This window comes from Procambarus clarkii, chromosome 75, assembly GCF_040958095.1.
Source record: "Procambarus clarkii isolate CNS0578487 chromosome 75, FALCON_Pclarkii_2.0, whole genome shotgun sequence".
Taxonomy (NCBI): Eukaryota; Metazoa; Arthropoda; class Malacostraca; order Decapoda; family Cambaridae; genus Procambarus; species Procambarus clarkii.
This window is the reverse complement of record NC_091224.1, coordinates 20,287,638-20,359,726: the sequence shown is the minus strand read 5'-3', so window position 1 is coordinate 20,359,726 and position 72,089 is coordinate 20,287,638. Positions and strand designations below refer to the sequence as shown.

Here is a 72,089-nt window from a genome sequence, read left to right as displayed (position 1 = left end):
CAACGGGTCGTAAGTGCCATCAAGGAGCATTACGTCGTTCTCTGTAACTTCTGTACCTCCCATTTATCATCCTATTTTGTCCCTTTCTGTATTTTGAAATGTTATAAGGGAGGGTTAATGGATTAATTATGAGTGGCCATATGTTAATTATAGGTTTAAAGGAGGTCTCTGTCTGTCTGTCTGTCTGTCCACTTGAATACGGGTGATGGGACGGGGGGGCACCATTCCTTTCCCCCGTCCCATCCCAAATCCTCATCCTGACCCCCTTCCAAGTGCTCTGAAGTCGTAATGGCTCGGCACTTTTCCTTGATAATTAAAAAAAATTAAAAGTGTCAATAAAATTGGTTTCTTTAGGGGTGATGAGAGATAACGAGAGATAACGAGAGATAACAAGCTGAAGTGAGACAATGGTTAAAGTTTTCTTTCCCCCTAATAACCCTTTAATTTACCTTCGAGTGTGTGTGTGTGTGTGTGTGTGTGTGTGTGTGTGTGTGTGTGTGTGTGTGTGTGTGTGTGTGTGTGTGTTGGTGTCTAATTCTCTGCCTCAATATATGTATTTATTTTTACCCTTTATCTCTATTTATTTATCTATTTTTCCCCCCCTGTCTCGTTCCCCTCTTTCTGCCTCTCCATTTATTGTATATGCTTCTCTCCTCTTCTTTCGTTTAATCTCTGTTATTTATCTCTTTCTTCTGAGAGACAGAGAGAGCTGTCTACCTCCTTATCTTTACCTATCTGTCCAGATAGGATCAGTAGCACTGACAATGTCCGCAGTTAATATTCCTAACTCTGAATAGGCCGAGTGTATATCTCTGTCTCTGTCACTGTCTGTCTGCTTCTGTCTCTCTGTTTCTGTCACTGTCTGTCTGCTTCTGTCTTTGACTGTCTGTCTGTCTCTCTCTGTCTCTGTCTCTGTCTCTCTCTGTCTCTCTCTCTCTCTCTCTCTCTCTCTCTCTCTCTCTCTCTCTCTCTCTCTCTCTCTCTCTCTCTCTCTCTCTCTCCACATTACTTTCATGGCCGCTGGGACCTTCCAGTCCCATATCCCACCTCACAGCCCCAATATCCCACCTCCCAGTACCTATATCCCACCTCCCAGTACCAATATCCCACCTCCCAGTACCAATATCCCACCTCCCAGTACCTATATCCCACCTCCCAGTACCAATATCCCACCTCCCAGTACCAATATCCCACCTCCCAGTACCAATATCCCATCTCCCAGTACCAATATCCCACCTCCCAGTACCAATATCCCACCTCCCAGTACCAATATCCCACCTCCCAGTACCAATATCCCACCTCCCAGTACCAATATCCCACCTCCCAGTACCAATATCCCACCTCCCAGTACCAATATCCCACCTCCCAGTACCAATATCCCACCTCCCAGTACCAATATCCCACCTCACAGTACCAATATCCCATCTCCCAGTACCAATATCCCACCTCCCAGTACCAATATCCCACCTCCCAGTACCAATATCCCACCTCCCAGTACCAATATCCCACCTCCCAGTACCAATATCCCACCTCCCAGTACCAATATCCCACCTCCCAGTACCAATATCCCACCTCCCAGTACCAATATCCCACCTCCCAGTACCAATATCCCACCTCCCAGTACCAATATCCCACCTCACAGTACCAATATCCCATCTCCCAGTACCAATATCCCACCTCCCAGTACCAATATCCCACCTCCCAGTACCAATATCCCATCTCCCAGTCCCAATATCCCACCACCTATCACCAAGGGAATATGTTTGAGGAATATGCATATATATATTTCTTTCCAATATTATGGCAGAATAAGTTCAATAAGACAGGTGTGTGGCGTGGTTGAAGCAGAGTTGACGCTGAGACGTGGATCTTACCTGGATTTTACCTGGACAAAGGGGGGGGGGGGGAAGGTAATCTTCCTCACCTCATAAACTCTTCAGTCATCATCATGATCACTAGTATTCTTCGCCAACTGGTGTCGATGATTACAAAATCGTCAGTATGTAAGTCCTTGACCGCCCTTCAAGAATTCTTCGGCTTGGAAATCAGAATTCTAAAATGAGTCGGTGAGATGGGGGCCGCGTATGTCTTAGGGGTGTTGGAAGTCCTTTGAGAATACGTCCACTTCACCGAGTCTATATGTTTACAAACACGAAGCCTACAAAAAAATAATAATTGCAACTTCTGCTGTTCCATATGCTCGTGGCAAGACGTTTGCAAATTCCTGCAATGCTTATTTGTTTCTAAATTCAGCTTTTAAATTTCAAAGCCCAGGTAGCAAATGATAACAGAATATTCAAAAGCCTCATGCTCGTTAGTGTGTGAAAGAAATCTTAAGCGTTTGAAGGAGCAAAGCCATGCGAAGGAGGCGGGACGCGGGGGAATTATTTTCTGGTGTTATACCCCCCTTTATTTATTTTTTCTGTCCTTTCCCTTAACGACGAGCAGGGGAGAGATGAAATAAGAAATAGTCTGGAGACACCGGCCATCCCATGCAGTCAGTAAGGGATAGAGACTCGGCATCTTAACCATCCAAGTCGGGATGAATGCCACAGCCGTGACGTATTTTCCACTCCGGTGACATATTTTCCAGGTGTGTTTACATACGGAGTCTTCCTTGCCCGGAGGAGGCGACGCCTGGCCGGCCGCGCCGACATGGGGGAAGAAATTTCCTTGGATTTATTTTTTTAGTCTAACTTTTTTTTTCCTTCTGTCCGACCATCAGGTCTGCCTCGTTAAATATATTAATGGTGGAGCCAGAAGGGCGTTAACTATTTTTTGGGGGGAGAGAGGGATTCTTCGATAATAAATGTTATATATTTTTACACTGGCATCGATTTGATGATTTTATTGCCTGGGCTTATTCCAGAAAGTTTGTCCTATGGCTCCGTAATTTCTTTTTTATCGGATTGAGTGGAATCTTTAATTATATATATATATATATATATATATATATATATATATATATATATATATATATATATATATATATATATATTAAGAGCATATTTTAATATTTCGGAATGCAGTAATGAACAATGATTTGTGTGAGTAATGTAGCGAAGTATAGTGAGATATAACGAAGGCCAGTGATATATTGTCTTTCAAAATATTATCGTAATAAATGGTTGTTTGTTTAATAATGTACCTGTCACACACACAGGTCCACACGCCTGAAAATATAGGTAATGGCGACGTTTCGGTCCGTCCTGGAGTTCATAATGGTCTGGGACGGTCCGAAAGTCACCATTTCCTTTATTATTTCAGGTTTATTATTATTATTTATTACTTTATTAATTCTCAACCACGATAGTATCATTTACTGTTTGCAATTAATCTGTCACTAGAACATAAGAAACTCATCTCTCCTTAAGGAAAGTTACAAATATCTTGGAATAACTCTACAAGACGAAGAGTCAAACTATAAGGGACATTATGAAAGTACTAATTGTAATTAAGAACCAATAAATGGTATTTACATGCCTGTCCTCCTACACTCCGAAGGTTAGGCTAGGTTAGGTTAGGTTAGGTTAGGTTAGGTTAGGTTAGGTTAGGTTAGGTTAGGTTAGGTCGTGGTTTTCAATACAGCTTTTCAGGTAAACTCTAATATTCGCAATATTTTTGGTGCGATGCTGGCGATTAATAGATAACTCAATATTTTTAGTCTGTCTCTTATCTTTTGGTGAGTATATACTCGCAATGCTTCTCATTCTAGAGCACATGTACTCTTTTTTTCTATGTGTTCCAAGGTGGCTTTATTGGCAACAGCGAACGTGAAACCTAATCGTACGAGCGTAAAACCGTAAAACCATGGAACGTACATCATACTAGTGACTAAAGAAATTATGTAACATATATACGCGCTAGATCAACCATATAACATATATACGCGCTAGATCAACCATATAACATATATACGCGCTAGATCAACCATATAACATATATACGCGCTAGATCAACCATATAACATATATACGCGCTAGATCAACCATATAACATATATACGCGCTAGATCAACCATATAACATATATACGCGCTAGATCAACCATATAACATATATACGCGCTAGATCAACCATATAACATATATACACTAGAGCAACCTTGAAACACATTCTCACTAGAGAGCGAGAGAGAGAGAGAGAGAGAGAGAGAGAGAGAGAGAGAGAGAGAGAGAGAGAGAGAGAGAGAGAGAGAGAGAGAGAGAGAGAGAGAGAGAGAGAGAGTACCAGGTGGACGCGTACCAGAACTTCACAACCCCTCGGATTAACAGACTTTTTCCTACCCACAAAGTGTTTAACAAAGAGAGAGACAGGTGGTGGGACAGTGGTGGGACGGGGAGGCTTATGAAACAGCTTTTCGCTGTTGTCTGAGACAGAGCTTACGCGGTTTAAAAAAAATATTCCTTTTAACTATAGACTATTAGATGAAACGGAAGAGAGTTGCTACATCACCCGACTGGCAGGTAAGAGGCGGGGCCCAGGAGCTTAATCATCGCCAAAACGGCTTGGTAACCAGAGCTAGATAAGGACAAAGTCTCCATCCCCATTCAAATTTTATTATATATAAACGACAATCACTGAACAAAAAAAATAAAGACCGAGATATTTTCCAAATTAACTCACCCAAATTTACCTGAGGGCCACCAGTCTCTAGTGGCCTCGACGAGGACAGGAAGCAACAGGCTTGTCAAAAGACATTCACCCCATTTGTCTGAATATATATTATATATATATATATATATATATATATATATATATATATATATATATATATATATATATATATATATATATATATATATATATATATATATATATATATAGTTGGTTATATTTTGTCTGTCTTACAGAATAATTAAAAAAGTATTGAAACTAATATTTTTTGGCCTTAAAAGTAATGATGCAAATGTTAACTGTTTGTGATCACAGGATCTTACGAATGTTAACTGTAGTGATCACAGGATGTTATATGAGCCTTGGCTGTTGTGATCATAGGATTTCTGAACCATGGGAGACCTGGATAATACGTCCCTCGTGGGATCTCTTGGTCCTATTAAATTGGATATGCCCTCACCCACGTTCACAGACCTGCCATCCAGCCCTCACCCACGTTCACAGACCTGTCATCTAGCCCTCACCCACGTTCACAGACCTGTCATCCAGCCCTCACCCACGTTCACAGACCTGCCATCCAGCCCTCACCCACGTTCACAGACCTGCCATCCAGCCCTCACCCACGTTCACAGACCTGTCATCCACCTGTCATCCACCCCTCACCCACGTTCACAGACCTGCCATCCAGCCCTCACCCACGTTCACAGACCTGTCATCCACCCCTCACCCACGTTCACAGACCTGCCATCCAGCCCTCACCCACGTTCACAGACCTGCCATCCAGCCCTCACCCACGTTCACAGACCTGTCATCCACCCCTCACCCACGTTCACAGACCTGCCATCCAGCCCTCACCCACGTTCACAGACCTGTCATCCACCCACCCCCACCACACACACACACACACACACACACACACACACACACACACACACACACACACACACACACACACACACACACACACACACACACACACACACACACTCCAGCCCTCTCTACAATCAAACAAAAAGCCAAAGCATTTCGACAACACAGAGAGGCAGTAATAAATATTAAAACAGGTGAGGTATTGAGCTTCAACGACTGTGACCTGAACGTGTTGACCTCTGCAACTGCGGTCACCGCCTGTTGCAAGACAGTCCATTGGGGGGGAGGGAGGGGGTGTAGTTGACCATCCGACGATCCCAGGTGGCGGATTAATCAGTTCCCTGCATCAGGTATTAACGATCAATGCCATAAAAGCAGTTGAAGGTTGCCACTGAGGTTGCCAGTGAGGGTTGCCACTGAGGTTGCCAGTGAGGGTTGCCAGGTATACGCCGTCGGCCAATGCCATAAAAAACATTACCGGTGCCAAATTGCATCCGGGAACGTTCGCTCGATGGTCATTCGACTGGGGAAAGGGGAGTGAGGCGCTGCAAGGAACGAGAGGAGCTGGTAGTAGGTTGAGTCTGGTGAAGGGACGACGGCATATGCTTCACACAGGGTTATCTTATCTTGAGGTTATCTTGAGATGATTTCGGGGCTTTTTAGTGTCCCCGCGGCCCGGTCCTCGACCAGGCCTCCACCCCCAGGAAGCAGCCCATGACAGCTGACTAACACCCAGGTACCTATTTACTGCTAGGTAACAGGGGCATAGGGTGAAAGAAACTTTGCCCATTTGTTTCTGCCTCGTGCGGGAATCGAACCCGCGCCACAGAATTACGAGTCCTGCGCGCTATCCACCAGGCTACGAGACCCCCTACGAGGGTAGTAAAGGTGATGCCATTAATGATAATGGGGTAGCTGTAAGGCTGGCGAAGGTACGCCTTAGTGAACGCCAGCCTTTTCTATTTTTTTTTAGACTTTATGGTAACCATGAACACCAGGGGTGCAATGGTTCTGCTGCCATGAATAGCCTTGCAATGGTTCTTTTCCATAGTACCTGTTAATGGTTCTGCTAGGAAATGTATATGTTTACCTCTCAGAATGTTTGGTAATATGTTTATTGCTTGTGATGTGTGTCTATGTATGTATTAACACGATGTACTGAACGGGGTGAGAATAGCTTGAGCTACCTCATCCCTTTGTGTGTATTTTACCTCAATAAACTTATTTCAATTTCAATTTCAATGGTTCTGTTCCATTGTACCTGAAGAAATTTTGTTTTAGGAAGGACGAGGGAGTGTACAAGATTGGTACCGTGGTTGCGAATGAGTGGAATGGACAGTTGATTGTTTAACAGGCTTCAAGAATAGACTGGATAGATGCAGGCGATGAGTCACAATAACGTGGCTGAAGTATGTTGACCAGACCACACACACTAGAAGGTGAAGGCACGACGACGTTTCGGTCCGTCCTGGACCATTCTCAAGTCGATTGTGAACTTGATCGACTTGAGAATGGTCTAGAACGGACCGAAACGTCGTCGTCCTTTCACCTTCTAGTGACTGGATAGATCTGTGATTGAGAGGGTGGGGGTATAGGGGGATCGAGACGGGACCCGCCTAGTGTCAACAGGCTTGTTACTGTAATTCATGGTCGTTGTTGAACCGTGATTGGTGTTGATTCAGCTCAAAGCAACTTATCAAATCCAATTAATACGAATATTATCAATATGTAAATATTATTTGCCAAGAGCATTATTTACAGCTGATTACTAATCATTACAACCATAAATAATCTCTTCAGTGATTAGGAAAGATAATCCCAGCTAAATCGTTTTCGAATGTTAATCTCAATATCCACCAAAAATATATAATTTTATATAATTAAAACACTAATTATTTTAAATTGATGCTATATTATTTACATTATCTCCAGTCAATTAATTTACCCCTTTTTGAAAATTTTATTTTCAGTAGGGGGTAATTTTCAAAATGTGGAATAAAGAAATGTATTCCCCCGCAAGCAGTAGTCCCTTTTGTATGCGGAGGAAGTGTATTCCAGCTGAGTAAGCTGAGTAAGCTGAGTAAGCTGAGTGAGCTGAGTAAGCTGAGTAAGCTGAGTAAGCTAAGCATTCACACACGTCTGTAAGATGACAAGGCTGTTTTATACATTCATGTTGGCTACAGGAGAGAGAAAGGGAAAGTTGAGCCATCTGTTAGCAAAGATGGCTAACCTGAAGCCATCTGTGGGCTCAGATTAATGCTGAGCCCATCTGAGGGTATATTTTGAAGCTGTGATCGTCTGCAAGTGCTGTTTGAAGGTGGAGTTGTCTGTGGGTACAGAGCGAAGGTGACGTCGTCTGTGGGTACAGAGCGAAGGTGACGTCGTCTGTGGGTACAGAGCGAAGGTGACGTCGTCTGTGGGTACAGAGCGAAGGTGACGTAGTCTGTGGGTACAGAGCGAAGGTGACGTCGTCTGTGGGTACAGAGCGAAGGTGACGTCGTCTGTGGGTACAGAGCGAAGGTGACGTCGTCTGTGGGTACAGAGCGAAGGTGACGTCGTCTGTGGGTACAGAGCGAAGTAATCTGCGATTACTCCCTGAAATTCGAGCTATCTGTGAACCAGAGAATTCGATATCTCAATATATATGATATCTTGTGCTTCACTGTATTGTATTATAGTGTATTGAGAGACGAGATTCAGTTATGAGTCAAGTGAGGCATGAGGGATAGCTGATAGTGTGACGTTCTTGAAAAAGTCAAAGAAGGAATGAGCTAGCTGTTGGCTGACCGCCTTGAGTTATAAGAGCCAACCTTCTGGTGGCCCACCTAGAGAGGGGGCACCAAAAGCTATACATAAATGGGCATTTACCGACATTGATATGGGTCCGCTGCTGAGAACTCCATTGGAAAGGCGAGTTTAGGAAGAACGTTCTCAATTTTGTTCAAAATTCCTTTGATAGAAATGAAGTAGATCACATACAGGATATCGGTGCATTGATAAGGTGCATGCGAGCTTAGTTTTCATCCAAGTTTTGCAACCACTGCTGACGAGGAGAGAGCGAGACGCATCTTTCCGCTGTAATGGCTTCGTTTGCTTTGCTGGATTCATAACTTCGCACAGTGATGTTGAACACTTATGTTCTTCTCTTCAATCATCATACTTGTTCCACTCTCTTTTTTTCTTTCCTTATTTATTCTCTTCTATCTTTCATGCCTACTTAACTAATTCTCTTCCCCCCTTCTCTCTATTCAGGGATAGTTTGTTGTGAAAAGGCTGGTATGTGCTACACAGTCACATATATTTTTTTTCTACTGCTTCAGCGGCAGTTTTCTACTGCTTCAGCGGTAGTTTTCTGCTGCCTCAGCGGTAGTTTTCTGCTGCCTCAGCGGTAGTTTTCTACTGCTTCAGCGGTAGTTTTCTACTGCTTCAGCGGTAGTTTTCTAGTGCCTCAGCGGTAGTTTTCTGCTGCCTCAGCGGTAGTTTTCTACAGCCTCAGCGGTAGTTTTCTAGTGCCTCAGCGGTAGTTTTCTACTGCTTCAGCGGTAGTTTTCTGCTGCCTCAGCGGTAGTTTTCTACTGCTTCAGCGGTAGTTTTCTACTGCTTCAGCGGTAGTTTTCTGCTGCCTCAGCGGTAGTTTTCTACTGCTTCAGCGGTAGTTTTCTACTGCCTCAGCGGTAGTTTTCCACGACGTCAGCAGTAGTTTTCTACTGCGTCATCGGAGGTATTTTTACTACAATGCCAGAAGAGAGATTTTCGCTACAGCTCCAGAGGCATTTTTATGAAAGCAATCAATCATCTACCCCCCCCCCCGACCCCCCAGGCACCCATCAGCCACACCTCCTGACACGTGTCAGCGATCACTGACGACACTGGACACCCCCCACCATCCACGGGGGGAAAGGGGGATATCAGATATCAACAGTGTTACACCCTTATGAGCAAACTTGCTGTAACTGACTAGAGGAATTAGCATAAGCAGAATGCTAATTCTGTTAATCCACTGGATCACTCCACCATCCCCATGTTCAGTGACGGGCAGGCATTGGGATTATATAGGATTGAACAGGATTATATATGGGGATTAGTAGATATTGAGAAATGTTCTATAATGCATCAACTTGGTAAATGGTGCAAAATGGACAGAGAATTATGTCTCGTTTGGTGTTTTCCGAAGCGTGTTGGTCCTATCGTCTAGCTGCCTATCCACCCTTCCTCTCTCTCTATCATCCTCATCCCAGACTCTCCCATTGTCTGTATAACACGCCCTTCCACTATCCCTCCCCTCTCTTTCCTTCCTTCCCACAATCTCTCTCTCTCTCTCCCACCCCTCTCTAGCTCGCTATTTCCTCTCCCTCACCCCCTGGGGCGGAACACGGTCGACCTCGTCTCTCTATATAGAGTCTGTTGGCGTTTTTGTTAGAGCCTGCTTTTCCCCCCTCTATATTTTTTTCTTTGTCTCTTTCTTTACGTCTGGCTTCATTTCTTGCAATTAGTTGATCAGTGATTTGATTAGTATTGGCTGAAGATGAGTTAGGTTCTGTCTTGCTTCCCTCTAGGGCTATATATAGTCCCCCCCCCCTGAGGTGGTGAGTATTGTTTTGTTCAACCCGTTCTCGCAAATTTAATAAGTCAATATTGACTTATTAAATATGTGCATAGGTGACATACTTAACATAATAGTTTCCCTTGAAAAGCTTCATAGAAAACACCGACCTTACCTAACCTACTTAGTATGTTAAGATAAGCATCTTATTGCTTCGTAATTACAATTATTACCTAACCTATACCTATAATAGGTTAAGTAACAATTGTAATTACGAAGCTATAAGATGCTTATTTTAACATACTAAGTAAGTTAGGTAAGGTCGGTGTTTTCTATGAAGCTTTTCAAGGGAAACTATTATGTTTAGTATGTCACCTATGCACGCAACTAATAAGTCAATATTGACTTATTAAATTTGCGAGAACGGGTTGTTTTGTTTGTTATATGGTAGTTAAGGATTCTGATTGTTAATGCAGGTGAACACTTGCCTGTATTAGGTCAAGCAAACAAACAAACAAAAGTTAGTGAGCACTTTCTGGCTCAAACAAGGAAATAACATTTTTGTGTGTGTAAAACAATTGTTCTTAGTTGCTGTTTTTGTTCTCTATATATTTTTGTCTTTGTGATTTCATCTGTTTTCATTGACGGTTAAACTTTTGTCCAAAATAAATATTTATATTTTCGTGTGGGACGAACCCTTTTGTGCATTGGAATAGCTATGGCATTCGAACACATTATAAAATGTTCGGCTTTGGGTTAGCCAAAGCCCGAGTCTTAAAGCAGCCCGCTCTCATAATTTGCCACAGCGTACAAAATATGATGTCCTTAATTCACCAGAAACATACGAACCGAAGTAACCCACCAACCCTAACTTAACCACCCACCTACCCTAACCTTCCAATGCATAGAAAACGGGGGATATTTGTGAACCGCTGCTATCCCTAGTAATTTATTCGTTGGGAACCAACACAATACAAAATATGACGTATTAGTTAAGAGTACAGGTTGCTTAGAGAGTGAACTGATTACTCAACAAATCTGATAGACCTGAGGCAAAGGGAGACATTCACACTAGTCTATCAATATGCAGGAACCACATATCTATCGACCGTGTAATGAGGCCATTAGACGTCATGTCGTTACTGCTGCCAGGCTTAGGCTCGGCTAGAACTACCTCTCGGAGCTTACACTACCTATTGAAGTAGATATATGTATATATGCATGTATATATGCATGTATATATGCATGTATATATGCATGTATATAGGTGTGTGTATTAAAACAGTTATGCGACTAGATGCATAAGATTGTTGGATATGAGGTCCACTACCACCCACAGGATGGGTATGGGGTCCACTACCACCCACAGGATGGGTATGGGGTCCACTACCACCCACAGGATGGGTATGGGGTCCGCTACCACCCACAGGATGGGTATGGGGTCCGCTACCACCCACAGGATGGGTATGGGGTCCACTACCACCCACAGGATGGGTATGGGGTCCACTACCACCCACAGGATGGGTATGGGGTCCGCTACCACCCACAGGATGGGTATGGGGTCCACTACCACCCACAGGATGGGTATGGGGTCCGCTACCACCCACAGGATGGGTATGGGGTCCGCTACCACCCACAGGATGAGTATGGAGTCCACTACCACCCACAGGATGGGTATGGGGTCCACTACCACCCATAGGATGGGTATGGGGTCCACTACCACCCACATGATGGGTATGGGGTCCACTACCACCCACAGGATGGGTATGGGGTCCACTACCACCCACAGGATGGGTATGGGGTCCACTACCACCCACATGATGGGTATGGGGTCCACTCCCACCCACAGGATAGGTATGGGGTCCACTACCACCCACAGGATGGGTATGGGGTCCACTACCACCCATAGGATGGGTATGGGGTCCACTACCACCCACATGATGGGTATGGGGTCCACTACCACCCACAGGATGGGTATGGGGTCCACTACCACCCACAGGATGGGTATGGGGTCCACTACCACCCACATGATGGGTATGGGGTCCACTCCCACCCACAGGATAGGTATGGGGTCCACTACCACCCACAGGATGGGTATGGGGTCCACTACCACCCACAGGATGGGTATGGGGTCCACTACCACCCACATGATGGGTATGGGGTCCACTACCACCCACAGGATGGGTATGGGGTCCACTACCACCCACAGGATGGGTATGGGGTCCACTACCACCCACATGATGGGTATGGGGTCCACTCCCACCCACAGGATAGGTATGGGGTCCACTACCACCCACAGGATGGGTATGGGGTCCACTACCACCCACATGATGGGTATGGGGTCCACTCCCACCCACAGGATAGGTATGGGGTCCACTACCACCCACAGGATAGGTATGGGGTCCACTACCACCCACAGGATAGGTATGGGGTCCACTACCACCCACAGGATAGGTATGGGGTCCACTACCACCCTCAGGATAGGTATGGAGCACATAATAAATGACTAACTGAGAACCGCTGAAGCAGACCTTACTAAATGTAAACTCTACGAAGCCAACAGTGTAGCGTTGTGTACCAGTTTACACAAATATAACTTCAGTTTACCACTACAATCTCTCCTACTTCACTATGTAACTGATAGTGTCAAATACTCAAGCTTTTAGATTGAGATTTATCATTAAAATTCAAGAAATGGTGAAGTATTTTATCCAAGTTGATATATTACTCAAAGTCCTTGTGAGGCATCTCAAGTCACCCCATTGTTGCTAATGAATACTAGGTAGTTTAGTTTGGGGGACAGGAAGCCTTGGATCGTCATATTGGGTCTAGGCCGTCATCTAATCTCTCAATCTCTCTCTCTCTCTCTCTCTCTCTCTCTCTCTCTCTCTCTCTCTCTCTCTCTCTCTCTCTCTCTCTCTCTCTCTCTCTCAGTCGCTTTAACAATAGTTTAGACTTTGCGAAAGATGGAGAAGTTTTGAAAAAGTCTTTAGAGCTTTCAAACAATTCAGTGCCCTAGTTTCTGCAATAGTGGTTTGAAATTGTGAACAATACTCTCTCTCCCGTGTGTGTGTGTGTGTGTGTGTGTGTGTGTGTGTGTGTGTGTGTGTGTGTGTGTGTGTGTGTGTGTGTGTGTGTGTGTTTGTGTGTATGTGTGTGTGTATGTGTGTGTGTGTGTGTGTGTGTGTGTGTGTGTGTGTGTGTGTGTGTGTGTGTGTGTGTGTGTGTGTGTGTGTGTGTACTCACCTAATTGTACTCACCTAATTGTACTCACCTAATTGTGCTTGCGAGGGTTGAGCTCTGGCTCTTTGGTCCCGCCTCTCAACCGTCAATCAACTGGTGTACAGGTTCCTGAGCCTACTGGGCTCTATCATATCTACATTTAAAATTGTGTATGGAGTCAGCCTCCACCACATCACTGCCTAGTGCATTCCAGGTTGTGTGTGTGTGTGTATTCACCTATTTGTGCTTACGGGGGCTGAGCTCTTCGCTTTCGGCCCGCCTCTCAACTGTTAATCAATCAACTGTTGGGTTAGCTAACAACTGGTCGTGTGTGTGTATGTGTTTAGTCAGACGTGGAAACAGCAAGCTTCAATTACCATGTCCTTTAGCACTTGCCCACTACTATCTCTCAGCTCATTCTCCTTAATACTATTATTAAACTAATTTTCTTGCTAATATATTTTCTTAACTCATTCCACTAACTCACTACTCAAGAAATGTTTCCTTGTTTCCATCTGGCTACTGCTCCAGCTGAGCAAGAGTCAAGCTTATCCATGTCCTCAGTGTCTCTAAGAAACTTGAATATTGTTGTTCCGCTCGATTAAGGCAGTGTCTGGGATGCTCCCGGACGCAGGTTCGAAACCTCGTCACGGCCCTTGTGGATTTGTTCATTGCTGTTCCGTCTCTTCCTCAGCGTAGTGAGCCACAACTTCCTCAGCCATGTCTCATGGCTGAGGAAGTTCCTCAACAGCACTTGAGGAACTGATTTCTCTTTGGGGAAGTTGGGGTAAAAATACCTAAAATATTTGCGTGTATTTTAGCAAGCCGCTGATGATATCACGTTTACGTGTAGCTCCAGTCATATTATCCCTGTAAACTTTGGATTCTAACCCCCCCTCCCCAACCTCGTGATCTTGCACGCGCAAGGATTGAACTCAAGCAACCATTAATCGCATCATCTCCATTTTTCTACAGGTTCTCCTGGAAAATGGGTAATTATGAGGCGAAAGCACTAAGCCAGAATGACTATATAGCACCTGGAAGGGGTATTGGGGGGATAGGAGCTGGGATAGGGCGGGATAGTGGGCAGTCGGGGAATCGAACCCGCCAAAATATGATGCCAATATTTCTTGATCCTCGATCTTCATCCTCGCCATAGATGCTGCAGCCTCAAGGTGAAGATCTTCTTTCTGGTCTCGGAAAGATGATATATATATATATATATATATATATATATATATATATATATATATATATATATATATATATAAATATATATATATATATATATATATATATATATATATATATATATATATATATATATATATATATATACGGGGCTGGGGTCGAGGCCAAAACTAATAACAGAAGTTATGAGGCTTTTACTGATCAACTAAAAAAGTCATACACATAACTTTTTTAATTTACATAAATTGTTCAGTCATTTGTAAACCTTATCCCGGAGTCAAGGTTGCTCCATATGTATAACTAAATATTTCTGTTCAAAAAGCCACAATGTAGGACAGTACACAGAGATGCTTTTTCTCTCTTAGGGTGATAAGCCCACGAGATTGCCAACACTATACGCCTGGAGCCAGATTCACGAAGCAGTTACGCAAGAACTTACGAGCCTGTACATCTTTTGTCAATCTTTGGCGGCTTTGTTTACAATTATTAAACAGTTAATGAGCTCCGAAGCACCAGGAGGCTGTTTATAACATTAACAACAGTTGTTTGGCAAGTTTTCGTGCTTGTAAACTGTTTAATAAATGTAACCAAAGCCGTCAAAGATTGAGGGAAAGATGTACACGTTCGTAAGTACTTGCGTAAATGCTTCGTGAATCTGGCCCCAGATTAACATTCAGAGGGAAGAAATCCTCAGGGAAGTATCTTTTTCAATCCCTGGTGACACACTCGACCCGCGAATTGGTCTGGGTTCGAGTCCTGGTCAGGGAGGCTTGCTTAGGCGCTATAATGTTCGCCTCTGTTCACCCAGCAGTAATTGGGTAGCTGGTTGTTAAACGACAAGCGGGTTGTGTTCCAGGGGAAACTAGTAGGCTTTATCACCTAGCCATTACGGCGATATAGCATTTGGAAGGGGTCAGGATAAGTATTTTGGGGATGGGACGGAGGGAAGGAATGGTGCCCAACCACTTGGACAGTCGGGGATTGAACGCCGACTTGCACGAAGCGAGACCGTCACTCTACGGTCTACTGTAACGGTAGACTACTTTACAGCTTTCTGAACGGTAAACCCACACCTATACAAGCCGTAATAATTTTCTCTAAAGCCGTAAAGCAACCGAGGAATGGTTATCTTGAGGTTATCTTGAGATGATTTCGGGGCTTTTAGTGTCCCCGCGGCCCGGTCCTCGACCAGGCCTCCACCCCCAGGAAGCAGCCCGTGACAGCTGACTAACTCCCAGGTACCTATTTACTGCTAGGTAACAGGGGCATAGGGTGAAAGAAACTTTGCCCATTTGTTTCTGCCTCGTGCGGGAATCGAACCCGCGCCACAGAATTACGAGTCCTGCGCGCTATCCACCAGGCTACGAGGCCCACTAAACATGGACATTAAATTGAAATAAAAAAATAATACATTAATAACAGCAGTAGTAATAATATAATAATAGAAACCAAAATAATCATGATATATAAAATGAAAATTCTGCTAGCTGTCGGCAAAGAATTAGCTCTACGAGTATTGAACGCCGGAGTCAGGTGTGTGGGCAGGAACGCCGGAGTCAGGTGTGTGGGCAGGAACGCCGGAGTCAGGTGTGTGGGCAGGAACGCCGGAGTCAGGTGTGTGGGCAGGAACGCCGGAGTCAGGTGTGTGGGCAGGAACGCCGGAGTCAGGTGTGTGGGCAGGAACACCGGAGTCAGGTGTGTGGGCAGGAACACCGGAGTCAGGTGTGTGGGCAGGAACGCCTATCTCTTGATTGGCCTGACCTCCGAAGGCTCTATAATTTAGCGCTGTAGAAGCAGGTAGAGCGCGCTGGCTGCGCTTAGGACAATATATGTCAATTAATTTCCAAACACAGTGTCAATTAGCTCTTTTAAATAATTTCTAAAGACTGGCGGATGTGTGTATAATTCCTTTCTTTCCGAACACACACACACACACGGGCTGCAGCCTGGGAATGTGTGTGTGTGTGCTTGAGATATATATATATATATATATATATATATATTATTTATATATATGTATATATGTGTATATATATATATATATATATATATATATATATATATATATATATATATATACATATATATATATATATATATATATATATATATATATATATATATATATATATATATATATATATGTCGTACCTAGTAGCCAGAACGCACTTCTCGGCCTACTATGCATGGCCCGATTTGCCTAATAAGCCAAGTTTTCTATAATTTAGCGCCTACTATATATATATATATATATATATATATATATATATATATATATATATATATATATATATATATATATATATATATATATCCTAACATACACAGGCATTCAGAAATATAGGAGGAATATAGAAAATAATCTATAAATAATTTATCAAGCTGTAAACATTTTCTATAGCACACCACAGTAAAGACTATATACAGATAGCCATAGCAATATTCAGACATCCGCCTGCACCCGGCTGCTAGACTGGTTACCATCATTAAAGCATCATTTAATTATCATGTTTTGCAATGTCCTTGAAGTTAAATTCCTCTGGAGAAAAATGTGAGAAATAGATTTAGCATCACAGACACCGGTACGCCAGAGAGATATATTTCCTTTTATTAAACGGTGCAGTCGTCCCTGTTTTAATAAGAAAGTATGATAAAATATTATAGGCGATATTGAGAGTAATAAAATATACTGCTATTATTTTCTGCAGTTTGCAATAAATGGAGTTCAATTTTCTCGAATTTCATCGGAAATAAAAACAAATAAAATATTGTAAATAAGGATAAAGTTTTATCCTTTGAAAATTATATATATTTAATATATAATTTTAATAAAAAAGATAAGTGTGTGTATATGTATATATATATATATATATATATATATATATATATATATATATATATATATATATATATATAAATTCTGAAATTATAATTATCTGTAGTTCAGAATTTCCCCATGAGGGTTGAGCGATACTATGAGCACATGAACGATCTTTATTGACAATAGACGGACAAGACTTGGGTGAGCATATCACAACATGAACAGGGTGACCACCTTCCGGGAAAGTTTCGTACAGATCAAATAATTTCACACTTCCTCTGTAACAATAACATGGGAATACAAAATACAGAATTTATCTTTGGTTATATTTTATATAAAAAAAGACATTAATAGTTTTGTTAAATGAAATAAACATACGGCTCAGTATGCATGATCAACGTAAATATATTGATATATATATATATGTATATAAAAATGCATTATCATGTTTATTTAACAAAATAAAGTCGAAAGTTTCATTCTGTTTAATACATCGACTAGAATATGGTGAGACAAGAGTATATGATGTACCTAATTTATAATGAATATCCAAAGTTGAGGAGAAAGGCATAGATATACAATGGGAGTATAAAAACAGTGCTAGGAGAAAGGGTATAGAGTAAATCCCTCCCAACTTCTGTACGTGTCAAAAATATATCAACACAATCACCATTACAACAGTTTAAAAGGTCACGACCCTTGCTTCCTTTAACGCTAAAACAGAGAGAGAGAGAGAGAGAGAGAGAGAGAGAGAGAGAGAGAGAGAGAGAGAGAGAGAGAGAGAGAGAGAGAGAGAGAGAGAGAGAGAGAGAGAGAGAGAGAGAACAATTGCATTTCAAAGACCAAAAATTAAAACATTAGTTCGTGTATTTAACATCAGCAAAATATACATGAATTCCTGTACGTAAAACAAACATGAAGCTAATGGAATTAACCTTAATTAAAATTAGTAGGCCCTCTGTAATCTGTGTAATGTTTGCTTTATTTTAGAACAGATGGCAAGTTCCAGCAGTGAGATGGGGACTGACTGTAAGGATGACAAGGACCATGCTAGCAGTTTGAGACTGATTGGGTAAACGATCCAACAGTGACTGGGGAACTGGGAACGGGGGAACTGGGAAGTGTCAATAGCTTGGAAGTTTTGTATCTGGCATTACAGTCTTATTTAAGCAGCTGTAAGGTACATAAAAAAAATTCACATTAAAGCAAATTCTGAACTTCACAATAAACAAATGTTCTATCAAAACTGATCTTCAGTAAATAAAAATATTTTATTAAAAGCAAACTATAGTTTTTACAACAGATTAAGAGTTTTAATACATAAGTTTAGATAATTAGCTGTAGATTACGCAACAGAGATTTAGTCAAAGAACAAGGTTTAACAATTATATATACAAAACCTTAAATTGCCAATTAGGTAGAAAATTGCAAAACATAATTTATATATATATATATTTATTATATATATATATATATATATATATATATATATATATATATATATATATATATATATATATATATATATATATATATATGTCGTACCTAGTAGCCAGAACTCACTTCTCAGCCTACTATGCATGGCCCAATTTGCCTAATAAGCCAAGTTTTCATGAATTAATTGTTTTTCGACTACCTAACCTACCTAACCTAACCTAACCTAACTTTTTCGGCTACCTAACCTAACCTATAAAGATAGGTTAGGTTAGGTTAGGTAGGGTTGGTTAGGTTCGGTCATATATCTACGATAATTTTAACTCCAATAAAAAAAAATTGTCCTCATTCATAATAAAATGGGTAGCTTTATCATTTCATTAGAAAAAATTAGAGAAAATATATTAATTCAGGAAAACTTGGCTTATTAGGCAAATCGGGCCTTGCATAGTAGGACAAAAAGTGCGTTCTGGCTACTAGGTACGACATATATATATATATATATATATATATATATATATATATATATATATATATATATATATATATATATATATATATATATATATATATATATATAATTTAAGGTGTAAGTGGAAAGCGTAATTATAAATTAAAAACGATAATAATCAGAGTTTTAGTAAAATAGAAATCACTGTATACGCAAATATATAACCAGAGACAAAGATATTGATGTTCTCTGTGACTGTAACCTTTACCTCAGAATGACAAAATTACAATACGCCAGATTTAAATGCCATAAGCTCCGGGTGGACACAAATTAGCTGGCCAATAATAACTTCAGTAAATTCAAATATATGCAACAGTATCAACAAAGCTCAAACACCATCATATTTGTTGAACAAAACAGTACAAATTTCAGGGGTAACTGCATTGTCTACAAATGATATTAACTCAAGTTATTCTATACAATGATATACACAATACCTGTTTTTAACCTCATTGTTTCATACACTACATGAAAAACCATACAAATCAGTTCAGTGTTATGTGGTATGGCTCACCCTGCAACTCAAGACTCCCGTCTTTATGTATAAATTATACACATGGGGCTGACAACTCATACATCATACACAATTATACAAACAAAGATTCGAGGCGTTGGCTCACATGGCAGTGTTGCCAACATTCCCCCCAACATCAACAATATATACAGACATTCATGGTCGATGGACACCCTGTAAGTACAAGAAAATAAAGTTTGGTATTCAAGAACGTGACTCAAGTCTCTCTCTCTCTCTCTCTCTCTCTCAGGAAAACTGACTACCAGATGCTTGCTTTACATGAGAACTAATTTTGCTAGTGTGAAATGCTGGACAAATTGGCAATTCAGAGTTAAAAAAAATCATATCGTCATGTTTGCCATGAATATAAGTCGGGTGCAGATGAGTACAAATGTTGTAGATGAATGCAGATCATATGTGGATGAATTCAAAAAGAGATTCACTTTGATGCAGCGAAGCCAGCTTCCTGAGTGAGAGTGGATGAGAGGAACTCTTCGAGTCACTCATGTTGGATTCTGTAAATTATTAACTCTTATCTCCTCTTTCCTTCAGAGAGTTATCTGTAGAATATCCTGATAGGTCACTCAAACCCGATTACAGGTAAAGAACCAAAGCTCTTTCTTTTGTTACCTGGCAAATATATATATATATATATATATATATATATATATATATATATATATATATATATATATATATATATATATATATATATATATATATATATAATAAATATATATATATATATATATATATATATATATATATAATAAATATATATATATATATATATATATATATATATATATATATATATATATATATATATATATATATATATATATATATATGCAACAAAATGACATACACAAGTGATTGAATTAGGTGAATATAACAGCAGAGAAAGGTTGCAATAATTCTGGCAGTTGTTATCTTTTAAACGTTATGAAAGAAACATGGGCGTTTAAGTACATATATAATAATTCGTATATAATAATTCCACGTTAACTTGTGTTCTAAGAAGTTGTCGACAAAAGTGAAAATATATATATATATCCTGGTTCAGACAAGAGTTATACGAGAGGGTGGTTAATTAAGTAGTTATCTACCACTCAAGTGGTTGTACCTACTTATCTACCCAAGTGGTTGTATTTTAAAAGTTTCTTTCACTTGTAGCCCGTTCGATTTATTTTAAAAAAAGAGGCAGTCAACACTGTTCTTGTATTCATATTTCACTAAACATTTCATATTGTATTTGTTTGTATTTATTGTATTGCAGTCAATAAGGTTTCTTAAATGTCTTCAATGAACACAATGTGTTTTACACGAGTGAATTATCCCCACTGCATATTAACATAGATATTTTATTTTTGGTTCTTTACGCTAGTCTAATATTCTTGATTACTTCCTTGTAACTGCTTTCTTAGGTGTAACCACGACAAATGGGAATAAAGAACCTTCAGATAAATATGATTATTAAAATAAACGAAGTGTTGAAAAGTTTAAGAAGCGAGTGGACAGTATAACGAATTTCGTATATAACATATTCTTGGTTGTATAGTGTGATGTATTTTTTGCTAGGGAGGGGGGGGGGGACCTTTTTAATCATATAAAGTTTTGAAGATAAATAAATAAATTCATTGCATGGGTTTTAGACTAAAACAGAGCACCAGAGTCCATAGAAATGTCAGCACCTCTATTAATTTTGTTTTAAATTTATCAGTAATTTCATATATAATTTATTTCCTTCGTCCATTTGGTTTAGGATACATACAGTATCTTGAGAATTACATGCATTGATTTGGTTATACCATGATGGTAGTGTAACCAAAATGGTGGTGTTTGGCGTTAGTTATGCAGTAACACCTTAATGGTAGTTTTAGTTACTGCAGTAACAGTATCGTCGATGTATTAAGCACCTCAGACCAAACACAGAGGGCCAGAAATACAGAAATAACTAGATTCTAGTGTGTGGTCTGGTCAACTTACTTCAGCCACGTTATTGTGACTCATCGCCTGCACAGAAATAACTAATCTTTAGTGAAGGCGATGAGTCACAATAACGTGGCTAAAGTAAGTTGACCAGACCACACACTAGAAGGTGAAGGGACGACGACGTTTTGGTCCGTCCTGGACCATTCTCAAGTCGATAGATCTTTAGTGACTTTACAATGCAAATAACTAGTTTTTGAGGATTTAAATATGTGTAATGGCAGGGTTTCCATAATTCTGCTAATGCCAATAACAGCGCTCATTTCAATTTAGAATATTTTTTTAAGTTATGAGTTGGTTTGCAATGAGTATTTGGGACAGTATGAAACAATAAATATATGGAAGGTGAGGTGGTATTTGAAGCAGATCGGAGGGGAATCGAATTCTAACTCTGGGGTACTTAATCTGACACCCGTATATATCCTGCGCCTAAGATTTTATCGTGTATATATTATGGTTAGTGTGTTGTTGAATGTTAAGCCGAGTGAGGGATGGCTAGTGAGCAGGTCTCTCCTGCCTCGTGTTGATACCGGGATCTATTCTTATCAGTGGTGCTTCCACTGAGAGCAGTGATAAGATCTACAGGGCAGCAAACTTTAAATAATATTGCTTCCTTTTCCTTCCGTTTGCCGAATTGAATCACATATACCTGTCGTTTTGTTGCATACGTGTATAATATATATATATATATATATATATATATATATATATATATATATATATATATATATATATATATATATATATATATATATATATAATGGGTAAAAAAATGTGGAAGATCCAATGAGATATACATAGCAAGTTCATCAAGCGAGTCTCCTGCAGCAGTCCATGGTGCTTCCTTCCTCACTACAGCTGTAGCAGGGGAAAGGGGGTAGTAGTGATACATTATCCTACCACAACCCATCCCCCCATCCCCAATACAGTTGCAGGAAGGAGCTTGGGATGGATAGGCTAAGCTATTCGCTGCATGTATCCAGAAAGCGGACTCTGGACAAGTTATGCAAAAAGTCACATATCTGAATAAAAAAAATGGAAAAAACTAATTCCTTTGGATTTCTGCGCACGCACAATGCGTTCCTGTTGCGCTTCTAAATGTTAATCACTTGCCATACGGCTCAAGCGCAGCAGTCTGACGTGACAACACCGAGAGCGTTATACGTGGAGCCTCGAAGCACCAATACTGCTCAACCACTGCTTGATACTGTAGTTACACCAACACTGACAGCTTCCAGCTAAGCTTAGAATTTCTCTAAGCTTATCGGAGATCCCTCCGATCTCTTTTTTTTTCTTTTTTATTGCCTTTATTTACAAAGATTCATTTTTTTTTAGACACTTGCACAATAGCTGCGAGAAGTCAGAACACGACCGCTGCTTACAGCGACCTGCAGAATAGTTCAGCAAGCACTGACGGAGCGACTCTTTTTTTTTCTGAATCACAGTTGCATACGTCACTGTCGCTCGGGGTGTCACTGTGGGAGGCGGCACCGGGGGCGGCCGTGGGCGTGGTAGACTGTGGGTGTGGGCGGAATGTGTGCGGGCCAATCCCTCGCGTGAGGCGTTGAGGACCAGGATTGTGGGTGTTTGTGGCATGGGGGATTGGTTGGATGGACTGAGGGTTTGGGGGCGAGGTCTGATCTGATGGACAAGAGTGCCAGGGTTGTCTCAGGGCGGAGGGGTAGGGGGTGGGGGGAGGGACGATACGGACCTTAAAACAATAAGTCTGCAAAATAGACCTTATGAAGAAGGGGCTACAAGCAGAGCAGGGACAGGGTTAGCTAGGCTTGTGCTAGGTAGTTTGGAGTGGTTAAGGCTACACTAGCTGCTTGGAATATATGGACGAGATCCAGCTAAAACTGACTGGGCGGGATAAAGACGGAGCTAGCAGCACTCAAGAGGAAAGGGAAGCTTGGAAAAGGGCATAGGTGTAGGGGCAGGGAGGTCCCATCCCTAGACAAAGTAAGTCTGGCCTGGGGGAGGAGGCTGTTCATCAGGAGGCGGGTGAAAGATCCAGCTGCGGGTGAGGTAGTCGGGGGCATCTCGCCGGAACAGAGGAGGTGCAGAGGGGCGAGAACCGCCCACGCCTGTCCCTTTTCCACCCGAAGAGGCAGTGGCCAAGGACTTGGGTTCAGCCAACGCAGAGAGAGTGGTGGCAGGCAGGAGTGTGGCTCTGACCTCACCACATTCGCTAACGCTCATGTATGTGTGGTCAGGCCCACCAGGGGAACCATGAGGCGATAGCCGCCCATTTTTCACTGCGTTAGTAGGAGCCGGGGACGGAGGCTTCTTAGGACTGTGTAACCAGGGGGGTGCCACAAGGTCTGGGCCCCCTCTCGATTCCCACGCTGTTTCTGTTACGTTGTGTCCAACGGCGGTTTCCCAGTACGGATTAACAGTGAGAGACTTACTTGGGGTGTGCCCCAAGGTCTTGGTTTCTGGTAAAGGCCAAGATGGACCATTCTGCTGTTCGGAGGCTACCAGCGGCTTGCTTGCTGCTCTCCCTCCCAGTGTCGCAGGAAGACCCGGACGCATGCGGCGTGAGCGTAAAGACGGCATTGCTCTGCGTAGCTTCTCCCAGAATCTCGGGTCACGCGGGTGAAGAGTTGTGCCAGCTGTTCGAACGATGGTGGCTAATTCAGGGTCAAGCTCTGACCTTGGCACATCTTCCAGCATGACTATGAGAATGTTTCGGTGCCGCAGTCCTCGCAAGGCGTCGACGTGGGCACTCTTGAAGTCGTAACGGCACCACTCTGCATCCACCAGTCCTCTGGATATCACCATGACAACACGGCGGCTGCAGGAGATGCTCTCTGCTATCGCTCTCCCAGCCACAGGGGCTGAGAGAGCCGTACAGTCACGATGGACCACACAGAGACGATACCCCAATGCCTCCAGCTCGGGAGCCATAAGACCACACACCCACGTAGAGTCCTTGGCGCTGTGAGTGACGAATGCGTCAAAAAGCTTCTCACGGTCCTCGACATAAGCAGAGGATTTCTCAAAGAGGCGCTTGCCGTAGCGACTGACTGCCCAGAGCTTGAGACGCCTACGGTATGCCACGACAATGATGGCAGCAGCAAGCAGCAGCAACAACAGCACAGCTGTGATCAGCAGCAGCATTACGTAGTCATGAATTATGAGGTTATTAATCCTAGTTGTGGCGACATAGTGGTCACACCTCACAGGCGCATCAGAGAGTACTGCAGGACCAATGGCTCCGGTGCTGTTATGGTGGCAGCGTATGAGACTGGCATTGGTCGCTTTGATGCGGTTTGCCTCCAACCACGCTCTCAGGTTTGCCAAGTAACTACACTCACAACTCCAGGGGTTGTGGTAGAGACTAACTTCCAAGAGAAATGGATTAAGTGCTAGGTTCCACACGGGAAAAGTTGTCAAGAGGTTGTTATCTAAACGCAGGAGTTCAATCGCCCGAAGAGGAGACAACGATATGTTGCTAAGGTGCTTAAGGTGGTTATTCTGAAGATACAACTCCCGGAGGCCATGCAGGTCTACAAATTCATAACCATGAAGTGCCTCTAGCTTGTTATGGTCAAGCCGTAACACTTGCAAGTTCTTCAGTCCGTTAAATGTACGATTTTGAATGACGGTGATATCCGAGTGGTTAAGGTGAAGAACACGGAGGTTTTTCCTACCAATAAGAGCATGTGATGTAAGAGCCCCCATAGAGTTGCCGTCCATGAAGGCCTCGGTGACGTCCATGGGCACTCCAGAGGGCATGTGAGTCCATCCACCACCGCAGTCCACCACATTGTGCGACCACGTGTGGTCGTTGTAACACGTGCAGTTTCTGGGGCAAGTTTGTTCACAGTCACATGCATCAAAGTCACAGCAATGGCAGAGCGTGAAGCAGTGTCTGCGGTAGGTGCAGAGAAACTGATGTGGCTGGACGATGATCAAGGGAACTATCACTTCCTGCCACAACCCCGGTAAACGGCACTCAACAGCCCCCACATCTCCCAAGTGAGGCAATATAGAGCCCCCACTCAAAGGTACCCCTAGGACTGCTCCAGCAGCCCTCAGCAGCCAGTCTGTGGCACAGTTGCACTCAAGCGGATTGTGGGAGAGAAGCAGGAGTGGCGGAGGTGCGTGTCTTTGCGAGAGTCTTAGTGCTGCCTCCTCCAGAATCACCACCATGTTGTACCGGAGGTCAATTAGCGAAACACTCATTTTGTCAAAAAATGTATTAGTGGCCACATACGAAATCACATTATGTTGGAGATGAAGCTCCTCTATGCCATCTGGAACAATTGCTGCACTGATTTCAGATATGTTGTTGTGGGATGCATATAGCACCCTTAGTTCAAGAGACTTCTGGACTTCGTAGTAGTTTTCCAGTTTGCTTAATTGGTTGTAACTCAGATCAATCCACTCGAGGTTCTTAGGGATAAGAGCATAGTCAAACCACGTAATGCTGTTGTGGGATACGTTGAGCCAGGTCAGGTTCTGAAGTTGAGTCACCAAGCCATTGATGTCCCCCAGGTTGTTGTGGTGAAGGTCAAGACCCACGAGTTTAGGGGTGGCGTCCAGTGCTTCGTACTCAATGTCTGTCAGGGTGTTGTAGGAGAGGTCAAGGTAGGTCAGCGATGAGACTTCAGCCAATGAGGCTTTACTCACGTTAGTTATAACATTGTGATCAAGTTGGAGTTCTTGGAGGTGTATAAGGCCATGTAAAATTCCCTCCTCGAGATAAGAGATTTGATTATAGCTCAGGTCCAGAGTTCGCAAAAGTGGCGCTCGCTTCACGGCCTCTGGGAGGTCGTGCAGCTCATTGTGGGCGAAACTCAGGTGGTGCAGAGATGAACAGTTGTCCAAGGCGGCCGTGTGAACACTCTCCAGCTGATTGTGGTCCACAGAGAGGTGAGTTAGGACAGCCAAGCCCTGGAGAGCTCGGCTGGACAGTGTCGACAGTTCGTTGTGGGATAGTTCCAGGGTGTGCAGGTTGGCCAGGCCGGCGAAGGTTGCATCAGAGAGATGACTCAATTGGTTATGCGCCAGTCGTAACACCTGAAGAGAATAAAGGTCCCTGAAGGTATCAGGGCCGAGGTGAACCAGCAAATTGTGCGACACATCCAGAACCACCAGGCGAATAAGCCCAGTGAAGGGCTCTACGTTACTAGAGCCCAGACTTAGTTGGTTATAACTCAGGTCTAGCGTCTGCAACTGGCCTAGATTGCTGAATGCAGCGGGAGGTAGAACACTCAGAGAGTTGTTAGCGAGGCAGAGTTCTGTCAGTTGCAGAAGATCACTTAATGCAGACCGGGGAACAGCAACAAGGCGGTTATGAGACAGGTCAAGCTGTTTGAGTGAGCTTAAACCACCGAAGGCCCAGTCAGACAGGTGCGCTAACCGGTTGTGCCGTAGTGAGAGCGTCTGTAAGGCCTTAGCACTCGTGAAGGCTCGCTCTGGCACCTCAGCTACCTGGTTGTGGGAGAGATCCAGGTGTTGCAGCGGTAACGAACACCCAGGAGACGTGTTACCTTCCTGCGCCTCACGGGGGCCCAGACCGAGGTCAGGCAGATGGTGGAGGCGGTTGTGCGTCAAATTGAGAGTGGTTAGTGAGGGCAGGTGGCACAAGACAGCTGGTGGCATGGACCAGAGGGCATTGTGGGCCAGGTCAAGGGCCTCCAAGCGGCTGAGGTCAGCCAGGGCTTCAGGGTGAAGAGTGAGGGCCGCACCTGGCCAGTCCTGGTGATGAGCCCTGAGCATGAATCGCCGCAGGTGCGGCAGACCAGCCATCACATGCGACGGGAGCTCCGTCACCTTGCACCCCAGCACCTGCAGGTCCTCCAGTCTGGGGAAGACTGTGAACATCCCAGGAGTGATCTCAGACTCGAAGACCACTTGTCTGGCGCAGTGCAGCGTCAGCACCGTCACGTGGGTGGCGTGAGCCAGTGCTGACAACGACGTGTTGCCGCTGCCCTCCGTCAGCAGCACTCTACTCAGCGTCCTGACGTGGCAGCTGGTGCGGACCTGCTCGCTGCCGCCAGCTGTCACACCGGCGTTTTCCAGCTTCCACTCGCACTCCGGTGGGCGGCCGCCGACGCCGCCCACCAGCACTAGGAGGATAAGTAGCATCCCGGTGCGTTCCAGTGTGTGGGCGGCGACAGTGATGGGCGGCATAGGGACAAATGTGCAGGGCGGCAGATGCGCACGCTGCTTCCTCAAGTGTCCATGACAGGTGTCCTGAAGGGCCTCAGGGCCCGAGTGCCTGCCAGCCTCACCCGTCGTTACTGCCTTTCCGCATGCACTAAGCACACGTGAGAGCGCGCAGGTGTGAACACGTGGTAGGGGGTGAGGGGCGCGCGGCGCGTGTGCTGGCAGCCTGTGATCGATGTGAGAGAGAGTCAGCAGCAGTCAGGTCTGGGCGGCGGTGGCAGTCAGAGGTGAGCCAGACACCTGACTCGCTCCCACACACACACACCTCGCACCCCCTCTCTAAGGCACGCTCCCCCTCACTGCAAATATCTGTCAGTTCTTTAATGATGATGATGATGCTGTCAGCATCGCGGGAGAGCCACTATCAGCATCACGGAGTAGGCTACGTAGCGTGGGGACTGCTACTGGCTGCTACTGCTACTGTCGATTATTGATACCCCCAGCGGTGCTACCGTAGCTTGGGGCAGTCCCCCCTACACAAGGACTCTCCCTCAACACACACTAATCCCAATCTGAACATCACCAGATGATTCGCTACCTCCAGGAAGATTAGCGAAGCCTCGTTTCACATTTCAACGATCGCCCAAGGCTCGTCTCATATTTTAAAACTTATATTTTTTCCCCTGAAACTGTCGTTACTTCGTTTGAGGTTTCAGAATGAAATGATCGCTCTGGGCATTTTCTCATATCTAACCTATTTTTTCCCGTCCTGTTTTCAGGAAACACTGTTGAAATCTACACCGACTGTTAGGACACTCTTGTATGTCATTAAATGCAAACATATTCCAAACACCATTTTTTCTTTCATATCAAGCAAATAAAGCAAAATTCCACGATAATTCCAGACAATATGACTATGAAATGAAGCAATATATATATATATATATATTTTTTTTTTTCTTCTTTGCAGTTCACAGATCTATAAGTAATTTTTTTGTGTAGAGATTTACATGTCACAACTTTTATATATTTATATATATCCCGGCGCACAAGCGGTCTCCGTGCACCTGGTGGTGTAATCCAAGCTTGGCTGATTTGATCACTCTCTATTTGTTGTAATCCGTATGTGAGCGCCCGTCCATCTCCTGTATTCAGTTTCACTTGTTAACCAACTCCATTTTAACCTGGATATTAACTCTAGTTAACTTCACTTGGTTCGTGAATAGCACTGTTCTACACAGGTTTCTGTTTATGTATGTATATAGAACTCGCTGTTCTACGAAGTCTATTCGAGTCTAAAAGACTGATCAAGAGCACAGACAGCAAAGGGAGCGGAGCCCGGAGAGCGGGAAGCCAAGCAGTCCGTCCCTCACCACAGCTCAGCACTCACTGACTCCCCAGCTTGGAGCTCACCGAATATTTATTTATTATTGCCAGATGTCGCCAGACGCCGCGTTCATCTTCATGTTCCTCAACTCTCTCTACTCTTTTTAATTTATTTTTTGGGTATTTTTGTCTTTTCTACGTCGAGAGAGGCTGCGCTTTTCTCCCAGCGGCAGTAGAGGCGACTCTTTACCAAGAATATGTCCTCCAACGATCTCCATGTTCGGTTATATATATATATATATATATATATATATATATATATATATATATATATATATATATATATCATCCACTATCAACCGGCCGCCAGCATCTTGTATCTCAACGTTAACATTAATTCTCGCTTACTTTATAACCTCTTTAATCCACTTTAAGAACCGCTGAAAAAAAATCCACTGATGCCAAAGAGCATTAATTTCCGCTCTCTCCCAGAAAAAAACTAAAACAGAGGAAATTTAACATAATTTTGAACTAAAAACACAAATTAATTACCTTGGGACGAAATTTTAGAACTGTTACATCCCTTGTTTGTTTTTTTTTGCTCGGTTTGTGGGGCAATGTTTTGCCACTATTGTGAAATGCTTTAATAAAATAAATTTGTATATGTCGATATACAAAATTCAGTATTATACTGGGAAATAAATGAATAAAAAGGGTCACTAAGCAGTGATTATCTTGTACAAAATTATACACTATGATCATTTCTTCGAAATGAAGAATTATTAGTATGATTGATATTGTATTTGTATATTGTATTCAGTTTCGTAGCAATGATAATTTGGCTCTGAATGATAAGGACTTGGATGTGATTTAGAAATGTTCTGTGACGATTCTTGCATGGTGTTGGTGTGACGGGGTGAGTGTGGAAGTGGTACTTAGCTCTTGTCCTCCGGCACTCGAAGCTGACATTAATTCTAGTTGGGAGATAATCCTGGGAGAGGGAGAGATGAGGGGGGGGGGGAAATAAGTGTACTAGGAAGCGAGATATGACAGGAGATAACAGTGCCCTGGGCACATCTATAGAACAATATTGTGAACACTGGCTGTTCAAACATAGGTTCAATTGAAGGTACATTAACTAGTACCTCCAATTTATCCACAATTAAGTGTGCTTATCACCAGTTAATGGTCACACTCTAGAAGGGATGTAAAATGCACAATGAAATCACTATAGCTAGATATATCTAAGGGAGAAAAACCTGTGGAGTACTGCGATGGAATCGAACATGCGTCTCAGCTAGATTAACCCAGACGCTGACCTCACTTTTGAAGTGAAATTATTTTGCGTTAATTCCTATTTTTTTAAGTAATGTTACAGAGTGAATAGTGGATGTTAGCGTGTAGAGAACATGTGCAGTAACATGTGCAGGAACATGTGTGGTAACTATTCTGTTGGAGAGGAAAGGTGTATCTATTAGGACAAAGTATCTGTAGGTAGAAGAGGAGTATCTGTGGGGAGGAGAGGAGTATCCAAGTAGGAAATCTTGGGGAGGAAGCAGTTTATAAGCTATAGAGAGAGAATTGTATTAAGCAGAAGAGAAACCTAAGAAAATAGTTGAAGAAGTTACGTAGAAGAGAGAGTGTGTGTGTAAGACCGGTCATGTGGTAGAGGAGATAGAGGGGAAAGAGAGTATATATATACATTATATATATATATATATATATATATATATATATATATATATATATATATATATATATATATATATATACACACACACACAATCCAAATCAATAAAAACCTGGGAGAGATAGACATTGGTGCGGGAGAAGCTAAGCTTTAATTCAAGAAAAAATTGTTCAAGGGGAAAAAATATATAGAGGGGAAGCCTGAGGGGAAATTGAGGCTGCGCCGGTGTATCTGGCGGTCCTGGAGAGGGGAGTAGGGAGAGGGGGAGTAGGGAAAAGTAGTGTGATGTTATAGGGGTGAAGGGGAGAGGATAAGGGAAGAGATGTAGGAGGAATAGTGAGGCAGTAGTGAGATGAAAGTGGGGCAGATGGAAAAGGGGGGAGATAAGAGAGGGAAGAATGAATTGGGGAGAAGGAAGAGGGGAATAAAGAAATGGTGAGGAGAGAGGGTGACTTATAGTGTACACACCTAGTTGTGCTTGTGGGGGGTTGGGCTTCAGCTCTTTGGTCATCATAAATTGTCTTAAGAGAGAGAGAGAGAGAGAGAGAGAGAGAGAGAGAGAGAGAGAGAGAGAGAGAGAGAGAGAGAGAGAGAGAGAGAGAGAGAGAGAGAAAAAAAATTAATGCTGGCACACTCCAAGACAACAGGACTCCTAAGAATTTGTTAAGATTGTTGGCCATTGAGGTATCGTTGTGGATCTCAGTCTCTTCAAAAGTCCAGTCCATTGATGTCCATCCCTGATCCCTTATGCCACAGAAACATTGGTTCTTGAGTCTTTGTCTGTGACATAGGTGACCTCAGAGGTCACCACATTAGCATTTCTCATTTATCAAATTTAATGGCTACTTAACTTTAAACTATAATCAACCATAAACAATCCCCTATTCTAAGATAACTGTCAAGTGATAACTGTGACTATATAGCAATTGGAAGGAAACTGTGCCCAACCACTTGGAGGATCGAACGCCGACCATGCAAGATACAAGGCTTTCGCTGTACCAGCCAGTCCAAGTAGACGGACCGTTATTACAGAAATATTCATATATATTAAATATCTGATGAAATTTGTAATCTTTGGACCTGAAAAGTGTTACCAATTTTCAAGAGATCTTCGCAAAGAGAATTGCTTTCGGACTGCTTACGTAACTCAGCCTTTCAAACCACAACAGTGAGGTGAGGTCTGACAGGGGCCTCACCTTATCTCACCTCACCTCACCTCACTGGTTCCCTACGACCTCGACAAGAACAGACTCTCACAACGCAGCTGCGTCACCGCTCCCTGTGCCAGGTAAGACCACTACGGGCTCGCCATAGCCCGTGATACTTGCCCCCGCTCCTGTGCCAGGTAAGGAACGGGCTCACCATAGCCCGTGCTACTTGGAACTTGTTCCGAGTAGCTGAACCTATAACAACAACAACAACAACGCAGCTGCGAGAGAAGATGAAACCGATTGAATCCTTGGGTTAGCCCGCCAAACACACACCGAAGCTACGACGTTGGTACAACGTTCGAACAAGTTTTAACACCTAGCCAGTTATACCAACCAATATAGCAAGTTGTAACAACGTTCTAATACGTCATAAACACGTTAAGCCAAGATGTAACAACTTTATTACAAGTTGTAACAAGCGGAAAATAGAGACAGTTACGGTTTGTGTTTCCAGGGATGTGCCTTGTTCCAGAGCAACTCAACCGGCAGTTCCATGCTGGATCACTTACTGGTGCGTTATCTTGAGATGATTTCGGGGCTTTTTAGTGTCCCCGCGGCCCGGTCCTCGACCAGGCCTTCACCCACAGGAAGCAGCCCGTGACAGCTGACTAGCACCCAGGTACCTATTTCACTGCTAGGTAACAGGGGCATAGGGTGAAAGAAACTCTGCCCATTGTTTCTCGCCGGCGCCGGGGATCGAACCCAGGATCACAAATCCAGCGTGCTGTCCGCTCGGCCGACCGGCTCCCCGCTCGGCCGACCTGCGTGACAGAGCCTTCAGAACCGCCTTAGTCTATCACTGCAGTGAGGTAGAGTTTTGGGCCAAGTATAAGCTTTAGACTTATCCAAAACAGCCTCTTCTAAGACAACCCGTTCTCGCAAATTTAATAAGTCAATATTGACTTATTAGTTGCGTGCATAGGTGACATACTAAACATAATAGTTTCCCTTGAAAAGCTTCATAGAAAACACCGACCTTACCTAACCTACTTAGTATGTTAAAATAAGCATCTTATAGCTTCGTAATTACAATTGTTACTTAACCTATTATAGGTATAGGTTAGGTAATAATTGTAATTACGAAGCAATAAGATGCTTATCTTAACATACAAAGTAGGTTAGGTAAGGTCGGTGTTTTCTATGAAGCTTTTCAAGGGAAACTATTATGTTAAGTATGTCACCTATGCACATATTTAATAAGTCAATATTGACTTATTAAATTTGCGAGAACGGGTTGTCTAAGAACATCAAGAACCTCCACTGTCAGTTTTATGGACGAACGCAAGAAGTCAAATGACGAAAGACGAAGCACGAAATCATCGACCACCTTACCTTGAGTTACCTTGAGGTGCTTCCGGGGCTTAGCGTCCCCGCGGCCCGGTCGTCGACCAGGCCTCCTGGTTGCCGGACTGATCAACCAGGCTGTTGGACGCGGGTGCTCGCAGCCTGACGTATGAGTCACAGCCTGGTTGATCAGGTATCCTTTGGAGATGCTTATCCAGTTCTCTCTTGAACACTGTGAGGGGTCGGCCAGTTATGCCCCACAATAAATATTCAAATCAAAATTTCACGAATTTCCTTGCCACCAGGCGGCCAGAAATATTTACAAAGAGGACACAGATTCGCGTCAAAAAAAAGGTCCAACCACTTGGGCTGGACGGTAGAGCGACGGTCTCACTTCATGCAGGTCGGCGTTCAATCCCCGACCGTCCACAAGTGGTTGGGCACCATTCCTTTCCCTCCGTCCCATCCCAAATCCTTATCCTGACCCCTTCCCCAGTGCTATATAGTGGTAATGGCTTGACGCTTTCCCCTTGATAATTATTTTCTTTCTTTTTGCCCGTCAAAAAATCAGCAAAACGGAATTGTTGCAAGAAACAATTATCCTGAACCGCAGGCTCTTTGCAGCAGCGCTAAGACCTGCACCACGTTCTCGGAAAAGAAAATTAAGCTTTAAAGACGTGTGTCAAAGTGGCCAATAGCAGCCGCCAAAACGTCCACTACGGGCTCACCATAGCCCGTGCTACTTGGAACTTTTTGTTCCAGGTAGCGAATCCTGAACAACAACAACAACAAAACGCCGAGTTGAACATCAGAAGGAAAGCAGCTAAGAGACTTAAAGCATTAAAGTGCATCTCTCGCTGTTTATTTACACATTATAACCACGAACACACACACACACTTAAGGTGATCACACAGCTTAAGTGCGCCTCTTGAGCTTGTAAAGGCCTCCCCCAATCCCATCACTAATCTCCAGAACTTAACTTAAAGAGTCGAGGCAAAAACAATAATTCTCAGCTTGTAAAATACGTGATAGAAACTGCCTTCCTTAATCGCGTGCATCCTTTACACGCTCCGGTAAGACAAGAGAGAGAGAGAGAGAGAGAGAGAGAGAGAGAGAGAGAGAGAGAGAGAGAGAGAGAGAGAGAGAGAGAGAGAGAGAGAGAGAGAGAGAGAGAGAGACAGAGAGAGAGAGAGAGACAGAGAGAGAGAGAGAGAGAGAGAGAGAGAGAGAGAGAGAGAGAGAGAGAGAGAGAGAGAGAGAGAGAGAGAGAGAGAGAGAGAGAGAGAGAGAGAGTGGTTAAGGAGTGGTTTGTCCACCCTGTCAATTCCCCCTGAGAACTTTGTAGGTGGTTATCATGTCTCCCCTTACTCTTCTGTTTTCCAAGCATGTGAGGTTCAGCTCCTTTAGCCTGTGAGGTTTTGGAGTATATATATATATATATATATATATATATATATATATATATATATATATATATATATATATATATATATACAGGCAGGGTGAGCGCAGTTTGAAGGCAAGTTGACTGACCAAAATTCGTGCGTTTTTTTACCAATACCTAATCAAAAAAAAATTTCCTCAAGTGCAATTTAGTTTCAGGTCACGTTATAGCCTCTAGAGTTGGTTAGGCCGTGTGCTCTGGCTCCGTTGGTAGGGCCTTTTCTTGACACCACATTGGTCAAGCAATGCGAGAGATGTGCGTCTGACCTAAGTAGTTAATGAGACATTGTTAGAGATAAGTTCGTACAATAAATAATAATAATGTCGAACAGAACCAAAACACAAATCCACAAGGGCCGTGACGAGGATTCGAACCTACTGTAACACGGGTTTGGTTCCTCTCTCTTTACTTCCTTCTTTCTACTCCCTCTACCCGTATTCTTACTTTTATTTCTAAACCAAGGGACTCCAAAACTTTTAACAAAGCCAACTCCACGCCACGTGGTCCTAAGACGATTGACCGACTTAGGATTCTACACCCAGTATGACGTGACCTAAGCTCTGAACAAAACCCTAGAGTCACCTCTGCTGCCACCACCAGACCAGTAATACAAGAGCAATGATCGAGGTCTGGATCGATCACGCTAATTAATCAACCTAGGGGCTTGATCCCCACTATAAACGATGACCTTGAGTGTGGAATAAATTACACGGTACTGATAATTCCGATTCGATGTTAGAATCGGCGCCCAATGCAACTCTGCCTCGTGTGGACCACGTGACCAGGACAAGTTTACACATAACCAAATGGAAACAATAAAATGCAAATTAATAACAAATTTAATTTATTAAAAGAAAACTAAAACAAAATCTAAATGTGTTCACTCCCTATCACTTTAACACTCCCTACTTGACCTGAGTGGCAAATGAGACTATTTCTATACTTAACAATAGCAACTATACCTTGGGCGACCACAGCTCTAGGTGTTGGGGCTGTTCTTGGGGAGAGGTAAGATGTTGACCTCTTATCCCAGCTGCTTCCGTGACCACACTGATTTTTTCCTTGTCTGGACAACCCCAGACAGAGTATTGTATTGTTCATATTGAGTAATCGAAAAAAAAAAATCGATGCTGCTGGATGCTGAATGTAGTCGCTGACGACGACGGTGTCGATCTTGCTTCTCCCCATGTGTAGACATCAATACCTGGTCCTCTTGTACTCCCATCCGGTACTCCTGAATGACGACAGAGTGTAGTAGAGCGGAGTGCCAAGTGACAGCTGTAGAATACTGTTACTTCGGCCATTAATCTTGCTCTCGACAGTCCACACGCCTTCGTATCAATCACAGTTCACACGGTAGTCTTGATGTTAAACTTGACGTCGCAGATGACCACAGCAGAGCAGAACTGGATGTACCAACGGTGTCTCTTAGCAGGAGTGGTGTCAGAAGGTCGTAGAGGCGGGTTGCTTGTTTGCAGAACAGGTGAATCTCGTCTTCCATCATTGCTCACGTCATCTCAGGCGTTTCTTGATGTCACCAGGTTACTAGGCCGTAAACACCAACTGTGCATACCCTCGTACCGCCGACTTTAGGCCAAAGGAGACAATTTTGCGACCTTCTATTGGCGAGTCCCGGTACTCTGTAGGGAAACCGTGCCTTCCACCTGTGACCGCCTTACTTCTGCTTTCTTGTTACTTCAGATGACGTAATCATTAATCTTCCGGCGAAATTCTTGAGTACTGCTACGTGCTTTCCATTTCTTGACCTCTCCTCCAACACTGCTGGAATGACTGCAGTCTTGATGACGCAGCAGGTGGGTATTGGTGATCTCGAGACAGCTACCCCGGCGTTGTATGGCACCTCCGGTGACTGCTATAATGTGGACAGCTCGCTGGCCCTGACAACCTCGTTAGTGACGTGAGGCGTCGGCCGGGTGACTCTTGGACAGTCACTAGAGAGAGAGAGAGAGAGAGAGAGAGAGAGAGAGAGAGAGAGAGAGAGAGAGAGAGAGAGTGGTTAAGGAGTGGTTTGTCCACCCTGTCAATTCCCCCTGAGAACTTTGTAGGTGGTTATCATGTCTCCCCTTACTCTTCTGTTTTCCAAGCATGTGAGGTTCAGCTCCTTTAGCCTGTGAGGTTTTGGAGTATATATATATATATATATATATATATATATATATATATATATATATATATATATATATATATATATATATATATATACAGGCAGGGTGAGCGCAGTTTGAAGGCAAGTTGACTGACCAAAATTCGTGCGTTTTTTTACCAATACCTAATCAAAAAAAAATTTCCTCAAGTGCAATTTAGTTTCAGGTCACGTTATAGCCTCTAGAGTTGGTTAGGCCGTGTGCTCTGGCTCCGTTGGTAGGGCCTTTTCTTGACACCACATTGGTCAAGCAATGCGAGAGATGTGCGTCTGACCTAAGTAGTTAATGAGACATTGTTAGAGATAAGTTCGTACAATAAATAATAATAATGTCGAACAGAACCAAAACACAAATCCACAAGGGCCGTGACGAGGATTCGAACCTACGTCCGGGAGCATCCCAGACGCTGCCTTAATCGACTGAGCTACGACATGGTCAAAAGGGTCACAAACCCTTGTGGATTTGTTCATTTGATGCATCACGCTATTGTGATTTCTGTGTGTAATTTTAACACACATCAGTGTGTATATTGTTATACAAGGAAATTAATTTTCGTTTGTACATATAAAGCTAAAGGTGATGGAGGTGACTTTGGGTTCAGTACTTTGAACTTTGACTTTGGATTGACGACGTTGGCCAAACCACACACTAGAAGTTGATGAGACGACGACGTTTCGGTCCGTCCTGGATCAAGTCGATTGTGATGAGAGGAAGGAGGCAATGGCAATAAATTAGTTACATTAACGACCATTAGTTCAACAGTTACAAAGGCTAATAATAAGGTTGTTGTTATGAACCTATACAGTATTTTATAAGCACCGAATCACCTTCTGTGGTGGATTGTTCAATAAACCCTTGAACTATATGTTTAACACATCTCTAACCCTGTCCATGGAGGACAGAAGAAAATGTATATATGCTGGTTAGCATTGTAAATGTGTGGCCACGTCTGTGGTAGAAAATAATAAAAAAAAATAAAAAATAGATATAAAAAAAACAGTCAACCATAGTGGTAGAGCTAAAGCTCTTGGACCCCAAACGACCTATGACCTTCATCGGGTCACGCCGACACGTCATGCAAAGTTTACTTGAATTCTCTTCAAGGTCCAATCACTTGGGCTGGACGGTAGAGCGACGGTCTCGCTTCATGCAGGTCGGCGTTCAATCCCCGACCGTCCATAAGTGGTTGGACACCATTCCTATCCCCTTCAGTCCCATCCCAAGTCCTTATCCTTACCCAGTCCAAGTGCTATAGAGTCGTAATGGCTTGGCGCATTCTTGATAGTTCCCTTCTGCACTCCGAATGTATATAGAGTGCAAACAAACGTCCGGATTTATATAAATAGATCGCACTATTGTATTGCACTGTATTATAAACTACTGTTTTTCCTAGTGTTATATAAAGATGCATCATTTCCTGTCATAAGCTTGTACTGTTTTACCTTGATTGGATTGGATTGCACTATGTTGCGTTGCATTATTCTGCATTTGCTTTGATGAATCATGTTGCCTTTTTCATTGTATTTTGTTGCATTGTATTTCACTGTACTGCATTTAAGTGCACAGTACTGCAAAGCATTGTCCTTTCAACGCAGCTACTGGTGGTCAGTGAGGTTAAATGTTAAATCTTGCAGTATATTTGGAAACCAATCTGCATGTTAATTACCAAGTGGTGATTACTACACAAACTGAAGCCTTTACGACAAAATTCCTTTGTGATTAAACACAAAATTATGTCTGTTAATACAAATGATACCAAATGTACAAGAAATATATACAAATGTATACCAAATGTATGGAAATGTATACAAAACTCGAATTCAAAATGTAAAATGAGGAATAAAAATTCTAGGTCAAAGTATAAAGAATCAGTATATGTAAAGTTAGGCTCTAAGCAACGATTCAAAGTCAATTGTCATTTAGATTTGAAATCCAGCAGTCAGAATCAAAATTAAAAATGTTACCATGATCAGATCATGAAGAATTCGTATCAAAGCAAGAAACCAGGATCAAAAACATGATAAACCAGGGTCAAAACATGATAAACCAAGATGAAAACCATGATAAACCAGGGTCAAAACATGATAAACCAAGATCAAAACCATGATAATCCAGGGTCAAAACATGATAAACCAAGATCAAAACCATGATAAACGAAGGTCAAAACATGATAAACCAGGGTCAAAACACGATAAACCAAGATGAAAACCATGATAAACCAAGATCAAAACCATGATAATCCAGGGTCAAAACATGATAAACCAGGGTCAAAACATGATAAACCAAGATCAAAACCATGATAATCCAGGGTCAAAACATGATAATCCAGGGTCAAAACATGATAAACCAAGATGAAAACCATGATAATCCAGGGTCAAAACGAGCTATCAGTATCAACCACGATAACTGAAGATCGTGCTTGAATTCACGAAGAATCAAAATCCACGAAAATTCAAAATCTATGGAAATCACGGTCAAACCCAATTATCCTGGCTAAATACTAGGACCTTAGGGATCAAAATATGAAGTAATTAAGATGAATCTAGAACATTCTCGAAATTGATGGTAATTGTAGCAAAAAAAAACTTTGTCGAACGTACACAAATATACTGTTGGATTCCGTCAAAAACAGTTCGTGTTTTGTAATATTCATTTTGTAAAAGCCAAAAGAAAATTTAATAATTTAAATTTAAATATTTCTAGGCCTTGTATAGCGCATATATGTAGTATATTAGGCTGAATATAGCATATATTACTCCCAGGGTTGCTTGAACAGTTTTGGTTTGGTTCTTGAGTTTATATATCCAATTTATTTAACAAAAATAGAACACTTGGAATAATTAAAAAATTCCAAAAACTAGTTTTTAGAAGTCCAACAGTACAAAATTTTTGGTTCTACCGAGTAGTTCATATAAGGACTATAAGTTCACGAGAATAGGTTAAAGTAAATACCATGCAGAATTAATATCAAAACAATTAAGGTCAATAATCAATACTAAGACGAAACAAGGTCAAACACATGATCAGAAAAACAAATGTTGCAATGATTCAAACGCCTGCGAATAATCAGCAACATCCTCCACGACTTTCAACCCGAATATTCTTTGTCGCTTAAATACGGTTAAATATCATCCGAGGAGACAATGTGTTGTATGACTTCCGTTTTCTGTGTTTGAGATCTTCAGCGGCGGCTTGTATGTATATATGAGAAAATGCGCCACAAATGGAATACTTGAGAGGAGAATTCTTGAGCTGGAGTGCTTTCGTAACCTTGACAATGTTTTGGAAATTGGCCTTGCAGCATTTCAAGAGTGACTGTAGAGACGTGGAGAGAACTCCAGACTTTAATATGAGTTAAAACACAAACTATTTTCGTTAGTATTTGGAAATTGCGAGTTTTATAGGGTAAACAATGGCTAACATTGTAATCAAATGTAAGTCTACAAGAGCTGCGACAGGTAATAATTTTATTTTGGTAATTTATTATGCGGCCCATACCCATCATGTGGGAGGTAGTGGACCCCATACCCGTCTTGTGGGAGGTAGGTGGACCCCATACCCGTCTTGTGGGAGGTAGGTGGACCCCATACCCATCATGTGGGAGGTAGGTGGACCCCATACCCATCATGTGGGAGGTAGGTGGACCCCATACCCATCATGTGGGAGGTAGTGGACCCCATACCCATCATGTGGGAGGTAGGTGGACCCCATACCCATCATGTGGGAGGTAGGTGGACCCCATACCCGTCTTGTGGGAGGTAGGTGGACCCCATACCCATCATGTGGGAGGTAGGTGGACCCCATACCCATCATGTGGGAGGTAGGTGGACCCCATACCCGTCTTGTGGGAGGTAGGTGGACCCCATACCCGTCTTGTGGGAGGTAGGTGGACCCCATACCCGTCTTGTGGGAGGTAGGTGGACCCCATACCCGTCTTGTGGGAGGTAGGTGGACCCCATACCCGTCTTGTGGGAGGTAGGTGGACCCCATACCCATCATGTGGGAGGTAGGTGGACCCCATACCCATCATGTGGGAGGTAGGTGGACCCCATACCCGTCTTGTGGGAGGTAGGTGGACCCCATACCCATCATGTGGGAGGTAGGTGGACCCCATACCCATCATGTGGTAGGTAGGTGGACCCCATACCCATCATGTGGGAGGTAGGTGGACCCCATACCCGTCTTGTGGGAGGTAGGTGGACCCCATACCCATCATGTGGGAGGTAGGTGGACCCCATACCCATCATGTGGGAGGTAGGTGGACCCCATACCCATCATGTGGGAGGTGGTGGGAAAAGTCATCCACATAATACCCTCAAGATCCGAACTCCTTAATATATAGAAAACAAATATTATCACACATATTTATCCAAGCAAAGACACTGAACGACAACGAACTGCTCGAATCATCGGGAATCGAACCCTCAAGAAGAACCGAGACCGTCGCTCTGCCACTCACGCCAAAGAAACAACGAGATGTGATTATGTCGAGTCCTTAAGCTTGGCGCCGAAAACCCTAAGACGACACCCGAGCTCTACCTACAACGATCTATTACTACCGCAATCTATTATTGCCACGATCTATTCTTATCAGGAACTATTAAGCCACTATCAGTGTTTACTACTTGATCAGGTTAATGTGACAGCGATAAAACACACACATACACACACACACACTTTCGCTGCCATTACGTTATCAACGACGTTGCTCGCGTTAACTGGTGGCTGTTCTCTGACCGACCGACTGAAAAGTCGTCAATTTTAGGATGCAAGTGAGTCGTATGACCTCGTTAATGGGCTGTTGAATGGTATATTACCGAGTTCTAACGAGGGGAAAACTCGGGGTCAACTGGTCTGCGTGTTACACCTGTGGTCAGTCGTTAAGGGGGTCTATGATCAGTCGTTTAGCTCTGCAGTCTGCTGCACAGCTCTGCAGTTAGCTGCACAGCTCTGCGGTCAGCCTGCTCAGCTCTACGCTCCGTTCTGTGGTTTGATGTTGAGATCTTTCTCCCACTGCGAATTCCTGAGCATCGCGGAGAAGCGAAGAGTTTACTTATTAGTTTGGGAAGAATGCTGAGTACGTTGATTTTCCAGTGAAGAATCGCTGGGTGTAATTTTGATGGTGAAAAGTGTATCCAGTGCAGGTGGAGTGAGAGAGGAGGAGTGCTGAGGGGCAACACTGGCCACCACACATACAACTGTGTAAAGGAGGAAATGTAGATGTTTATCTCTCAGAATGTTTGGTAATATGTTTATTGTTTGTGATGTGTGTCTATGTATGTATTAACACGATGTACTGAACGGGGTGAGAATACCTTGAGCTACCTCATCCCTTTGTGTGTATTTTACCTCAATAACTTATTTCAATTTCAATTTCATACAACTGGAAACATACAATATAACACTTGTGTTGTATGCGTATGTATATTTTTGTATTTATTATTTGGGCCTGCAGAATCGCGCTATTAGCTCTTGGACCCCCGCCTGTCTTGTATATATCTTCGTTGTATTCACCTAATTGTGCTTGTGGGGGTTGAGCTCTGCTCTTTCGGCCCGCTTCTCAACTGTTACTAATTGTTTTTCATACACAGGAAACAGCCCGTAACAGCTGTCTAACTCCCAGGAACCTATTCACTGGTAGGTAACAGGGGCATCAGGGTGAAATAAGCTCTGCCCATTTTGTTTCTGCCATCACCGGAGATCGAACCCGGACCCTAGGATTACGAGTTCAGAGCGCTGTCCACTATCAGGCCCCCCCTTTGTGTGCATATCTCTGTGTGTATATATCTGTGTATAATTTACCTCTGGAAAGGACCAACAATGTTGTGTATTCAGGTGTTCTGTTTATATTAGTACAATAGGAGCTGCCTCGTATGGGCCAATAGGCCTTCTGCAATTCTCATTATTACTACTATCCCCTACACCTTACTTTCCTCCTCAGCTCTCTCTTGCCTATTTATTGCCTGTCCCTACCTCCTCATCACCACGGGAGACATCTCCCGTCACGCAGGGTGCAGTCGCACCTCCACAGATCTCCAGTATCATCTATTGATACTGGAAATGGCTCAAAACGGCCACCACTTATGGGCTATTCATGCCCAAGCCACCTTTTGGGTGGCTTAATCTTCTCTCTCTCTCCCCTCAACACAATCGACTTGAGAATGGTCCAGGACGGACCGAAACGTCGTCGTCCCTTCAACTTCTAGTGTGTGGTCTGGTCAACATTAGTACAAGAAGTTTGGTATAAGACAATATACTGATGTAATGGAGGGAACATTGATGTAGAACAACGACGGCACGTCTTGAGCCGCTGGTATATACTCTGCAGCACTTTTGTAAACACAACTGATATTGCAACTCAAATTGAGCAACTTGAGCAACACAAAACCCATCACTAAAGGTGACCTTGATACAGCTGCTTGCTCAAGGTGTATCAAGACATACAACTTGTATAAGAATGTTGGGGATGGGATCTGCCTGCCAGTATTTTCCAGGTATATGCTGTATATGGGGAGCCGGTCGGCCGAGCGGACAGCACGCTGAACTTGTGATCCTGTGGTCCTGGGTTCGATCCCAGGCGCCGGCGAGAAACAATGGGCAGAGTTTCTTTCACCCTATGCCCCTGTTACCTAGCAGTAAAATAGGTACCTGGGTGTTAGTCAGCTGTCACAGGCTGCTTCCTGGGGGTGGAGGCCTGGTCGAGGACCGGGCCGCGGGGACACTAAAGCCTCGAAATCATCTCAAGATAACCTGTACCTGGATGGGGTTCTGGGAACTCTCCTCGCTTGACTTGTGAGAGTTTGGTCCACCAGGCTGTTGCTTGGAGCGGCCCGCATGCCCTCGGTGATGACGTGCGATAAGGCTTGCTATGATGGGTTGGCAGTTGCATGTGTGCAAAGACTAGACCTAGAGCAATCTTCTAGCTAATTATTATTTATTTGAAATGTACTAAAGACATTGGAGTATGATTTATTTGTATAAATCTTGCCCACACGTGGTGGGTAAGAGACTTGAGGGTAAGAGGGTCACACTTGACCACCACCTATAACTCTTCTAGTTAGCAAAGGGTATTTACTGGATGAATTGTACTCCAGTACTGTACTGCAATACAGTATTGGAGTACTTACGGTACTTACTGCCTCAGACTTCTACTAGAATGCATTTATTGAAGACTGGTTATATTATTATGCTAAATTCTTTCGAAATACTTATTAAAGTATGTATCTAGTTTCCTGAACTTATTATGTGACTTTGGTGTAGTCTTTTCAACTACCACCCACAGGGAGGGTATGGGGTCCACTACCACCCACAGGGAGGGTATGGGGTCCACTACCACCCACAGGGAGGGTATGGGGTCCACTACCACCCACAGGGAGGGAATGGGGTCCACTACCACCCACGGGGAGGGAATGGAGTCCACTACCACCCACAGGGAGAATATGGGGTCCACTACAACCCACAGGGAGAATATGGGGTCCACTGCAACCCACAGGGAGAATATGGGGTCCACTACAACCCACAGGGAGAATATGGGGTCCACTACAACCCACAGGGAGAATATGGGGTCCACTACAACCCACAGGGAGAATATGGGGTCCACTACCACCCACAGGGAGAATATGGGGTCCACTACAACCCACAGGGAGAATATGGGGTCCACTGCAACCCACAGGGAGAATATGGGGTCCACTACAACCCACAGGGAGAATATGGGGTCCACTACAACCCACAGGGAGAATATGGGGTCCACTACCACCCACAGGGAGAATATGGGGTCCACTACAACCCACAGGGAGAATATGGGGTCCACTACAACCCACAGGGAGAATATGGGGTCCACTACAACCCACAGGGAGAATATGGGGTCCACTACAACCCACAGGGAGAATATGGGGTCCACTACAACCCACAGGGAGAATATGGGGTCCACTACAACCCACAGGGAGAATATGGGGTCCACTACAACCCACAGGGAGAATATGGGGTCCACTACAACCCACAGGGAGAATATGGGGTCCACTACAACCCACAGGGAGAATATGGGGTCCACTACAACCCACAGGGAGAATATGGGGTCCACTACAACCCACAGGGAGAATATGGGGTCCACTACAACCTACAGGGAGAATATGGGGTCCACTGCAACCCACAGGGAGAATATGGGGTCCACTGCAACCCACAGGGAGAATATGGGGTCCACTACAACCCACAGGGAGAATATGGGGTCCACTACAACCCACAGGGAGAATATGGGGTCCACTACAACCCACAGGGAGAATATGGGGTCCACTACCACCCACAGGGAGAATATGGGGTCCACTACAACCCACAGGGAGAATATGGGGTCCACTACAACCCACAGGGAGAATATGGGGTCCACTACAACCCACAGGGAGAATATGGGGCCCACTACAACCCACAGGGAGAATATGGGGCCCACTACAACCCACAGGGAGAATATGGGGTCCACTACCACCCACAGGGAGGGGTATGCTGTACAATAAACGACGTCTATTCAACACTGATGACCCGCCCCTTTGGGTATTGTTCCCACTGGGTACCAAACTAAAAAATATATATATATATAAACCTCCACCCATTTTCTCTTCCAAGTTAAACTACATAACTAATCACACACATTTCAGCGGCCGTCAGCTACAATAATCATATAGTTACCCCCACAAGAGAAACTGAAAATAAAATGTTCTAAATTAATAAATACCTTGATAGAGCCCAAATATTGTACAAAGTAGTAAGATTCCATAATATTCGCTCTTTCCTCCCAGACCAGAGAACAAAAATAATTTTAAATCTTACAGAAAAAATGAAAATTTGACAAACAAATGCCAGGTATGTAGCAATTCATCAAGAATACAAAATTGTCCACTTTTTCTATAGACAAAAGTGTGTTTAAAGCGATAAAAAAGATATATATTAAGTTGCATGTCAACAGAAAACGAGAAGAGTGGAGGGGAGACTTGCCGCTTGCTAACGTCAAGTGGCACGCTGTAATTAAGCCATTCGTCCTTTTCGCTGCTCGGCGAGTATAATTTATGATCTATTAAAGGGCGATGGTCGTTAAGAAGATAATTGGATGCTGGCACTAACGAGATTTGTCGGCGGGAAGCGTTTGTTAATTGTGAACTTCGTCCGTGAGAGAGAAAGTGAGAGAGGAGAGAGAGAGTGAGAGAGGAGGAGAGAGAGAGTGAGAGACAGAGAGAGAGAGACAGAGACACAGGGAGAGACAGAGACAAAGTGGGAGGCCTGAACAAGGGACGATACCATGTTAGGGAGGGACGAGGCTCGACAAATGGTAATTCCCTGATTATCCTGACACAGGGGATGGTAATCTGGGGTTATTTTGGAGTTGATAAACGATTATATAGTGATTGTTTTGACACTCTCGATTATTATCATCATTGATGATTGTGTGACTTGATGAATTATTCAACCAATTTTATTTTTTTGTTATATTTTAATCGTAGAGGTTTCATTATTCAAACTTCTGTCTAGACACGATTTATTTTTTTTCCAATAAACGATTGTTTACAGTTCCTACGAGAGCGTGATTATTGTTTATCATGTTTCTGATTTATCTCAAATAGTCAATTCTAACATGATGAAAGTGCGTCATTAAATTATCCCGTTGAGTTTCTTTGACAATTAAAAAATTCTTTAATGACAGAGATTTCATCCATGAATAAAACTGTGTTGCTCAATGGGCGAGAGAAATGCGTCTGTTGCAACAATATAAGTAATTATATATTTATTTATCACTGAGTCGTGTCTGACGCAGCCAACATTGTGAGTACATTATAGAATGACAATTTCATGAAATTAAATATGTTCTGTGCACCAGTTTTTAACTGGCTTAATTAATTTCCCTGTTTATAGAAGCATTTGAAGATTATTGAAATTAGAATGGGGTGTGTGTATGTATTTACTATTTGTGCCTGCAGCATCGGGATATTAGCTCTTGGACTCCGCCTTTCTAACGAGTTTATTGTTTTCTCTATTATGTCTACTACTTATATTTCTACACACACACACAGGAAGCAGCCCGTAGCAGCTGTCTGACTCCCAGGTACCTATTTACTGCTAGGTGAACGAGGGAATTAGGGTGAAAGAAACTTTGCCCATTTTGTTTCTGCCATCAGCCGGGGTCGAACCCGGTCCCTAGGATTACGAGTCCAGAGCGCTGTCCACTCAGCTATCAGGCCCCTTTGTGTGCGTGTGTGTGTGTGTGTGCGATGTTGGTTGTTCACACACACACACACACACACACACACACACACACACACACACACACACACACACACACACACACACACACACACACACACACACACACACACACAAATATTCCCAATATAGAAAAAGGGTGACAGGCAAGAGGTACTGAACTATAGGCCAGTTTCCCTAACTTGTATACCATGCAAGGTGATGGAGAAGATCGTGAGGAAAAGGCTCGTAGAGCATCTGGAGGGAAATACCTTTGTAACACACCACCAACATGGGTTCAGAGATAGTAAATCGTGCCTCACAGGTTTAATAGAATTTTATGACCAGGCAACAAAAATCAGACCAGAAAGAGAAGAGTGGGCCGACTGCATTTTCTTGGACTGTCAGAAAGCCTTTGACACTATCTCACTAAAAGCTGTTACAAAAGTTGGAGCAACAGGCAGGAGTAAACGGTAAGATGCTACAGTGGATAAGGGAATATCTTAGCAACAGGAAACAGCGAGTAACGGTGAGGGGTAAGACATCAGGGTGGCGAGATGTCACCAGCGGAGTCCCACAGGGCTCTGTACTTGGACCCATCCTGTTTCTAATATATGTAAACGACCTTCCAGAGGGTATAGACTCATTCCTCTCAATGTTTGCTGATGATGCAAAAATTATGAGAAGAATCAAGACAGATTAAGATAGACAGAGACTACAGGATGACCTGGATAAACTGGAGAAATTGTCTAGAAAATGGCTGCTAAAGTTCAACTCAGGAAAGTGTAAAGTAATGAAATTAAGCGAAGGGAGCAGAAGGCTGAACACAAGGTACCATCTGGGAGGTGATAACCTGCAAGAGTTAAATAGAAAGAAAGATCTGGGATTTGATATCACACCAAACCTGTCTCCAGAAACCCACATCAAAAGGATATCATCAACGATATATGCTAGATTGGCCAGCATAAGAACTGCCTTTAGAAACTTGTGTAAGGAATCGTTCAGAACCCTGTATACCACTTATGTCAGACCAATCCTGGAGTATGCAGCTCCAGCCTGGAGTCCATACCTAGTTAAACATAAGACAAAGTTAGATAAGATTCAGAGATATGCCACCAGACTCGTCCCGGAACTGAAAGGTATGAGCTACGAGGAATGGCTACGGGAACTAAACCTCACGTCCCTGGCAGACACAAGAGTAAGGGAAAACATGATCACCACCTACAAAGTTTCCAGAAGAACTGACAGAGTGGATAAAGGAAAACCATTTATCATGTGTGGAACACGAACAAGGGGGACACAGGTGGAAACTTAGTACCCAAATGAGCCACAGAGACAATGGAAAGAATTTTTTTCAAATGGAATGCATTAGGCAGTGATGTAGAGGGCTGGCTGACTCCATACACAGTTTCAAATGTAGATATGATAGAGCCCAGTAGGCTCAGGAACCTGTACACCAGTTGATTGACAGTCCTGGCAGGATCAAAGAGCCAGAGCTCAGCCCCGGTAAGCACAACTCGGAGAGTACACGCACTCTACCTGCTTGGCCTGACGGCTGGCCGCCTCCCAGCCTGTGATATAACCAGAGTCTGCCATTTCCCAGCCGGTGTCAACACTTCTCCACGTGTTGTCAAGATGAATATTCTGGTTACCGAGATTATATCTCTCGTTTCTGAAATTAATGCTTTTTCCGAGAGAGAGAGAGAGAGAGAGAGAGAGAGAGAGAGAGAGAGAGAGAGAGAGAGAGAGAGAGAGAGAGAGAGAGAGAGAGAGAGAGAGAGAGAAAACGAGGAAGAGAGACAAAAAGTGAACGTATACAAGTGTCAAGATAAGTAGGAAATAAATGCATTGCAGAAAGAGAGAGACAGAGAAGGAGAGTAATGAGAGTGAGATATGACATGGAAGGAGATGGAAGAGGTGTCCACTTTACAACTAAAACTAATAATTAAATGTGATCTAAAGACAGGCCCGGATACAGAGGGGGGGGAGGCGGAGGCTTGGGGGGTGTTGTAGGGGGGGTTGGGGATGTTGGGGGGAGGGGGAGAAATGTCAGGTGATCAGGTGTATTCTTACCCCCTACCCCCCATATTCTTCTCCCCCTCCCCCTCACCCCCCCTCCCCTTCGTTTCTCCTCTACCTCTCCCCTACTCTATTCAGGTAGCAGGATGCTTAACCCTCTCCCTCCCTTCCCTCCCCCCCTCTCCCCAGTCAACACACACCCCTCCTCACCCCCAAACTGGAAGCTGGACACCCCCTTCCCCTCACCCCTTACCCATTCCCCTCACCCCTTACCCATCCCCCACTCCACTCCCCCCTAACCAGTTGGTCTTGACTGGTAAATTCCTCTGTGACGAATTTTTCTCCTTTCAGTGTGTCGTTAAATATTTTCTTTGACTCTCGGGAGGCTGAGTGTCTCGCTACACCTCTGTGCAACACCTACACTCACCTTCACGACGACTCCCAAGTCTCTCTACACTAGTCTGGACTCTACTGGTAAGTCCTGATCTAGTTACACACACACACACACACACACACACACACACACACACACACACACACACTTCTAAAGTATACTTTCTAGATGGAGCCACAGGTGAGGAATACACTATCAAGATGGAGCCACAGGAGAGGAATACACTATCAAGATGGAGCCACAGGAGAGGAATACACTATCAAGATGGAGCCACAGGGGAGGAATACACTATCAAGATGGAGCCACAGGGGAGGAATACACTATCAAGATGGAGCCACAGGGGAGGAATACACTATCAAGATGGAGCCACAGGGGAGGAATACACTAGATGGAGGCCACAGGATAGGAATACACTATCAAGATGGAGCCACAGGAGAGGAATACACTATCAAGATGGAGCCACAGGAGAGGAATACACTATCAAGATGGAGGCCACAGGTGAGGAATACACTATCAAGATGGAGCCACAGGAGAGGAATACACTATCAAGATGGAGGCCACAAGATAGGAATACACTAGATGGAGGCTACAGGAGAGGAATACACTAGATGGAGCCACAGGGGAGGAATACACTACCAAGATGGAGGCTCAGAGGGCCGCACGCTAGACATTCTCGTCTGGTAAAGTACTCACCATGAAAAACAGGAACATTATATATTATTTATCGCTATATTTACGTGAAAGAGGAAGAGAAAGATGGAGGGAGGAGGGAAGAGCTGGAGATAGAGAGAAGGAGATGGGGATAGAGGGAGTGCTGGAGATAGAGAGGGAGACCTTGGAGGGATAGAAAGGGAGAGGGAGCTGAAAATAGATGGAGAGCAGTGGTTCCATCTGAGATGTATGCCTGATGTCTTAAAATGGAAAAGGCTTTGATAACATAACTAAATTAAGAGCGACTCGTCTGATGTAGGGAGTTCACTCACTAGTTCGTAAGTAGAGAACGCAGAGAGAGAGAGAGAGAGAGAGAGAGAGAGAGAGAGAGAGAGAGAGAGAGAGAGAGAGAGAGAGAGAGAGAGAGAGAGAGAGAGAGAGAGAGAGAGAGGAGCCAAAGAATTGCGTTCGTGCGCGCGTGTCCGTCTCTCTCTCTCTCTCTATCTCGATATTCCTCCTCTTCTTACTCTCCCTTCTCCTCTCTCTCTCTCTCTCTCCCCTCCTATCCTGTTTCCATTCTATCCGCTATATTGCTTCCTATCTCAAATTCCCTCAATAAACACGAATAAAGTCTAATAGAACTCGCAAACCATTCAAGGTTTGGACTTCAGGTACTGTACTTGACCAATATTTAATTTAACATAAATAACCCAGTGCGCACCAACATCCAAGAACAACGTCGTATCGACGTCGTATCGACGTCGAAATTACATCGTATTAACGTCGAATCAACGTCTAATCGCCATGTTATTTTTTTGGTATATTGTGCCAACTAATAAAGGAGAAACTCTCAGCTATACCTGGTCTGGTAAGCTGCTTCCAGACGGTGCAAAACGTAGTTTCTTTATTACTAAAAACAAAAAATATTTTGTACATTTAATTTGACATTAAAGAATTTTTTTTATCAAAAAATCGAGTCACATTTGAAAACACATAAATGTCTTGTCTTGTTATATTCGATATCTTGCAAGATTAATTATTATATATTTATTTCCATATATTGTGAACGCAAGTGTACGTAATAATCTAGAGAAGGACGTAGCAAATAGAAAAATAGAATTATCTAACAGTGAATCTTAGAATCCCATTGCTCACTTTGTTTTAGATTTATTTCCGGCTGTAACTCTCAGATCTTTGTTTGTTTATTGTATTTGTTCCGTCGTGTAGTTGTTGGAGCTGTTTATCACGCTAGTGTGGGGGGTGGGGGGGGGGTGTTCTTGTTCGTTAGTGTAGTTATTGTTGTTGTTGTTCAGTGATAGTGTGTTTGATTGTATTTGTTCCGTCGTGTAGTTGTTGGAGCTGTTTATCACGCTAGTGTGGGGGGGGGGGGTGTTCTTGTTCGTTAGTGTAGTTATTGTTGTTGTTGTTCAGTGATGGTGTGTTTGGAGTTTTATGTTCAGTGCTTTAGTGTGATTTTCAGTGGTTATTTTATTTTGAACAGGTTCAATGCACTTTATAAACGAGGCAATTACACGGGAGACATTTCCCGCCACGCAGGGTGCAGTCGCACCTCCACAGATCTCCAGTATCAGCTCTTGATATTGGTAATGGCTCAAAAGGGCCATCACTTACGGGCTATTCATGCCCGTGCCATCTTTTGGGTGGCTTAATCGAGGCAATTACATGCATCAAGCGTGACATCTGTCAACACGGCGACTGACAGCCCGTCTGTCAACAGCTTCTGGTGACTCAACGGCGAGTTTGTTATGACGGAACCGGTTTGGCTACGTCCTCCTGTCTTATTTAGACACTCGAAGTTGCACGTGGTTGCTTAAGCTACATTGTCAAACTACTGTTGTTGTTGTTGTTAAAGATTCGCTACTTGGAACAAAAAGTTCCAAGTAGCACGGGCTATGGTGAGCCCCGTAGGAACTTAAACTACGATAATATTCAAGAACGAGATCAAGTAGAGAATAAAGATTTATTTCAACCATGTGTCTTCCCTAAATTAAAATTCTATGTATTTAGTGATATAGTTTCTTTGTAAAGAAAGTGCACTAACTTATCCCTATCTCTGTCTGTCTCTCTCACTCAGTCTCTCCCTCTTTCTCTCTCTATCTCAAGACTTTGAAGCCTTGAAAGAGAGATACTCCTTTTGATCTTACGTGCCGTTGAAGGCTTATAAAGACTAGTCTCTACCACCATTGTATTACAGCATTAGCGCCCCGACGCAACGGGATACGAACTGGGATCAATCGTCTGTTGATATTCTTGAAGAAAGAAAGAGAGGAACAAGAAAGAAAAATAGGGAAAATGACTGTGTGTTACAGAGAGAGAGAGAGAGAGAGAGAGAGAGAGAGAGAGAGAGAGAGAGAGAGAGAGAGAGAGAGAGAGAGAGAGAGAGAGAGAGAGAGAGAGGTTAAAGGAAACATCAGGCTTCCCAAGCAAGCCTGAAGATTGTAAACAAAGTCCAGGAACACTTCAAGTCGTTGTGACTTCCTTGGTGCAGAGAGGCAGAACACGAGGCAGGCACGCATGGAGAGAGAGAGAGAGAGAGAGAGAGAGAGAGAGAGAGAGAGAGAGAGAGAGAGAGAGAGAGAGAGAGAGAGAGAGAGAGAGAGAGAGAGAGAGAGAGAGAGAGAGAGAGAGAGAGAGGAAAGGAGGGAGAGAAGCAGGGAGGAAGAATGGCAGGGAAGGAGATGGGAGAGAGTGGGACAAGGGAATGAGGTAAACAAGATGGGAAGACTTTATGAGAGAGAGAGACAGAGGGAGAGAGACAAAGGCAGGGACGGTGGGAAGGAAGAGACAGGAAGGTGGAAAAATAATGTAGTGACAGGAACAGATAGGAAGGAAACGAGGCAGTGTGATAGGCAGCCAGGGAGGATGGCAGCCAAGGAAAGGCTCAGCCAGGGAGAAAAGCTCCCAGGAAGACACGTTTGACAAGAAGGATTGAAAGTGAATAGGTAGAGGATGAATCAAGGATTAGCAAGAGAGAGAGAGAGAGAGAGAGAGAGAGAGAGAGAGAGAGGCAGATAGCGAAGCAGACAGGTAGGAATGCAAGCAGGCAAGCAGAAGCCCCTCCGAGATAATCGCACAAGATCGCCCTGATAGCCACAAAGGCAGCCCTGTAAGCTAATTAATAAAGCAGCAGGTGTGCGGACATATCTGGAGGGATCTGCGCGCCCCTCCACCACCAGAATCTCTTGTCCCCCTTGTCAAATGCAGGTGAAATGCGGCTGGTATCTCGACACATCTCTGGCCCTCAGGAGGATTAGGTATGTGCGTTTTTTTGGTTAGTGTAAGTCTAAGGAGAGAGAGAGAGAGAGAGAGAGAGAGAGAGAGAGAGAGAGAGAGAGAGAGAGAGAGAGAGAGAGAGAGAGAGAGAGAGAGAGAGAGAGAGAGAGAGAGAGAGAGAGAGAGAGAGAGAAAGAGAGAGACGAAGGACGTCTTATTAAATCCGTCACTCTAATTAGTAAACAGGACTTATTACCCCATTCACTATCCTCATCTACCAACACCATATATACACCTTCACCATCCTGGTTTCAACTTCACCATTAATAGTCCGTCACCATTACATAGTGTACTCTCCTCCTACTCTGACCACCATTCACGGTCACTATCTTCACACTCACTATACGTTAACAACATCCCTCCCCCCACCACTTTATCCTGATACACCATACACCACCACCATACATCATCCTTATCCTCTGGCCCTCATCCCCTCATATGTTATCCTTATCCCTCATCACTACAGCCGTTCGCGTCAGCAGGGGCCGGACAAAAACTGCCGTTCGCGAGGTGACGATAAATCCATCTGCCTAATCCGGAATGAAGTTAGATGCCAAGGAGACTCTCTTTCTCTCTCTCTCTCTCTTTTTCTTTCTCAAGTCAGGAGCCCCAAAGACTCTCTTCCTCTCACCGTACCAAAAGGACTGTCTGAGTGAATCCCATTTGCGCGATCTAATCTCCTTTGTGCTGGGATTACTTTGATATTTCAGGCTTTTTATAGAGCGGATTACATCTATCAAGGGATATGCGAGTTTGGGTATATTTAAAGAATAAAATTCAGGGCTTTTGAGATAGACTTTCTTGCGAGACAGAATGTGGATTACCATACTAGAGTGTGATAGATAAATATTAAATTTCTTTGTAAAATTGATGCTAATTTACATAAACTGTAAACCACTCTAAACCATAAATCAATGAACATCTCTTCCAGCTGGATCCACAGGGAGTTGAACTACGATCTGAACCTTGAACAGATAGCACTCTTGGATCTGTCACTATGCAGGGCGGGGTTCGAGTCCCACGACGGGGGAGGGGACTCTAATGAACACAGTGTGAACACCTGGTGGGACAATGAACACGATCACCCGGTGTTCAGACGTCGTGGGGGATAAGAACATCTTATGGGATAGAAGTTAAGTCGATGCCTTAAGATTACGTCTGGAATTTCAACAGTTAACTTAGTCCAGACTGTTGAGAGGCGGGGCCAAAGAGCCAAAGCTCAACCCCCGCAAACACAACTAAGTGAGTATACACACCACCTCCCTCCCAACCCCCCCATCTTCAGGTTATCTTGGGATGATTTCGGGGCTTTAGTGTCCCCGCGGCCCGGTCCCCGACCAGGCCTCCACCCCCAGGAAGCAGCCCGTGACAGCTGACCAACTCCCTGGTACCTATTTTACTGCTAGGTAACAGGTAGGTAACGTTATCTTGAGATGATTTCGGGGCTTTTTGGTGTCCCCGCGGCCCGGTCCTCGACCAGGCCTCCACCCCCAGGAAGCAGCCCGTGACAGCTGACTAACACCCAGGTACCTATTTTACTGCTAGGTAACAGGGGCATAGGGTGAAAGAAACTCTGCCCATTGTTTCTCGCCGGTGCCTGGGATCGAACCCAGGACCACAGGATCACAAGTCCAGCGTGCTGTCCGCTCGGCCGACCGGATCCCTTGGCGGGAGCCGACGTGGAAACATCTTACTCCTAAATTGGTTACTTGGCAATTGCAAGACTTCTATTAGTTGAGGATGGTCTGTTGCAGGACCCGTCTTTATTACACATTTAAGGTTGTTCCATTGCACAAAGGTTGCAGACCTTCCCCCCTAATGGCTTCCGCTTTACCTGTCACCGCAGTCACACTTATAGCAAACTAAAGAGAATATTTCCGAGTCCTTCCTTCCATGACGGGGGGGGGGGGAGTGTAAGATTGAAAGACGTAGAGAGAGACAGAGAGACAGAGACAGAGACAGAGAGAGAGAGAGAGAGAGAGAGAGAGAGAGAGAGAGAGAGAGAGAGAGAGAGAGAGAGAGAGACAGAGACAGAGACAGAGACAGAGAGAGAGAGAGAGAGAGAGAGAGAGAGAGAGAGAGAGAGAGAGAGAGAGACAGAGACAGAGACAGAGACAGAGACAGAGAGAGAGAGAGAGAGAGAGAGAGAGAGAGAGAGAGAGAGAGAGAGAGAGAGAGAGAGAGAGGGAGAGACAGAGACAGAAAGACAGAGACAGACAGAGAGACAGAGACAGAGAGGGAGAGACAGAGATAGAGAGAGGGAGAGACAGAGATAGAGAGACAGAAAGACAGAGACAGAGAGAGACAGAGACAGAGAGACAGAAAGGCAGAGACAGAGACAGAGAGACACAGACAGAGGAGACCGACACCCAACAGCGCTCCAGGAGCAACCTAAGACCCTTCTTTGTGGTTCTTCTCCCCCAGAAGATTGTGTGTGCGTGTGCATGTGCGTGTGTGCATGCATGCGTGCGTGTGTGCGTGTGGTGTTAACCTGTGCTTCCCCCAAACACAGGAGAGAGAATGAAGCATGACAATCACCCCCAGATAACAGCAACATACGCATCGTTAACCGTTTAAGAAGACCTGATACACGAGACTATAAGGTAGACGAGATGAGGCCTAAGGCTCTCGTTCCCAGGTCACCTGATACTCGGGGCAGCAGCAGGTGGGCATCAGTGCCCGGCCCGGGCAGCAGGGGTATGGGGGAGGCAGACGAGGGCTGAGGACATCAACCTGAATCATCTCGTGTGCGAACAATCCAAAAGAGAATTAGGAACTTTATTTGTAACTAAACACCTGTTTAGTTCTGATTTTGACTGTACATCAAAATTCAACTTCAATTTCAAACTTACATTTTTGACATGAAATGAGTATAATATTTATCTTACATTTTGCTATGTAATATATATATATATATATATATATATATATATATATATATATATATATATATATATATATATTAGAAAAACAAGGAGTATTTTAATACCATTAGAACAATATGGCAGCCAATGACACAATTTATATAGCATTGCATTAGGAGTCGACTCACAATCGGGAGTACGGGGTTCGATTTCCGGCGGGAACAGAAATGGGTGCATGGGCACGTTTTCTTTCATCTAGTGCACCTGTTCTACTAGCAATTAATAGATACCAGCAATTAGGCAACTGCTAGAGAAGGGTTGCATCGTTTAGGGGGGGGGGGTCAGTATTCCAACCTTGTGGGGGATGACCTCGGCTCAAGCTTAAAATATACATACACTCAGGCTTCCTGCCCCCCCCCCCCGGACAGAGGGAGGGAACTATCAGGGGAAAAGCGCCAAGCCATACCGACTATATAGCCCCAATGAGAATGGGGTCAGGATAAGAATTAGGGATGAGACGGTGGGAAAGGAATGGTGTCCAACCCCCTTGGACGGTCGGGGGATTGAACGCCGACCTGCATAAAGCGAGACCGTCGCTCTACCGTCCAGCCCAAGTGCCCCCCCGACAGAACGCATTATAAACTTCTCTTAAACTAAGCCAATGAAACGAAAGAGCTAACAGTATATAAGCTGAAGTTTGAAGTCCAAGACAAACAGTTAGTTCAATACAGTGACTGTTAAGTACACTTATAACCACATCATTTGAGACAGAACAACGACTCAACACTATAGACCCAGACTGACCACTTATCGACCCCAGTTTAACGAGGTGGTTCGCCCTAACGAACCAAACAAAGACTGCTTGGACGAGCCAGCGAGTGCTTGGACGAGCCAGCGAGTGCTTGGACGAGCCAGCGAGTGCTTGGACGAGCCAGCGAGTGCTTGGACGAGCCAGCGAGTGCTAGGACGAGCCAGCGAGTGCTTGGACGAGCCAGCGAGTGCTTGGACGAGCCAGCGAGTGCTTGGACGAGCCAGCGAGTGCTTGAACGAGCCAAGGAGTGCTTGGACGAGCCAGCGAGTGCTTGGACGAGCCAGCGAGTGCTTGGACGAGCCAGCGAGTGCTTGGACGAGCCAGCGAGTGCTTGGACGAGCTAGCGAGTGCTTGGACGAGCCAGCGAGTGCTTGGACGAGCCAGCGAGTGCTTGGACGAGCCAGCGAGTGCTTGGACGAGCCAGCGAGTGCTTGGACGAGCCAGCGAGTGCTTGGACGAGCCAGTGAGTGCTTGGACGAGCCAAGGAGTGCTTGGAAGAGCCAGTGAATGTTTGGACAAACGGAGTGAACTATACAAATCTAAGAATATGTTTGAAACTTTTGTCACGTGATCCCGACAATGTACTCCCGACGCTCCCTTAGTAGCTTTTGTTCTTGCCTAGCTGTTCTTGACTAGGTGCTCTTGCCTAGCTGTTCTTGACTAGGTGTTCTTGCCTAGCTGTTCTTGCCTAGCTGTTCTTGCCTAGCTGTTCTTGCCTAGCTGTTCTTGCCTAGCTGTTCTTGCCTAGCTGTTCTTGACTAGGTGTTCTTGCCTAGCTGTTCTTGACTAGCTGTTCTTGACTAGGTGTTCTTGCCTAGCTGTTCTTGACTAGGTGTTCTTGCCTAGCTGTTCTTGACTAGCTGTTCTTGCCTAGGTGTTCTTGCCTAGCTGTTCTTGACTAGGTGTTCTTGCCTAGCTGTTCTTGCCTAGCTGTTCTTGACTAGGTGTTCTTGACTAGGTGTTCTTGCCTAGCTGTTGTTGACTAGCTGTTCTTGCCTAGCTGTTCTTGCCTAGCTGTTCTTGCCTAGCTGTTCTTGACTAGGTGTTCTTGACTAGGTGTTCTTGCCTAGCTGTTGTTGACTAGCTGTTCTTGCCTAGCTGTTCTTGCCTAGCTGTTCTTGACTAGGTGTTCTTGCCTAGCTGTTCTTGACTAGGTGTTCTTGCCTAGCTGTTCTTGACTAGGTGTTCTTGCCTAGCTGTTCTTGCCTAGCTGTTCTTGACTAGGTGTTCTTGACTAGCTGTTCTTGACTAGGTGTTCTTGCCTAGCTGTTCTTGACTAGGTGTTCTTGCCTAGCTGTTCTTGCCTAGCTATTCTTAATGTTCTTAGAGTAATGTTCTTACATACATTTTCTTACGGTAATTGAGCAATCTAACAGTTTTTTTTATATATTAGTTTTCCAGACTATTCTTTCCCTGATCGATATATATTTGAAAAAATTTAAGGCCAAATGGCTGTCAGAAACATTAAAGCCTAATGGCTGTCAGAAATATAAGTCCACCACCGCCCACGGGATGGGTATTGGATACATAATAAATTGTTCAAACTCTTAGTACACATCAAAGCATCGTAATATTCACGTTTTCTATTCATAGGCCTTGATATGTTAGATGGATTGCTTAGGTTTGTTAGTTTAAAGTAGCCGTCACAACTGCAAGAAAAATGACAGGTTGGATAACAAGAACTTTTCACACTAGAGATGCTATACCGATGATGATACTTTTCAAAACGCTTGTGCTCTCTAGAGTGGAGTACTGCTGCACAATGACAGCCCCTTTCAAAGCTGGAGAAATTGCTGACCTGGAGAGCGTGCAGAGATCCTTTACTGCTAGAATCTACTCAGTAAAACATCTAAACTACTGGGACCGACTAAAGAGCCTAAATCTGTACTCCCTTGAGCGCAGGCGAGAGAGATACATAATAATTTACACGTGGAAAATATTAGAGGGGCTGGTCCCAAACCTGTACACAGAAATAACATCACATGAGACCAGAAGACATGGCAGGATGTGCAGACTACCCCCGTTGAAAAGCAGAGGTGCAACAGGTACTCTGAGAGAGAACTCTATCAACATCAGAGGCCCGAGACTGTTCAACACGCTTCCACTACACATAAGGGGCATAACTGGCCGACCCCTCACAGTGTTCAAGAGAGAACTGGATAAGCACCTCCAAAGGATACCTGATCAACCAGGCTGTGACTCATACGTCAGGCTGCGAGCAGCCGCGTCTAACAGCCTGGTTGATCAGTCCAGCAACCAGGAGGCCTGGTCGACGACCGGGCCGCGGGGACACTAAGCCCCGGAAGCACCTCAAGGTAACCTCAAGGTAGGAACCGGTCATATCTATAACCTTCAAGTTTATTCTAACCACAAATAGATTTCAAAATCAAAAGTACAACTTTGTGCATATGCTGTGTGTATGTGAACTCACTTTGATATACTTTGAAGAGTTGGTTGTAAACTCCTAAATTCCTTCTTTGAAACTATTGGTGACTGATTCTATTATTATTGTATTCTATCGATTAATCTTATATTTATATTTCAAATTGCGTATTTAATTTCGTTACGCTAAGGTACTATTTACCATCCTCAGAGACAGAGGAAAATGAATGCAAACGGATGCAAAAATTCTATATTTATATATGGGCAACAAAAGGAGATTAGATATAGCAGATGCACTAGATAGCAAACACTGATGTGATAGACAGCCAGTTTAATAGATAGACAGTGAAATGTGACAGACAGACTTTAGCAGCCAGCGTCTTATTATAGACGAGAGAGAGAGAGAGACAGAGACAGAGACAGAGACAGAGAGAGAGAGAGAGAGAGAGAGAGAGAGAGAGAGAGAGAGAGAGAGAGAGAGAGAAAGAGACAGAGAGAGAGAGAGAGAGACAGAGAGAGAGAGAGCACTTAGCTTGCATCATATTTACTGGCCAGTCGACCAATGAGAAGCATGAATTAACTACCCTACAAGCTCACTACCTCCACGCTCCAAACCCCCCCCCCCAGCCCCACCTTTCGAACGGTGACCTAAAACCTGCTCCTTAAAACACACACAAACAGACACAGATGCAGACAAATCAAACACGAATACACACACCCAATAAAACGCACATTTTTTACACCCACAAACACCACCACATCAGAGTTTGTTTACACTCAGACGTGTTATGGTAAGAACGACTCTTTTTGTAAACATGACCTCCTCACCTTGCTCGCGTTCGATACACTTACAGTCCATTAATATGCAAAGCTCTTCACTACACTTTCTCCAGCTTCCCCAACACACTCTAAAGATGTTCCCTCCCCCCTACCTACACGGCTTCTTAAGAGCTGATAGAGTAATAGAGTATCACAGAGCTTCCTAGAGTTTGCATGGCATTATAGAGCTTCCTAGAACATTTAGGATACCTCCAACCATGTTAGACACCAACCACTATGCTGTACGAGGTGTTCCACGAGCTCTGTGGAGCTCTATCGCGACGATAGAGCTCCATAGAGCTCTTAGAACACCTTGCAGGGCACTACTGGATCAGAGTAGTTAACAAGTGGAATACAATTAGGCAGTGATGTGGTGGAGGCTGACTCCATACACAGTTTCAAGTGTAGATATGATAGAGCCCAGTAGGCTCAGGAACCTGTACACCAATTGACAGTTGAGGGGCGGAACCAAAGAGCCAAAGCTCAACCCCCGCAAACACAACTAGGTGAGTACAACTAGACGAACAGAGTTTCCAAGAGCTCATTGGGCACCACAGAGCTTCCTAGAGCTGCTAGAGCACCACAGAGCTTCCTAGAGAGCTCATAGAGCATCCAGCAGGTGGCTCACAAGACCTGCAGGGGGGGAAAGGCCCTTCTTGCCCTCTATGAATTAGCCAATATTGCCTCAGGGGTCGTAAATGTTGATGTTAGGCCTACAGGGACCAGCCTCACGGGTAGTGGAGTTCCTAGGAGATGAGCTGGGGTCCTAGAGGTCCTAGGGGACAAGAGGTCCTGGGGTCTATAAGTTGTATAAGTATAATTATATAGTTGTATTGTATAACTGTTGTATAATTAATTATGTCTCCGCTTGCGGATTAATGACTGAAAGTGAGGATACTGAGATAAGAACAAAGGTAACTGCAGAAGGCCTATTGGCCCATACGAGGCAGCTCCTATTTATAACCCCCCCAATCCCACTCATATACATGTCCAACCCGCGCTTGAAACAATCGAGGGACCCCACCTCCATCACGTTACGCGGCAATTGGTTCCACAAGTCAACAACCCTGTTACTGAACCAGATCTTTCGAGGAAAGATGCTGTGTTTAAGAAGATGAGAACGATGGAGAGCTCTGAGATAAAGATGCGAGATAGTGGCAAAGAGATGGAGAATGATAAGATATGAAGAATATACTGATGAAAAATATATGATGATGCTGAGCCAGAATGCTAAGTAATCAATGATGTTGATCTAGAAGATGAACACTTGACTCTAGGAAGGAAAATAATGGGGGTTTAAGAGGAAGGATCCTTGAGTCTAGAGAGAGAGAGAATTCAAAGGGTACAGATAAGGGGGCATTTTGGATCTAGATGATGGGGAATCAGAGAGGCTGTTAGGGCTCTAGAAGATTCTGGAGTCTAGGAGAATGATGGAATCTAGTTGAATGAATCTAAGATACTGTCAAAGGTATTGTGCTCTAGAGATCTCGATGATCTAGCTTCTCCTGCTAGTCACACCCTCGCTCTAGGCTCCCTGCCTCTATACTCTATGACAGAAACAACTATACTATACAACGACTCTAACCCACGGGAGACATCTCCCGTCACGCAGGGTGCACTCGCACCTCCACAGATCTCCAGTATCATCTATTGATACTGGAAATGGCTCAAAAGGGCCACCACTTATGGGCTATTCATGCCCATGCCACCTTTTGGTTGGCTTAATCTTCTCTCTCTCTCTCGACTCTAACTCTGAACAAGGTGATAATTACCCCATGAGGGTAAGGGGTAATAAGGGGTAATAATGGCCTTAACACCAGGCCTAATCCTCTACCGTGATCCAATATCCACACTCACCCTTGACCACAGCTAATGTAGAGACCCATTACTCCCCTTCCCCCCCTTCATTCCGAGCCCATTTGGCAACCTATCTACCGCGCTGGAAGCCACAAACGCCAGCAACACCCAATTTTGTATTTAACTTGTATTGACTTTTTGCAATACATGCGTAAGATTCTGCCACATTGCCGCGCATATTTACACAATTCTAACACGGTAAATAACTGAATTTATGATCCAGGAATTAATAATACTCTGAAATGGGGGAATTTGTTGTGTTATGTTGGTCACCTAACATAACACCCAACAGGACCGGGCCGCGGGGACACTAAAAAGCCCCGAAATCATCTCAAGATAACCTCAAGATAACCCATTCAAACACTATCACTACAAGTCTTAATTTCCTAACTTATCTTTTCTTAAGTATTAAGTGTTTGACCTCACACTTTTAATGTTTTTTTTACTTAGGAGGTTTGGGGAATAGAAAAATAAATCCGTCTTCTCAAAAAATATGTCTCATTTTGCATGTTGGGGCCCCTAATGTACAAATTACAATGTACTGCGAAAAACAGCGGCTCACAGATATCCACGTTTTCGATGCATGGGAAGGTGAGGTTAGGAGGGGGGCTTGGGTGCGTCCTTTGTGGCAAAGGAAGGAAATCGGCTCTTGTATCGACAGTCAATAGTGGTGTTGGTTCGTTTGTTCTTAATGAACAGGGTTCAAAGTCATGGGTTCAAGAAGTGGTTCAACCCCTGTCCTATAGGATACAGCCTGTATGATACAGCCTATATGATACAACCTGTAGGATACAGCCTGTAGGATACAGCCACAGTTGCCAAACAGGGGCCAGATTCACGAAGCAGTTACGCAAGCACTTACGAACCTGTACATCTTTTCTCAATCTTTAGCGGCTTTGTTTACAATTATTAAACAGTTAATGAGCTCCGAAGCACCAGGAGGCTGTTTATAACAATAACAACAGTTGATTGGCAAGTTTTCATGCTTGTAAACTGTTTAATAAATGTAACCAAAGCCGTCAAAGATTGAGGAAAGATGTACACGTTCGTAAGTACTTGTGTAACTGCTTCGTGAATCCGGGTCCAGGACTCCAAATATGTAGCCTACTAGTTACATAGTTTTCATTTACTTTGAAATTTGTTACTTATGAGAAAATCAACAGGAGCCGTAAAGAGGATTCGAACCTGCACACTGAGGGGTACTCCTAAGCACACTCCCTAAACCACTAATCCACGACATGTTACTAATAGAAAATTACTTAGCCTGTAGATCCTCGTATTGTTACGTGATTGTGTCTAGAGACTGAAGGTTTGATTGGCAGTTTAGACAAATGATTGTATCAGTGTTTGATGGTCTTTTCACCCTCCGAGAATCACATTCAACGATCAATCAAACTCTTTGTGGCTGCGACTGTCAGCTACACAAATATTAATGTGTTTTCTCTGGAGATCTCGACCTCGCTGCCAATCGAAATACAACTAATAGAGCCACTCAAAATACAATAAATACAGCCTCTCAAAATACATAAAATAGAGCCACTCAAAGTACAACAAACAGATCCATTCAAAATACAACTAAAAGAGCCACTCAAAATACATAAAATAGAGCCACTCAAAATACAACAAACAGATCCACTCAAAATACAACTAAAAGAGCCACTCAAAATACATAAAATAGAGCCACTCAAAATACAACAAACAGATCCATTCAAAATACAACTAAAAGAGCCACTCAAAATACATAAAATAGAGCCACTCAAAATACAACAGATCCACTCAAAATACAACTAAAAGAGCCACTCAAAATACATAAAATAGATCCACTCAAAATACAACAGATCCACTCAAAATACAACTAAAAGAGCTACTCAAAATACATAAAATAGAGCCACTCAAAATACAACAAACAGATCCACTCAAAATACAACTAAAAGAGCCACTCAAAATACATAAAATAGAGCCACTCAAAATACAACAGATCCACTCAAAATACAACTAAAAGAGCTACTCAAAATACATAAAATAGAGCCACTCAAAATACAACAAACAGATCCATTCAAAATACAACTAAAAGAGCCACTCAAAATACATAAAATAGAGCCACTCAAAATACAACAGATCCACTCAAAATACAACTAAAAGAGCTACTCAAAATACATAAAATAGAGCCACTCAAAATACAACAAACAGATCCATTCAAAATACAACTAAAAGAGCCACTCAAAATACATAAAATAGAGCCACTCAAAATACAACAAACAGATCCACTCAAAATACAACTAAAAGAGCCACTCAAAATACATAAAATAGAGCCACTCAAAATACAACAAACAGATCCATTCAAAATACAACTAAAAGAGCCACTCAAAATACATAAAATAGAGCCACTCAAAATACAACAGATCCACTCAAAATACAACTAAAAGAGCCACTCAAAATACATAAAATAGAGCCACTCAAAATACAACAGATCCACTCAAAATACATCTAAAAGAGCTACTCAAAATACATAAAATAGAGCCACTCAAAATACAACAAACAGATCCACTCAAAATACAACAAAAAAAGAGGTATACGTTATTTAGAGCTTAACCCATCATATATTTATTGTAATATTTTATTAACAGAATTCAGCTTTAATGAATTAAAGCAGAAAAACAAAGGCTGCATCTGGATATAAAATGACATAGTACGATCGTTAAGGGTCATTCACGCCCCCCACATTGGCAACACTGTCACGACTCCAGATACTGAATAGGTTCATTAGTGAAGCCTAATGTGACATTGGGCTTCACATTTAGTTAATTAGTTAGGTGTAGTTAGGTGTAGTTAGGTGTAGTAAGGTGTAGTTAGGCTATTGGCAACACTATGAAGACAACTGTAACCCAATCAGCGACAGGTGGCTTGAACTATTGGTAACACTGTGAGGGAGCCGGTCGGCCGAGAGCATAGCACGCTGGACTTGTGATCCTGTGGTCCCGGGTTCGATTTCGAAACAATGGGCAGAGTTTCTTTCACCCTATGCCCCTGTTACCTAGCAGTAAAATAGGTACCTGGGTGTTAGTCAGCTGTCACGGGCTGCTTCCTGGGGGTGGAGGCCTGGTCGAGGACTGGGCCGCGGGGACACTAAAGCCCCGAAATCTTCTCAAGATAACTAAGATAACCCAGATGGGTTGTTGTTGTTATAGATTCAGCTACTCGGAATAAGTTCCAAGTAGCACGGGCTATGGTGAGCCCGTAGTGGACTTACCTGGCACAGGAGCGGGGCAAGTAGCACGGGCTATGGTGAGCCCGTAGTGGACTTACCTGGCACAGGAGCGGGGCAAGTAGCACGGGCTATGGTGAGCCCGTAGTGGACTTACCTGGCACAGGAGCGGGGGCTGTGTGTCCCAGATGGGAAAGTCATCATGCTAAAGTTGCTTTATTTAGGCTATTGACAACATATGTTTGTTTACACTGAGCCTAATGACTTGGCGGCGGGAGACTTGAGGTCTGTAGCGTCTGTTTGTCTTATTGATTATTCTTGTTTTGGTTTCGAGGGCCTTTGTAGAGACCCGCTTGAGGGCCTCGAGCAGTAATGAGCAGTCGTGGACCGCTGTTTGAAAAGTCAGACTCAAGTACATTTGACAACATAGGCACATAAACACAGAAAAACATATACGCACACAGGCATGGCTAATGGATTTCAACTCCAGCAAGTGCAAGGTGAGATGGAAGACTCGCGAAATGGTACAGAACGAAGGGAAAGTCACCGACGTTCTCCCTAACGAATTTAGGGGAACGAGTGTATGTTTCTCCCTGTAACTAGGGGAGAAAAACAATTTACTAGATATAACACCACGTCTCTCCTTAAAGTAGTGGACCTTTAGGGAGGTTATCTTGAGATGATTTCGGGGCTTTAGTGTCCCCGCGGCCCGGTCCGCGACCAGGCCTCCACCCCCAGGAAGCAGCCCGTGACAGCTGACTAACACCCAGGTACCTATTTTACTGCTAGGTAACAGGGGCATAGGGTGAAAGAAACTCTGCCCACTGTTTCTCGCCGGCGCCTGGGATCGAACCCAGGACCACAGGATCACAAGTCCAGCGTGCTGTCCGCTCGGCTGACCGGCTCCCTTACTAGTAGTAGAAGTAAAGTAGTAGCCTAGGAAATAGTGTCCTCTAGGGGGGGGGGAGAGACAGCCCGTGTTCGTACCGTAGATTTTAGTACCATATATACACATCATTGTAAGCACAGGTGATGAACAGGCACACAAGAACAACTTTTGTGTTCTCTTTATCATGTCTAAATAACATTATATATTTGCGCTGGGACATAAATTTTGAGAACCAAAGGGGCTGCAAGAACATGTTCTGAGAACCAAAGGGGCTGCAAGAACATGTTCTGAGAACCAAAGAGGCTGCAAGAACATGTTCTGACAACCAAAGAGGCTGCAAGAACATGTTCTGAGAACCAAAGGGGCTGCAAGAACATGTTCTGAGAACCAAAGAGGCTGCAAGAACATGTTCTGACAACCAAAGAGGCTGCAAGAACATGTTCTGAGAACCAAAGGGGCTGCAAGAACATGTTCTGAGAACCAAAGGGGCTGCAAGAACATGTTCTGAGAACCAAAGAGGCTGCAAGAACATGTTCTGAGAACCAAAGGGGCTGCAAGAACATGTTCTTAGAACCATAGAGGCTGCAAGAACATGTTCTGAGAACCAAAGAGGCTGCAAGAACATGTTCTGAGAACCAAAGAGGCTGCAAGAACATGTTCTGAGAACCAAAGGGGCTGCAAGAACATGTTCTGAGAACCAAAGGGGCTGCAAGAACATGTTCTGAGAACCAAAGAGGCTGCAAGAACATGTTCTGAGAACCAAAGAGGCTGCAAGAACATGTTCTGAGAACCAAAGGGGCTGCAAGAACATGTTCTGAGAACCAAAGGGGCTGCAAGAACATGTTCTGACAACCAAAGGGGCTGCAAGAACATGTTCTGAGAACCAAAGGGGCTGCAAGAACATGTTCTGAGAACCAAAGAGGCTGCAAGAACATGTTCTGAGAACCAAAGGGGCTGCAAGAACATGTTCTTAGAACCAAAGAGGCTGCAAGAACATGTTCTGAGAACCAAAGAGGCTGCAAGAACATGTTCTGAGAACCAAAGGGGCTGCAAGAACATGTTCTTAGAACCAAAGAGGCTGCAAGAACATGTTCTGAGAACCAAAGGGGCTGCAAGAACATGTTCTTAGAACCAAAGAGGCTGCAAGAACATGTTCTGAGAACCAAAGAGGCTGCAAGAACATGTTCTTAGAACCAAAGAGGCTGCAAGAACATGTTCTGAGAACCAAAGAGGCTGCAAGAACATGTTCTGAGAACCAAAGGGGCTGCAAGAACATGTTCTGAGAACCAAAGGGGCTGCAAGAACATGTTCTGAGAACCAAAGAGGCTGCAAGAACATGTTCTGAGAACCAAAGAGGCTGCAAGAACATGTTCTGAGAACCAAAGGGGCTGCAAGAACATGTTCTGAGAACCAAAGAGGCTGCAAGAACATGTTCTGAGAACCAAAGGGGCTGCAAGAACATGTTCTGAGAACCAAAGTGGGAGCGAGAACATGTGTTGAGAAGATTGCATATAAGCTAACTCGGTGAACATGAGAATAACATTCACGAACGTGAGTGATAAAGGTGTTCAGATGACTGTTCACCAGATGTAATACATAGATGATGAACACTAACAATTTCATGTCTCTCTGAATTTGTTCATTCATTCCCATCCGCATTTTCCCGTTATTTTCATTTTATCCGATCGTTTTTTTTCCCTTTTCCATCATTCTCTTGCTCCTTCCCTTAAACCCTCCCTCTTTTTCCCCATTCTCTTTTACCCCATAACCCTTTCCTTCCATCATTCCCTATCTTCCTTCTCCATCTCTCTCCCTCTCTAGTTTTCTCCTCCGCCCACTCTATCTCTCCATCTCTGCTCCTCCTGCTTTCCATCTCTCTCAATTTGAGGCGGAGGCCAGGAGCACAAAGCCTGGCATTCACCGTCGCTATCATCTCCATCTCTCTCTCTCTCTCTCTCTCTGCGCCCTTTTTCGTCCCAAGGAATTTGAGGGAGGCTGGTGGAAGAGAGGTCTGTGAGGGAGTGTCCGATGGCCTTCGCTGGCTCTATAGTATTTTGCCCCGCTAGTGGACTTAGATCTGAAGGCTTGCAATACCAGAGCAAACGTTTAACGCGGCCACGAGGCTGTGGGTGCAACATGGATGCAATATTATCGCTCTGTTGAATGTTTGCTCCGGGAGGGTCTCTAAGGAAATCAACTGGGTTTAAGAACTCATATAAACGATTAAGGAAAAACAGTAATAATTATAAAAAATAATAATAATAGTAGGCATCCATCAGTCTCAGGAGACTATGGAGTGGCGCTCTGGTTGTCGGTCTGGAATGGCCTCACCAGGGTGCAAATCCAGGGTTGGTTGATATGGGGGAGAAGCTGTCACTTATGCAGCAAGGACCCATCCGAAACCACTAAGAGTCTATAGAGGCCTCGAGCTGGTAGGCAGTCCAAGTTAATATGTATATTATATGTTAATTATATATATATATAATATACATATTATATATATATATATATATATAATATTATATTATATACAAGTTAATTATATATATATATATATATATATATATATATATATATATATATATATTTTGGTAGCAGTCTTTCCTGTAGACATATATTATTGAATATGACCGAAAAAGTAAGATTAATAATTCTAACACGAATTTTCTCAATCTTTCGTACATTACGCTTCACTGTTGGAGGTAAATCAAAAATCACTTCTCCAAAATTCATTTTTATTTCTAGTCTGACGCGACACGGGCGCGTTTCGTAAAACTTATTACATTTTCAAAGACTTCACAAATACACAACTGATTAGAACTTACGTATCTCTGCTATTATATCTACATTTGAGTGAGGTGGGAGGGATGATGTGGCATATAGTGACGTGGCATTAACACAAGACAGAACATGAGGGGATATTAATAGGGTATTAAAAGTATCAACACAAGACAGAACAGAAACAATGGGTATTGAATAGAAGTGTTTGTAGAAAGCCTATTGGTCCATATTTCTTGATGCTTCTATATTGGAGCGGAGTCTTGAGGTGGGTAGAATATAGTTGTGCAATAATTGGCTGTTGATTGCTGGTGTTGACTTCTTGATGTGTAGTGCCTCGCAAACGTCAAGCCGCCTGCTATCGCTGTATCTATCGATGATTTCTGTGTTGTTTACTAGGATTTCTCTGGCGATGGTTTGGTTATGGGAAGAGATTATATGTTCCTTAATGGAGCCCTGTTGCTTATGCATCGTTAAACGCCTGGAAAGAGATGTTGTTGTCTTGCCTATATACTGGGTTTTTTGGAGCTTACAGTCCCCAAGTGGGCATTTGAAGGCATAGACGACGTTAGTCTCTTTTAAAGCGTTCTGTTTTGTGTCTGGAGAGTTTCTCATGAGTAGGCTGGCCGTTTTTCTGGTTTTATAGTAAATCGTCAGTTGTATCCTCTGATTTTTGTCTGTAGGGATAACGTTTCTATTAACAATATCTTTCAGGACCCTTTCCTCCGTTTTATGAGCTGTGGAAAAGAAGTTCCTGTAAAATAGTCTAATAGGGGGTATAGGTGTTGTGTTAGTTGTCTCTTCAGAGGTTGCATGGCTTTTCACTTTCCTTCTTATGATGTCTTCGATGAAACCATTGGAGTAGCCGTTATTGACTAGAACCTGCCTTACCCTACAGAGTTCTTCGTCGACTTGCTTCCATTCTGAGCTGTGGCTGAGAGCACGGTCGACGTATGCGTTAACAACACTCCTCTTGTACCTGTCAGGGCAGTCGCTGTTGGCATTTAGGCACATTCCTATGTTTGTTTCCTTAGTGTAGACTGCAGTGTGGAAACCTCCGCTCTTTTCCATGACTGTTACATCTAGAAAAGGCAGCTTCCCATCCTTTTCCGTCTCGTAAGTGAAACGCAGCACGGAACTCTGCTCAAATGCCTCCTTCAGCTCCTGCAGATGTCTGACATCAGGTACCTGTGTAAAAATGTCGTCAACATACCTGCAGTATATGGCCGGTTTCAAGTTCATGTCGACTAAGACTTTTTGCTCGATGGTACCCATGTAGAAGTTTGCAAACAGGACACCTAGGGGAGAACCCATGGCGACCCCATCTACTTGCTTATACATGTGCCCATCCGGGCTCAAGAAGGGTGCCTCTTTAGTACAAGCTTGGAGTAGTTTCCTCAGAATACTTTCTGGCATGTCAAGAGGAGTACAGGCTGGATCACGATACACTCTGTCGGCTATCATTCCGATTGTCTCGTCCACAGGTACGTTGGTAAACAGCGATTCTACGTCCAACGAGGCTCTTATCCCTGTGGCCCGTGTGCCCCGCAGTAAGTCCACAAATTCCTTTGGAGACTTCAGGCTGAAGGCGCAAGGGACATAAGGAGTCAGCAGGCCGTTGAGTCGCTTCGCCAGTCTGTACGTGGGTGTGGGTATCTGGCTAATGATTGGCCGAAGTGGGTTTCCAGGCTTGTGCGTCTTGACATTTCCATACGCATATCCAGGTTTATATTCCCCAATGATCTTTGGCAGGTGGAGTCCGGATTTCTTGGCGTTCACAGTTTCGATCAGTTTGTTGACCTTTGCTTTTAATTCGGCTGTAGTGTCCTTCGTTACCCTTTGGAACTTAGTTTGGTCAGAGAGTATGATGTTCATTTTCGCCAGATATTCGTCTTTTTTAAGAATGACATATATTGGCGACTTGTCACCTCTCCTGACAACTATCTCCTTGTTCTCACGAAGGCTTTTAGCTGCCGCTTTAAGCTCGGGGGACAGTATGGTGCTTCTGTAGTTGCCTCGATTCTTTCCTCCTTCTGCAATAAGTTCTGCTTGTAAGGTATCTTTGGTAGTGACCTTCTTTTGTGTCTCGAGGTCGAATATGTCGTCCAACAGAATTTCCAACTCTACTTTCCGGGCCATTTCACTCGGTCTGGACATAACATGACAGTTTATGCCCAGGTTTAGGAGAGTGACTTGGTCCTCAGTGAGGTTAATTCCTGCAAGGTTCAGGAAGCCATCTCTTGGTCGTGGAATTGCCATAGGTCCTCCATATAATGTTGTTAGTTTCTTGATAATCCTTGTTTCAGTGCTGAGGTGATGTTGGTTTGTGAGGATGTCGAGGTGTTGTTCAATGCGGGTACGGATACTATGGTCGATGTTGCTATTTCTCCACTCGTTTGTAGCATGAAGTAGTTGCGTTTTGTTGTCTTTGATTTCATTCTCTGCCTTGTATATCTGATCACGAATCAGATCCTGGCGATATTTTATCGTGAAGGCTTGATTCCTTGCTGCTGGGTCGTGCACTTTAATATTAGTATATTTTGGTAGCAGTCTTTCCTGTAGACATATATTATTGAATATGACCGAAAAAGTAAGATTAATAATTCTAACACGAATTTTCTCAATCTTTCGTACATTACGCTTCACTGTTGGAGGTAAATCAAAAATCACTTCTCCAAAATTCATTTTTATTTCTAGTCTGACGCGACACGGGCGCGTTTCGTAAAACTTATTACATTTTCAAAGACTTCACAAATACACAACTGATTAGAACTTACGTATCTCTGCTATTATATCTACATTTGAGTGAGGTGGGAGGGATGATGTGGCATATAGTGACGTGGCATTAACACAAGACAGAACATGAGGGGATATTAATAGGGTATTAAAAGTATCAACACAAGACAGAACAGAAACAATGGGTATTGAATAGAAGTGTTTGTAGAAAGCC

At 43.7% G+C, this 72,089-nt stretch overlaps 1 protein-coding gene across 1 annotated transcript; it reads right to left on the bottom strand.

Annotated features, from left to right (window-relative positions):
* Positions 1–20,917: 20,917 nt before the first annotated feature.
* Positions 20,918–29,211, bottom strand: LOC123771662 (toll-like receptor Tollo). Its single transcript, XM_045764286.2, has one exon. The coding sequence runs from the start codon at positions 27,856–27,858 to the stop codon at positions 23,668–23,670; it is 4,191 nt and encodes a 1,396-aa protein (XP_045620242.1). The 5' UTR covers positions 27,859–29,211; the 3' UTR covers positions 20,918–23,667.
* Between the last annotated feature and the right edge of the window lie 42,878 nt (positions 29,212–72,089).

Bases quoted from the DNA above. Each gene is read 5' to 3' on its own strand.
- LOC123771662 (XM_045764286.2), bottom strand. From the start codon at position 27,858: ATGCCGCCCATCACTGTCGCCGCCCACACACTGGAACGCACCGGGATG.